At 38.6% G+C, this 72,089-nt stretch overlaps 2 protein-coding genes across 5 annotated transcripts; one reads left to right on the top strand and one right to left on the bottom strand.

The window, feature by feature from the left end:
- Positions 1-4,205: 4,205 nt before the first annotated feature.
- TRMT44 (tRNA methyltransferase 44 homolog) lies at positions 4,206-22,525 on the bottom strand. Its single transcript, XM_086891672.1, has 11 exons — positions 22,114-22,525; positions 20,438-20,555; positions 19,357-19,576; positions 18,200-18,268; positions 15,920-16,027; positions 14,500-14,571; positions 11,813-11,919; positions 10,992-11,175; positions 9,922-10,312; positions 8,960-9,076; positions 4,206-6,545 (listed from the first exon to the last, which is right to left on the bottom strand). The coding sequence occupies exons 1-11, from the start codon at positions 22,508-22,510 to the stop codon at positions 6,310-6,312; spliced, it is 2,019 nt and encodes a 672-aa protein (XP_086747798.1). The 5' UTR covers positions 22,511-22,525; the 3' UTR covers positions 4,206-6,309.
- Positions 22,301-54,338, top strand: ACOX3 (acyl-CoA oxidase 3, pristanoyl). Of its 4 annotated transcripts, none has more exons than XM_023925565.2 (18): positions 22,301-22,603; positions 24,743-24,921; positions 26,400-26,633; positions 27,670-27,741; positions 28,451-28,540; positions 29,006-29,149; positions 29,902-29,990; positions 39,643-39,739; positions 40,131-40,313; positions 41,623-41,745; positions 43,332-43,452; positions 43,928-44,047; positions 45,221-45,334; positions 46,692-46,807; positions 49,410-49,584; positions 50,035-50,102; positions 50,794-50,880; positions 53,939-54,338. In XM_023925565.2, exons 2-18 carry the CDS (start codon positions 24,754-24,756, stop codon positions 54,056-54,058), a joined length of 2,121 nt encoding a protein of 706 aa, XP_023781333.2. In that variant the 5' UTR covers positions 22,301-22,603; positions 24,743-24,753; the 3' UTR covers positions 54,059-54,338. The 4 variants fall into 4 exon arrangements, with proteins under 4 accessions (XP_023781333.2, XP_086747796.1, XP_023781334.2 ...); XM_086891670.1 differs by having other exon boundaries at positions 22,374-22,603; positions 26,405-26,633; XM_023925566.2 differs by having other exon boundaries at positions 22,590-22,892.
- The last annotated feature ends 17,751 nt before the right edge of the window (positions 54,339-72,089 follow it).

Below are 72,089 nucleotides of genomic sequence, written 5' to 3' on the forward strand. Positions count from 1 at the left end.
ATTCTGTGCTACTTCCAAGGCCCTCTAATAAAATTGTTCTGCTATTTTTTTTACTGTTAAAGTTGAGATTAGAAGCCCTGATGAGACATCCGAGTAAAAAAAAACAAAACAACCCAAACATTAAAAACATTAAAAAGTGCAAAATATCTGATCATTGAAGCTTTTCTGAGAAGACTTCTTTCATTTGAAAGCATTCCCCATTTGCTTCAGTTCCAGATATAAGAAAGAATATGGCTGCTAGGCTAAACTCTGTGATTATGTTCACAGCTAACAGGTGATGTGTTCACTGTGGGATTTAAAGTAACTGAAATAATCTGCCAAAACAAATGTTAAATAAAAAGAAAATAAAACAAAAAAAGCCAAAAAAATAAACAAACAAAAACCAAAAACAAACCTAAAATTATTACATCTCTACTGTTCCATTAGGCATAACAGAAATAAGGATAGCAATGGCTGTACCTGATGGATTCCTCACAATGCAGCAAAGGCCAGTGAAGACACACCATGCTGGTGGAAAGTAAAAGCATTGCTCCTAGGAAGGCTACACAGTCAAAGGAAAGAAAAAAGCATGATGTACTGACAAAAGACAGTCATCTTGAGAAATCTCTGCTCTCTCAATGTTTTGTACCTGAGAAAAGGACAAGCGATTTTCCCTTCCTCTCCCAGCTCCATTTTTTTTTTCCACTCGATTAAAAATTTCTAACGCAAAACAAAAAGCAAAGCAAAAAGGCTCTAATTTCACAAGAGTTGTATCTCTGTGTACACCCCACTCTTAATGTAAATTAACAGCGAGGGCACTTCCCTTATTGCTTATTCAGGGCAGCCTTTCCAGGAGGAGACTGTTTGGATTTTGTGTGCAGTGTCTGGCCAGCTGTCAGACATGACTGACTGGCAGCTTGCAGGAGGGTGCTCTCACACTCTGACAGGTGCATCCAGCTTCAGCAGGCAAGTGCTGCTCCCTGGGCATCCATCCACAGCCCCCCACATCTGAGAAAGGCTGGATACACAGCTCTGAGCCAAGCACAGGAGGGCTCACAGAGAAATTAATGCAGGTGGATCCACTGATCTTAGAAAAAAACTTTGCTGTGATGCTCCTGCCACAAAGGCAACCGAAGCTATACTCACCTATTTAGAGCTGCAGGGGGAAGAGAGGAGCTGTGCTGCAATTGCTAAGCAGTTTTCATCTAGTAGTATTGTCACAGCACCCCGTTAGCACTGGCTCACAGCAGTTTATGAGATGGTAGATGAGCACTAACACATGTGCTCAGGTTCGAGCAACAGAAATCACTGAATCCTGCTCCCAGCACGCAAAGCCCACCACGAAAGCACTGCCATGTGAACACAGCACTGCTGCACCAGGCTCCCACAAGAAAAACATGCCAACATCTCAGAAAAAAACTGTAAGATCCTCCTCACAGTTCAACACAACAGAAGAAAATATTCATTGTGATAACTATTCCTTGTGGCAATGTTGGCATTATGTTCTGCGTGACCTCCCAATTAACCGCAATTTTTGTACAAAAGTACACTTCCAGTGATATGAACAGAAGTAAGCAGCAATAAAAAAACATTGCCTGACATCAGTTGATGCCAAATGTTTATAGAGATTTTAGTGGATACCTCTCTCATTATTTGTTTTAGCTGTCACTTGGATGGATTGTTGCAGATTTTAGAATATTTCATCTCTGCTGATTCTCAAATATCTACCAATACTATGTCCTAAGGAAGGCTATTGATTGCTCACTCTTGCCTATTTTAAACCAAGCTAGATTCCAGCTCATAAAAATATGGTAAGATCTTCAAAGATAAAGAGTTAAGGGGGATGTACCTTATCAGGCATGAGAGCTGAGCACGTGCAAACCTCAGGAAGTTCAACAAGTACAGCCTATTCTAACTAGCATTTAAAACTTGAAATCTGAACAAACAAGCCCCAAAACCTGTAAGAAGCAGGTATCACTGTGTGAGCCAGTGCTAATTTTATCACAAAGCATAGCCAGAAACTTGTATTTAATATTAGCAAGCTGTAAGACATCTCTAGAAATTGCTCTAAATCGAGGCTAATAATTGAAGTATTGACAGTAATATTGTAAACAGACAATCCAAATAACACACAGAGAAAATTTTCTGGTTTGAAATGTATTTAAAAAATCAACTGTTCTGAAGCTATACATATATATTCCACAAGTAACAATATAGTCCTGGAATTTGCTGTCAGGTTAGGGATGAGCAAATAAATTCAGTCCTTTACTGATGCTTAAAGGCAAAGACAAACACATATTTCTTTGTTATTTAATTTAGAATATTTCTTCAGGCTTAATGAAACTGTAGCTAATCTACAGAGGTAAAGACAATCTCTGAATCTCAGAATTTTTGATTGCAGTCTGACATCTAACTTCTCTTTATACTCTCACTCGCATGAGATATCTACACTGTAAGTATTTAGCCTCTATAAAATAGGCTTCAAATAAAGCTGAGTTAACTAATAGGAAGTGATGGTAAAAAACTAAGGAGCATCACGTGAACAATTGAGACTTTATGCTTGAATTCTTTGTGAATCAAGAGCTTTTTTATAGAGTTGAGCTGGTTCTTACTCCACATAGTATTTCATCCATTGCCAAAGCTGGATTAATGCCATTTTAAGGCTGTGGATCACATAGGAAGCAACAAGATAGAGAATTTACATAAAACAGAGCCATTTTATGCCTTCAGCAGTTACTTTCACATACAAACGTGGAATTATATAAGGTTGGCATTTGGATGCAAAAATGTTCTCTTACCACTTCTGCAAACAACGGGGAAGTTTCTGTAATCCCAGATTTGCTGGCTGGCTCACCACCTGCAGGGATGCCACACGTGGAGGGGAAGAGCCCTCACACATCTGTGACAGAGCTGCTTGCTGGTGAGTTCAGAAACAAAGCCCATACAGAGGAGGCACTTTGCTGTAGCAACAGCAGCTATTCTACTTAGCATTGCACAGATAATAAAAACAAATGTAACTTCAAAACCAATTCACTGGTCTTATCATGTGTATATTTTCAATTTCAATGAGGCAAGCATGTATTTCATTCCCCTTTTAGTGTAAAGAAGAAAAAAAACCCCTCAAAACCAACCTTCTTCCTGTTTCTTAACCTTGACTTCCTCAAAGCCCACCTAAAAGGCTCCACAGGCAAACTCAGGAAATCACCCTTTTCAAGTAAACACATCCTACCCAAAGGTGAATTATCAGCGTAGACACCAACAACTGGCAAACTGAAAGTCTGTTTTTCCTCTTTGCACCATTTGGAAATAATCTCCATCTGGAGACAGCATGAACTTAATTTTACAGGGGCCTCCTCCTCAACAAACATACCAGCACGTTTACCACAATAAATAAGTGTCCTGAGGAATTCTTCTTACTCTGCACATAGCCAAAGGCTAACTCAGGCAACATTATCCCTTGATTATGTTCAGGTTCATGCAATTTCTCAACTCTTTTCTCAACTCTTGCTCTCTTGATAAGCAAAATGTTTTTCTGATTCTTGCAAGAGTAATTGCTCCATCAGCTGTGTTCCCTTTCTGTTTCATGGGGGCTGCAGTTTTCCTGACTTGTTCTATTCTTTCCCTTAGTCCAATTATTTCACTGAATATCCAACATTCCCCTTAGTACATAATTCACCTCAGGGTATATTTTTTTTCTGAAATGCACAATTTCTGTACTGTCTGTAACACAATGCTGATCAGAGCTGAACTCAGGATGTGATACCCAACACAACACTGCAAACCAGAGCTACAGGAAAGGCTCAGAGCCCACAACAGCTCCTGGCAGTGATAGGCCAGGTACCTGTACTACCTAGCATATTGGAAACGTGGTACATGATCCATGAGCAAGATGTTGCTGCAATTATCAGGGTCACTGTGATCTAGCAAGTGCTGATTCTTTCAAGATCAGAAGAAAAATGCAAAGCAAGAAAGGAGAATATGCATCTTCACGCAATGGACTGCACCCTGTTGCTTGAAGTTAGGGTGTGTGGAACTGTTTTGAAGTGCTTCCAGTGTCAGCTTTCATTTTTCCTCTGTTTTGTATTCAATTATTTCCTTCCTTTCTTCTTCAGATTCCCTGAGCTCTCACAGAGTTCTCACATGGCTTATTCACTCTTACCCCTAGATCTAACCTGCACTCACTTTCTGTGCCATTGATCCCACCTCTGCATTTCTTCTTTAGTAACTTTTTTCTGTAATTTTAATCTTGCCCTTTATTCAGTGGGATTTGCAATCAAAGTCTTGCTTCAGTAAATCAGAGCAGTTTCCACACTATCAATGTACAAACTGGGCCAGAACACAAGTCCTTGTCACAAAGCTTGTACAGCACATACAGTACTTTACCAGTACTTAACAGGTATGAAATATGACACCAGTTCAATGACTGTCTCTAAGTAATAATTAGGTTCACTGGTAAGCTGAGTGAATCATAGAACTGGTTCAATTGGGAAAGATCTTTAAGGTCATCAAGTCCAACCATTTACCCAGCACTGCCAAGTTGACCACAGTTCCTAAATGCCACACCTATGTGTCTTTTAAACACCGCCAGGCATTGTGGAGTGATTTCACCCTTTCCCTGGACAGCCTGCTGCAATGCTTGACAAGTCTTTTGGTGAAGATGTTTTTCCTAATATCCAATCTAAACTTCCCCTGGTTCAACTTGAAGCCATATTCTTTTAACCTGTCACTTGTTACATGGGAGAAGAGACTGATCCCCAACCTGGCTACAACCTCATTTCAGGTTGTAGAGAGTAATAAGAGCTTCCTTTCCACCAGGCTAAAAAGCCTCAGTTCCCCAAGCTGCTCCTCACAGAACATGTTCTCTAGACCCTTCATCAGCTTTATTATTCTTCTTAGGAAGTGCATTTAAAAATGAAACCTTTTCAAGAAAATAATAGTCTAGCAAAGAAAATCACAACTTGCTCAAGGTGCTAAATGTTCCTTTGTAAGCTGATACACAGAACCCCCACCATCCCAATATTATTAAACACATTTTCACATTCTTTTACTCCTTACTTTGAAAATAAGGAAAGGCCAGATTGGATGAGGATTCACAGAATCTGATCTACTGAAAGATGTCTGTGCCCATGGCAGGGGAGTTGGAACCAGATGATCTTTAAGGTTGTTTCCAATGAAACTCATTCTACTACGAATCTATGACAGTGTGACCTACAAACCCCTAAAAACCTACACATACATCTGAAGGCTTCCACAGTAATTTCCCAGAAAGTTGTTTTTGCAAACCAATTACTTTGAATCAATAAAATAATCAAGGAAAGGACTAGGAAGGGTATTCTATTGTATTATTGCACAGTAACATGAAAGGCAGGAAAGAGTGAAATCTCTCTCATTTCTGACTTCCAAGAGCCACTATGAGTTATAAGAAACCATAAATCCTCCTGCTGAAGAACACATTCAGCACAGGTTGCAAGGTGAGCAGCAGCAGTGTGAGCAGCAGGTTGAGCTCAGGGTGGTGGCAGCCCCAGGCAAGAGGCCAAGAAACACAACCCTTCAAATAGGAAAGGGCCTGGGGAGCCATGGCCACCAGACACTCAACAGGAGCTGAGGACTCCCAGACTTTGTGTACCCTGTGAGGGTAAAAAAGCCCAGGAGTTCCTTTGTTCAGGGTCCCTCATCAGAGGCAGCAACTTGAGCTGCTATTTTGTTGTTGCACCAAAACCACAAAGTTTAAATTATTTTAAGGATTGAGACATGTGAGACTGAGCTATGGGACTCCTGGGGTCAGCGAGTAAAGGAACCTTGTCTGTGTGAGTGTGGGAAGTGTAGAGAGTCAAGCAGGGCAACCATGAGCTCACTGGAGCTGCCTGCTGTGAAGGAGTTTCAGTCCCAGCTCAGGTGCTGTGGGTGTGGCTGCCACAGCAGCACCTGGATGGTTGGACAGAGAAGTTTCCTTAACATTCCTTGTAAATGTGGAACAAAACAGGGTAATTTTCAGGGTTTGAAAATGCTGCATCATTTACTTTTGAACTGATTAAGGATCATGAGGAGTTTCCCAGGAAATTAGTTTTTAAATTTTTCTACTTACACAAATACATGCTAGACAAGCCATGACAAATCCAAAAATATATACGTACTTTACTATACTTATTCCCTGTTAATAAAAAAATAAAGAATTAGAAATACAAGAGAACTTGTAAACCACCTGCAAAATAACATGCACAGAAATGAAGAAAATCCCTCCATATTGTACAGATGTTCATGCACTAGGCAGTCCCAAAGTCAATCATAGATTCTGTAATGTACATAAGCCTAAACAGAAGTTGCAACATTTTATTGCTGTGTATGTTTTTTCTTTTTAATTGTCTGAGACTGCCTTAGCTCCTCAGTCCCATGGGCATATGGGCAAGCTTCAGAAGGTAAAGAACAACCATCAGGATGATGAATGTAAAACCAACAGAGCCGTGTTTTAAATGCTTCAGCTGAAAGGCGCCGTTTCACTTCAGGTTTAGTTTTACTTGGTGGTTTCTCTTTTCTCCAGTCACGAATATGAACTCTCCCATTTTGAACTAAAAATAAACAAAAATGCAGCTGTTAATAGACAGCCATGGCAAATTATAGTGGAAAAAACTGCAGTGACATTCTGTGAATAAAAAACATTCTACAAATGGATCACTCAGGCAAAACCAGATGAGCCATTTGTACAGAAACAGAAAGAAGTACACAACAAACCAAGACAATGTAGACACAGTACATAGAAGACTTGATTGATTTCTCTGAGAGATGTTTTACTGGGATACAGAATAGTTTGAGCCACCTTTGCATGATCTTTGTAGAAGTCTGTTAGCTCATTTTAAATATAGCAGTTGGGATCACTTAGATTAAAATCATCTGAACTTAGATTGCAAGTTCTAACAGAAGAATTTTCAACTTCAAGAACTAAAATTCTTCTCATGTTTGCATCTTTATGATTCCACATTTAAAATGTGATTACCAGCAAGTGTCTTTCACAGTGCATTCACTGACCCAAAAATGCACTGCACGGAGAAGATGACATGTCTAATCCTTCATGTGAACCAACTCTGAACTACCACTGGTTTATAAGGACTCAGCACTTTGGGCTTTTTTAATGCATTTGCTGTGGTAGGACCATAAACTGCACATGCACACACTTTTGAATCTCTGTCAACTCCTTAAACAAGTAAACAAAATAGATGAAAGGAAGTTAGCCAGAGAGGAAGAAAAAAGATGACAAACAAGAGTGAAAATTAAGAGGGAAGAATCTGACACTTTCAAGTTGCCATGCTCTATTTTCATATTCTCCTTCAATCACACCTTCTGCACCTTCTGTAGCTTGGGATAGTTAACCAATACCATTCTGCACTCTGATAATTGCTATTCAAAAACTAACAAGTCCAGTGAAGGCTGAGTATCACATGGTCTGCACTGGACAAATTAATGTCTCCAGGTTTCTTTGTGATACACAGATCTGAACTCATACTAAGCCAGTCAAGAAGCAATTTCAGCTGAGCTTTAAAATCCCTCACAAATGACAAAGAAAAAGTAGCAGCTATTTATGATCAAGCATAGTTTTTCCCTAGAAACTCAGTCTTGTATTGGACAAGATACCTGATCTAAAGAAACTGTCACCAATCAGTTATTCTAAGACCCACTTTTTGTTTGGTGTGTGTTTGCAAATCCCTCCATTTCCAGGTTTTAAAAGAAAAACAATTCAGTAAATTAACAGAAGAGCTGTAACCATGTTCTTCTCTGTCCTCATGGGCAGGAGCAATGTCCTTGGAGACAACCAGAAGTTTCTTGCTATGGTGACATCTACTAAGGGAGGAACCACATGGTCTCTCCCCAGGCCCTGGGGAGTACCTATGTGACGTAAATTACTGAGCTAACTCAGATTAAGTCAGAGCTTTCTTCACAAGTAATGTGCACACAGCCTCTGAGCCAATTTAAAATGCTCATTCCATTTACAATGTAACATGTTGCAAAACTGATTTCACCTATTCCTAATGATAGCAAACCAAATTCAGACACCTAATAAACTCCATGAGACCAACTCTTTTTAATGGATCATAATTCAGGAGGATTTTGTAAGCCAAGTGTACAGAAATCTTTAGTGGATGCTAAACTTGCTTAAGTTGAGCACTGGCAACAGGTTGCATACTCAGGATTACTTGACATGGATTAGTTGATCAGTATCTTACAGGACATATAGAACTGTTAGGACATAGCACACTTCAAAATCCGAAGCAGCTTTAATACTGATAAAGCCCTGAAGATCTCCTGTTACTGCAAAGCTACATTTTAGTTTTGCAAAACTTCACACTGACAAAAAAGCCCTAAAGCAGTTACACAAAGCACACTGTCACCACATATTACAACAGGGAAAAGAAGCCTAAACCCAAAAAACTGCTATCAACAAACCCAGCCAGCCACAGAGACCTGCTACTGAGTTCTTTCTGCCATACTACCAAAAGCTGCACGAACACAAGGTACCACAAGCTACATAAACACATCAAGCTTCACAATTATAGGTTCTTAAAGAGGCTAATTTTGTTTCATGACTGCATTTATACTTTGGGGCTTGGTATGGTCAGACTAAGCCTCAGTTAAATGCTTTAGTAAAATTGCTCTGTATTTGACAGCCTCAAAACCATCAGTACTTCATAGGAAGAAACAAAAATATAAGATCAAAGAATAGCATCAAATTAGCCACTTAAACAAAAGGTTTGTCTTTTCAGATACAGACAGTGTAGAACATTTTGCTGAGAGATGCCTCACCAATCTCATTCATAAGAGCTTTACTAACAATATCTTGGAGCAATGGGCACATAAAGAATATTCAGCTTTCCACAAAGATACAAAAAGCAGTTAAAAAACCACCACCATAGTAATTCTTCAGTTAAGTTTAACTGCATATAGAGGAAATAGAATAAATTATTAAGGAAAAAACTCAAGACTCCTTCACCTTCAAATACTTGATGATTGTTCTTGAGTAGTGTTTGCAGGCCTCCATATTCACTTTTCAGCTTTTTTAAAGTCTCTTTATTCAAGTGTTCTGCCACTTCTCTCAAGGAAAGGCTTTCTGCAATAAAAAATAGTAGAATTATTAAAAACTTTTGTATTTAAAACCTTAATACAATTCAACTTCTATATAAGGTAATGATTATGAGCAGAATGTCAGAATTATCTACCAGTATGACAGTGACTTTTTTCTCACAATATGATGTATGGTACATATTTTATATGCATATTGTCTGTAAAACAACAGCTTTCATTTTACAGGACTCAGGTCAGAATTTCCACAGTAAGACACTTTTTACTTGCTCTGTTTTTACAGTAGCATGTAACCCTCATTGCAATAAGCACTGTTTATAAGCATGTAGTTAGAAGACTCAGTCAGTAACATACAACAAACTACAGTGAGTAAAAAGAACAGATGGAAGAAAATGGAAAGATTGTAGTAGTGAGAACTGACTGCTTATACAATTAACAGCAACTTAACATTCTTTTTGTTCCTAAAACAAAACTAAAAATTCCTAATCATGTTGTAACCTAATGCCACTTGAAAGCACTTTTTACAAACTCTTACAGACTTATAGCTAATTATTCTGTTAATATTCTAAACCGCAATACTCTTCCCAGATAAGGTAGAGTTGTGGGTTTAGTTGGGTTTGGTTTAATAAAAATGGATTCTATAATAGTATTTAAGTGTAAATCAGGAAAAAATCTCGCACCAATTTCAAAATATTCTTCTGTGTATTTATATTTATGTATTTATGTGCAATAAAACATAGTGGGAAAAAAAGCATCTTTGATTGCAATTGTATTGTTCTCAGTGTTTCTAAAAATCTATTCACAAACACGTAAATTTGCTGGAAAAGACATGTTCTATCAGCTAAAGATAGCATAAAGGAAAGATAACCTCACCTCCTTGATTCCAGGTATTCATATTTCCACCCTGCTTATCAGAACATGATTTTTGGGGGGCTGCATTTAACAGCAAGTTCGCCACATTGAGAACCACTTCATCTACAAAATCCCGAGGGAGGGAAGCACAATTTCTGATTTGTTCTACTTTTTCTCTGGGTTGAAATCCAGGCATCCAAACTGTACCCACTGTCTCAGTCTCATCTTCAGGAGGTTCTGAGCCTGCTTTTTTGCACTGACCACCACAGTGATCCTTATGGTTAAATCCAACCCTTCTGTCACACGTGGCCACGGCACAGGTCCGACGACTGTTAATAAACTGTGTGATCTGCTGGTCAATCAGAGCATGTTCTGCAGCTGGATAGGTCCTGCTTTTCCCAACAAAGCTGACCTGTTTTAGTAGAAACAGGTAAATCACTATCAGAGTCCTGAATTTACACCCAGCCCCACAACCTCCACATGTTTATGGAAACTTCTCAGTAAAGAACTTACAGTACCTACAATAAAGAACCTACAATAAAATCCAGTATCAACTCAATGCTCAGTAACACCTGAGGGTTTTTAATTCCAGTCTTTGAATACTGGTGCACCAGAAGAAATCCAGTGAACAAATCATAATCCATCATGCTATACAATCACACAGCAGAACTATTGTTCGTGACCCTCAGATTATTTAAAGATGGACATCTCTTCCTACTCTGAGAACATTTCACTGTGAATTTCACTGGACAAGAAATACAGCAAAATTAAGTATAAAAAAGTGAGACGAGCAGCTAGAAAAATTAAGGCAAAAAAATAAGGGTTTTTTAAAGTTTTCTATCATTTCGAGTGACATAAGACAAAATCATGAAATGTTTCATTTTTTCCTGTTTTAGCCCTGTACCTATAACATTAAGAATAGAATTGTCAACAAAACAATGAGTATTTTTAATCTCTTCAGAGCATCCTGTATCAAGTAATGAAGCTGACTATAGTCTTATCTTACAACAGTAACAGTGAACAAACATCCATATGCTTCAAACAGAGCAAATTAAAAAAAAATACAAAAGCACTCCAGAAGCCAAAATTACCCTTTTTGTTGACGGAATTCTAAGGCAATCTTCTTCCACATGGAAGCCACATACAAATCCCACTTGGGCAACAAAATCAAGATATTCTCTGTACTGAGTTTTCTTGCTTTGTCTTCGGCTGTATTTTCCATGGAAATCAAAGAAGCAGCATGGCAGCACAAAGTAGCAACATGAATAGGAAGACCTACAAGAAGGATAACGAACTGCTGAACAGTAAATTATTTCAGAAAACACAAAAATTTAACAACCAACCTATCAGATAAAAGCAACAATGGATTTTTTTATTAAGCAATAGAGCTTCATGCAATAATACTTATAACTTCCTCTTTCAGCCAAACTATCAGTTTAGTCAAAAATACCATTTCACAAAGTATTTGATGTAGCAACTTACTTTGCCAACTTAATTTCCAGAAGTAAAACTCTAAATTACTGCTGCTGGTTGAAAAGAGCACAACATCTCAAGGGAAGGCAGAACCATATGCTTGTATTTACAAGAAAAAAAAACACAAAAAAACCCCAAACAACACATATAAGGAATAAAAAATTTTTGGCTTTTAAATTTCAAAAGTAAAATGCTGCATTGAATTCTATGAGAAAGTAAATACTGCATCTGTGCTTCTTCACAGAAAGAGAAACATTTTGTAAAAATAATCAACTCCCATCAAAACTAGCCCATCTTACAAGAAGAACAGGTGTGGAACCAAAGCTTTTACCAAGTTTTTACAGTTTTTACCAAGCCCACATAGGTAATTATGGAGGGGGTTGTTTTCTGCCTGTTTTTTAACTCCTTCCATCCCATTCCCCCTCTTCTGCAAAAATACCTCGCTGCAATTACAGGTATCCATGGCGTTAACTCATCTGAATGGTTTCCTATGAGCCAGTCAGTATCTGGAAAGAGATGACTGTCACCTGGAATGATCGTAGCTTCCTAAAAAACAGAACAACACAGTATGTGAATCCTATGACAGGTATCTTTAAAGCATTTTATTTAAAGCACTAAGTAATAATATAAAGTAATAACCAGCTGACAAATATAAGGTGAATGAGCACCACAAACACCAACGTTTTCCTCAATTAGCAGATTTTATAGCCACAGGGAAGTAATTAAGCAACAAACACCCACAAAACATGGGTCAGAAAAAGAGTGGTACAGCAACTCTGATTAAGATATCTAGCATTTAAATATATATAACAAATATTATACACTAAATTATGATTTCTTGCCTATCTCCTATCATTTGTATGCCTGAACTCAGTTTTTCAGAAAGGCACTTAATTTGCTGTTTTGCAGCCTAAAGGACTCACACAGCTTCATTGTTATTTTCTCCTTCACAGGTGCTGCCCAAATCAAAACCTAATATACAGAACACCACCCTTCACATGCTATTGTTCATATATAATAAAACAATAACAAACAAAAGAAAGCCCAAATTAAAGCAACAGGTTGAATTTTTCATACAGGCTGAATTCAAATGTCCTACAGTGCCCATAATGTTTGTGCCCCACATATGTTTTCTCACTTTGAACGAAGTTCAGCAGAGAATGTACTGAAAGATACTGACACCATGGAAGTAGACTAGATATTCTTCCCTCAAAATGCATATGAACATTAAAATAATTATTGGGCAAATTTGAAAAAGTTTTACATTTGAATTTCCACAGATCTTTAGGAAAAGTTCTGAAAATTATGCCCATAATCTCTCTTTATATAGAAAATGTATGTTTTAAGAGCTTAAAATTCACATGTACATACAAAGCAGTATCTGTATAGGAATTAAAGAATAAAATAAAACAAAACCACTTATTAGGGAATTTCAAACTATCTTGGTTACTTTCCAAATCCCTCTTAAAGATCAATATGGTGATTGTTCACTTAAAATTGATACTACAGCTCATTTTTAGATATGTATAAACATTTATAGATAATGAATGTAGCAAGTTGGGGGTTTTTTGGCAGATTACTGGATGTTAAATTACCAAGCCTTTGGTCAGTGTTTTCTTAAGGCTGGTTAAACATGTTACTTATACTTTACATTTCAGCTTTGATCATTCAATTTAGGCATAACACAAGTTATCAGTGCCACACTGCCCATTTTGACAGTCACCCCCAATCAAATTTGTATCCACCATGTCTGACAGCAGTTTGGAAACACAGAGTGCCACCTGTTACATCCATTTACATTGTTAGTATTGTACTGAACCACACAGATGGCAACATATACCCTGCAATTCATGTTGTAAGTAAAGATCAAAACAAAATTAACTACAGGGGTAACAACAGGCTGCAAGCAGGTGCTTTTTCCTTCTGTGGCTTCAATGGCTACAGGAGCCTTGCAAAATCATTTCATCCTTCCTGTTCATTGTCTAACTCCTTCCAGCATAAATCATCATTTTCCTCAGCATATATTTTTATTGTTTCTTTCAGGGCAGAAAAAGGAACATGTAACACAAAGATAAAGAGACAATTCTATTCAGCATGATCAGATGTGACTTTAAATAGAGTAGAAGAGGAACAAAGGAGCACCACAGCTTGATGATTTGGGTTGTTTGTTGAAGTTTTTCAGTAAGATCTGCTTGCAGACTGCAGCAAAGGAGTATGGTAGTTTTGGCAACCTGTACACAAAATGGCAGGGTGGCAAAGAGAAGGCTGCACAACACTGAAATCTGTAAACTCTCATCTGTGGAAACTGATGTTCTTTCCTTATTTACTGTGTTAGCATCCAAAGATATGTTGAATAGACTTTAAACAACACTACTAGAGAATAACCACAGGTGGAAAATGATTTTACTATATTGGGAGCTCACAGCTTTTGACAGAACAGAGTAAGAAGTCTTAGACCTGCATAAAAGAAACCAGGAATACCTCACCTCCAAAGGGCAACTGCTCATTGACACTATGCTTTCATGAGTATCAGATTAAGAATGCCTGGAATCAAAGTGAATGTTCCTGTGCTCAAATTGTTCATAAAAATGCTAACATGAAACTTGAAATATAATCCCTTTTGCACACTCATTTTCCTGTTCATTTTTGAAGGCCATTATTGCAATTATTTAGGTTGGCTCCTTTGAGGTTTAACAACAATTCTGGTCCCAGAACAGAACACAGCACTAGAAGATCAGAATCCCTTTCAAGAAAATATCCAAAATTATGAGTGGCTTTATTATCTTTTATGTGCTAGTGGTGCAAGCAAAACTGCTTAATATTGATCTTCCAGTAAAAAGGAAGCTTGTTTCATGGTGTGCACATCTGTACATGCAGTAAGAAATCATCCCAATCATTCTTGGCTGAGAAATAAGCTAGTTGCAAATATGCAAGGGTCCAATACAAGATTTTTCTCATAATTCCCTTTACCACTTCCTTTACCCCCAAGGGATATGGGTAGCATCATACCAAACCTATGGGTCTCTTTAGATAACTGTCTGTAACCCAGTATGCTTCCTTACACTTGCATCAAAACAAATGAATAAATGTACATATCAGTAAGACTGACATACATTTGCATAATACCTCTAAATGCGTCTCTGGTCCATACATGTCCCATATTTTTCTTCTCCTCACATCAATTCCTCTTCCTGAATGCTGAAATATTTGAACAACAGAAAGATTCAATTTAAGTATTGCTTTTAGCAGAAATTTCAAATAGGTTCAGTAAATGTACATTTTAACTTCAATTACTTCATTCATGCTAAAATTAAGACATGTAACAAAAACCAGCTTTGCCATTTCGGGCAGAAGTTGAACGCTTTTATTCCCTTCTTTCCCTCTGAAATATGAAGGGAATTACTAGAAAACCGTAAGAATATATCTGGTTCAAAATTTTACCTGGGCACACCTATTGAGACTGCTCTTGAAAATCTGTAAAAGCAGAGGTGTTGATTTTTGGTTGGTTTATTTATAAAATATCAAAACCTTTCACAGGGTGAGTATTACTGCAGTGCCCACAGGGCTCAGAGCAGAATGCTACTCTAAGCAGTTCTTAGTGGAGAACCACCATTCAACTACTGAAGCCCAAACAATTTTTCCCCTGCTTGGATTAAAAGGAAAAGGAAATAGACTGGAAACTAAAGCAAGAATGAAGAATGTGCAGTATTTGAAATTCAAGAACCTTGTGCAGAACTAAGAAAAATCAATTACTAAAAAAAGTCTCATAAAAATATCATACATTATTTTTTTGTCAGTCAATGTTTGTCAGCACTTAATGAATGAATCACTGACTGAATGAAAAAATCCACATGGAAAACAGCAGCCTATGTTACACAAAAGTTTTCTGGTGACACAAGAATAGAAAACTTGTGCTAGAACTTGGAACATTTCCCTACTCCCACAATGACATTTCTTTATCTAAGAGATACTCATTTCCTCTATAAATTTTCCCATGTTCTCCCAAAAGTGGAAAATGCAATTTTCTGAAACAGAGAGACCCAACTTCAATGGGTTTTGTTTAGTCTCACTTTTCTTTCATTGCTGTTTCAGAAACTATGTTCCAAGAAACTGAATTATACTGTTGCCACATTTTTACTCCCAAAAGTAAATTATGCTGCTAGGCATTTTTAATTAAGAAATCTCGAGATTGCTTTCAAAGATACAGAAAAACAATTACAGGATGTCACAAGTAGTTTGGATAAGAATAAGTTCATGAATCTTGCAAGATAACATCTTTGTTGTTCAACATCTTGCAAGAGAGAATCTGTGTCAGAATTCCACACTGCTTTTTGCATAACTAAAATATTCTAAAACACTAATTAAGATAAACAAATAACTGATTTCTAATCCTCTGGTAGGATTTTCTAGTTAGTAACTGCAGTGACAAAATCCTGTTTTAGCAACATGAATTTAATTTTTGGCTATTTGCATGCCAGAAAAAAGGAAAGTATAACAGATACTGACACAAGTTGTTAATATACATTTTAAAAAGCATTCTATTTACCCCTTCATTGTTTAGAATATGAACCAGCAAACCATTTCCACATCCAAGATCTACAAATGACTGTTTCTTGGTTAACCCTTTTTCTTTTCTCTCTTCTTCCCAAAGAATCTAAGACAAGAAAACAGAACATATTAGGCTTCCACTCTCAAGTTTCCCTATAAGAAACCACCAAAGATTATTGGAGAAGAAAGGAGAAAACTAAAAATGCAGACTTGACAGAAAACATTCACTGTACTCAGAGGTAAAAATAACTTTAGAGGGAAAAAAAAAACAACTTAAAAAAAACCCCCAAAAAACAGAAAACTACTGTTTATGAAGTGGAAAAATAATTAATTTGAAAAAATATCAATAATTTTCTAAGTACTAAGCCCATCCTTCACTGTGTTTTGAGTCATTGGGAGTTGAAATTAATCAGGGCTTTACAACTCTGGGCTAGAATGAGAATAAATGTAAAGTAAGTTGCTAAAACAATGGGCACAAGAGAAGAACAGTGGAAAGCAAGGGGAGTATCAAGTAAACTTCAGCAGACTCTGCAAGTAACACCACAGATGCACTTATATCCACTGTACTAAAGAATGCATTGATGGCAGAGCTGAAAATAAACCTCAAAATATTCTTTGCAATCACTTGGTGATATACTGGTACATGTAAAATCTCTTTTACTGAACAAAGCAAGTGTTACCTAGCAAGTTAACTGTCCCAAATTCTACACTAGCTAAGGGACCCAAAGCTTTTAGATAAATTCTAGTCCCTGAGCTGTACATAAGTAGGCACTTTTACACAGATATGTAATCCATAATTAATAAGTGTCTGTTTCTCTGCAGAACATGGATTCACCTTTACCACTTTCCAACTCTTTCCTTCAATGAGAAGTAAGATATATTCCTAACTCTGCACTCTGATTTTTTACCATGACTACCACAAATCCTGAAGGGTACTTAACTATGAAAATTAGTATTTGTAATATTGTCACTTTTGAATACCAGTTTTGCTAGAGGGAAAGAAGCTGAAGACAAACATAGTCTGCTAATCTCATGCATTGTTTTTAGGTTTACCTATCATTGTACTGTGGCACTCTAGGCAGTATCCCAGAAATCCTTAATTACCTCATTCACTGATCCTACCTGTCCTCCAATTCCTGCAGAGTTTTTCATAACACAAACGCAACAGCTACATCCTTGACCATGCTCCTGGTCAGTAAGTGATCTCAATATGATTGCAGAATAAAATGAGGTCACATGGAGATGTCATAAACCCATAATAACACTGGACCTACCTTTTCTAAATCCCCTGTGTAATGCACTTCCAAACAATGAGTTTCATACACCATCATATAGATACCTGAACATTTTGAAGCAGCTTAGGTTATTAACACTTCAAGTTTTTATTTACATAAACTATATATTGAATAACTTTAATAACTTTCTGAAAACTACTGCTAATTAGCCAAAACATAATCACTGTAAACCAACATTCACGTGTATAAAAATGCCATCACTCCAGAATTTTCTTGTGGCTACAACTAAATTCCTAATTTTCGACATTGAATACTATGATGGTGGTAAAAATAGTAAAGATGAGTATTACATAGCTCTTTCCAGAAGCCATTATCTAAGGCTCTAAGGGGTTAAATATTTAATTATCAAAATAAATCAGTCCTGAATGAGTACTGTAAATGAGCTAACATTCACAAATACTGATTTAGGAAAGATGCTACAAGTATAGTTCAATATAGACATGCTCTTACCACTGCCAGGTTGGCAAACAAAAATATTTATGTGCTTGCCTTTTAAAAACCTGAAGTTTCTAAGAACTGCAGGTAGCAGAGTTTTCATAGAATTTTAAGTAGTTATATGTTTAAGAAAACTGCACAAAGCATTTATCTGCACTCCTAGCATCTGCAGTTGATCTTATTACACTTGAAAATGGGATTTGAGCTGAAATTTTATCGAGAAAAGGCACAGCAGTGAAAAAACATTAAGATTTTATTTGTTCATAGAATAAAATGAACAAGTAGTAGAAAACTTTATACAACAATGAATCCTAAACTCCAACTGATCCATCTTATCACTTCTACATTAGTGCCTTTGCCTTTCTCACCTATAAATAAATAAATGTTGTGTATGTAGATAACAAATTTCCTGTGACAGAAGAGTTCAAATCTTCATTATGTCTTCATGAAGAAGTTTTTGCTTACCTTTAAAATTACCTTCTTTAGAGAGGTTCTATTATTAGGAAATATAACCTTACAGCGTATTACTAGATAAAGCAGTTCCCTACCAGCAAGTAAGTGGCTATGGCAACATCTTCATAAACAAACTTCTCAGGATCTGTCACTTCAGGCCACACCTTCAGAAAAAAAAAACAAACAACAAGAAACAACAGAATGAAAAACTAGATGAGAATTTCTTTTCTGCATCTGAAATAACCTCAAAAAAACTCAGACACAGTAATTTGGATACTTATTCACTTCAGTAAGTTTCTGGACTTCACAGATTTTGCATTTTAACCTCATTAAAATATACCCAGAGAATATAAAGACTGATTCAACCAAACAAAGTTTCTAAGAACATTTCTTAGAACATTTCTAAGAACACATGGTGCAGGCCACAAGTAAACAGCTACATCTGTTCTGTAATAGACCATGGATCTTTCACTTTCTCAGGAGAAAAAAAATCTTATCTATACCTCTGCAAGGTTGAGAACATATACATTTAGAATTATCCCGGCACAGTGGACACAAAGAATCAAAATCTTAAATAGGAAGACAGAAAGTGGAAGTATTATTCTCAAGTGTTACTTTGCAAATGACTAATTGAAACAAAGACTAAATACTCAACACCAGCAATTCTACTGCAGAACTGAAGACCACATTGCTCTTACCCAAAAATATAGCTCTCCTCTCCTATGTATCTTCCTGTAAGTACTGAAATATTAATAGTAAAACCTTACAGCATTTTCACTGGATGTTTTACAAAAGCATTTGCCAATTTTTTTGTTTGCAGCAAAAGCCAAGTTTGCAAGAATACAAACATTGTTTCATACAGTGCTCTGTTGCTCTTCAGGATAAGTAAAAAAATTACAGTGCTGCTCCTCTAACTCAAACACATATTAAGATAGTATAAAAAGGTTTTTGAGAAGGAGGTGTTTTATTTATGCCTTCTAAAATGTGGATGACTATTTATTCCACTAGACCTGCTTCGTTTTTATTGTAAGTGATACATCCTGGAATATGCCTAACTCCTCCAAATACTTATTGAAAATTTGGCTCTAAATCCTGCTTTTCCAATTAAGTTCTTCCAAGTACTAAACAGCTTTATTCTCCATATATACCAAAAAAACCACCAAAACATGAAACCAAAAAACATACATTGTAATTCAATTGCCTCTTTTATAAAAAGGAAGGATAATATTACTGCTTTTACTGCTAAACTTACCTTTACCATCTTTTTGTACTTTTCTTTGAGGTCCTGATAAACATGGCTGTATTTTGCTACTGAAATGAGCGAGAGTGTACTTTTAAACTCACTGGGCTTTTGCTCCACAGACCATTTAGCCAGTTTGGACAAAAGTTCATTTCCAAGCCATACTAGTTTTGGGTACACAATTCCATCTGAAAACCAATCTTCTGGAAATGGAGCTACAACAGATATAGACCTTAAAAACAAACAAACAAAAAAACAGTATAAATACAGTATTTCATTACTTCAGCTATCTCAAGGACAGAGAAAACAAGGATTAAGTGGAGAAAATCAGAAGATCAGAGATATAAAACTAGACTGGAGAATAAGTCTATAGAATTATTCTAGCCTCTAGAATAAGACAAACAAAAGGAAAGTAAACCTATGAAGTTACTGAATAATTAATAACCCCCTGAATTTTGTTAGCTCATTATCTCTCAATTTAAAGACTGTACATAAGAGTCCATGATGCATTTAACACATTAAATGAGGACTCACATATAATGAGCAACCTGATTTCACACAACAGCCAAACACTAAACAGTGAAAATCAACTTATGAAATTCCTGAAAAATAACAGGACAATTTAGGAGAAAAATATATCCATTGTCACAACTCACATTTCATTATCTCTAACTTTATTCATATTTTATTACACCTACATCCCCAGATGCCCAGGACCAAACTGGTCTACATATCAGTGACTGAAGCTCAGTGTGTTTACAGCAACTCTGGTTTGACCCTCACCCTTACTAACACCCACAGAACCTTTTCAACAGACACTGCTACTCCTCGTGATCAGAAGAGGCATAATTTTCTAGACCACACATGGGTACAGTCAATGTTTACATTCAAAGGTGAAACAGGTTTGTTTTATATTGTTCTTAGTATGGTAGATTTTTATTTTTAGAGAACACTATGCACTAATACCACACCACTACTGTAATTTATTAATTAAGCAGAAAATTATAAAATCTAAATTGCCAACGTACGAATACTAAACCATTGTGTGACTCTTTAAATAACTGTTTCCTTCCTCTCTCACTCCCATACTTACCACTCCTCATCTTTTATGTGTTTAAGTTGAATTTGATAAATATTGCACTTTTTAACCAGGTATTTTCCTTCACTGTTTTCCTCCAAGGGCAGAAAGGTCACAGTTCCATTGCAAAAATCTGAAAAGATATGCAAATAAGGGTTTATTATTCCATGGAGCAACCCACCCTGGTTAGCACCAAAATGAGCTTCTGCCTGCAAACTAGTGAGGCAAGACATAATAACAGAGAAAAAACCACAATATCAGGAATAGATCTGTTTCTTGGTGTTTTTAACATATGAAACTACAATTTGAATTCTCCAAATCTAGCACTCTATTGCATGATGTTTCCAAAATATCTAGGGCTTACCAGGCATATTCATGTGCATCAAACCTAACTATTTTAATAAAGTAAAAACTAAACAATAAGATTTTTCTAGTATATGACTGCTGCTTTTCCATACCCCACAGCAAATCCAGAGCCCTGGGAAGCAGGAAGCGGTATTACTTTCTCTAAAAACTAAAAAGCCTTTTCCTGCTGTTGTTTACGCTGGGCAGTTGCTTCAGAACAACTTATTAAGTTCTCAGTTTTGAAAATGTTTTTAATTACTGTCACAACAAACATTCTTGCTGCTAGAAATACTATACTGGCTACATAATCAATTTTCAAATGGACTCCAAAATTTTCTGAGTTAGATAAGAAAGAATTAATTATCAGTAGAAAAAATGTTAAGTCTTGCTATCTTGTCTCATCCTTAGCAATTCCACTTCTAACAATTTTTAACTGTAAACAAATTAGTTTTTAAAAAAATCTCCTAGGCTTTTTCTTAGAGATAAGCTCCATAGATGCAGCTCAGGAACATCTTTTCTTAGCAACAAAATTAAAAATAAATCAAAATATATAATATTTTCTTTTAAGGCACCAATTTTTTGAAGGCATCAAGTAAGAATCATAGGCCTCAAGAACATCCCAAGTGTGCCCCATAAATGACTATCAGTCTTTCTGAATTGTAAGTCGAGTTGTTTCTGGAATTCTGATTGTTTCCAAAACATTACTACCAGAATTTAATCCACATCAACATTTCTTCCAAAATTTATCTAAAAAACGGTGTCAAGTTCTACCCTATGTAAATTTCTTTATATTAGCAGGATTTATTGCAGCGTATTACCATCACACAGTGTAAGAAAACACCCCAAAGCAAAACAAAAACAAAACAAAAAAAGTTGAGCTTCTTTCTTAAGGAATACTAAACATTAAGAAAGTCGATACAAACATTTCCACTTGTCCGGGCTGGTGCCATAGCTGCCTACTCCTTTCAGTACTTCTGCACTTCCAAACCCTACAGTCTCTCCTCACAAGCCCCTCATTAGGTCTGCACCACGAGCAGCGTTTGTGCGTGGGCAGCTCACTCGTGACAGGAGCTCCTGAGCGCCACATGCCTTTGGCCTCTGTAATTTGTATTCCAACTGCTGAAACTTCAGCGCTTCCTAACGCAACAACGAAAGGCAAAAATAAACCCTAAGCACACGAAGCGGACGAAAGACCATCTTCGTTCGCACAAACAGGGGAGAGAAATTCCCTCATCTGCGGCATTTCTCTCATCTGCGAGACAATATCTGAGGGGCCAGGTCAGCGACAGCCCCGGCCCCTCACACGCTGCGCCCCGGGCCCGGTGCTCAGCGCCGTCTCCGCTCACCTTGCACCGCCAGCTCCCGGGCCGGGGCCGCGGCGGGCCGGCCTCGGGGCAGCAGCGTCCTCAGCACAGCCCGGAGCTCGCCGGGCCCGCCCCAGGCCGTGAGGGGCGGCGGCAGAGGCAGCTGGCCCCACACCTCCCTCCAGAGCCGGCCCAGCCCCGCGGCCCCCGCCGCTCGCCCCTCCTGCCCGCCGCCGCCCCCGCCTGCCCCCGCGGCGGCGAAGGATGTATTTATCTCCCCGCCGAGCGGCACCGTGCCCTCCGCCTGGATAGCGGCGCCGCTCAGCCGCCTGTTCACCACCTGCGGCTTCTCCAGCCACACGCGTACGGCAGCCCAGAAGCCGCGGGGCAGCGCGGCGCCGCCGGGATCCCGCACGGCCGCCGTCCCCACCGGCCCCATCCACCGCCCGCTGCCGCCGCGCTGCGCCGGGAGGCGGAGCGCGTCGCAGGCTGCTCCCGTCAGTTCCCGAGGCGGAGACAGCGGCAGCCGCAGGTAGGTACCGGGTCCCCTCGCCCCAGCCTCCGGCTCTGAGGCTCCAGATGCCGGGAGGGACCGCTGCGGTGTCGTCCTGCGGCTGAAAACACGGGGAGCCGCCAGCTCCCAGCAGGGCGTGAGGCTGGAGGGTCGTCACCGCATGGGCAGCTCTGTCGGGGGAAGGTCTGTGCCCCTGTGTCAGCGGGCGCAGAACAGCTGCGTGAAAACGCCTCCTGAGAGCAAAATCCAGACCGGGACGGCTGACTGACACTGGACAGGCAGCCCGGCCCAACAGGGAGACATCTCGGTACACTTTTTTTAGCAAATAACAGTGCATTTGTAGTCTGTTTTTGTCCTGTCTGAGCAGAAGCGAGGCCCTGCCGTGGGCTCGGGCCGCTCGAAGAGCGGGCGTGCGATGAGCCCGCACAGAAGCGCTTCGTGCCTTGCCTTTACCCTGCCCGGGGCCATCCTGTCCTTCACCCTGCCCGGGGCTCTCCTTTACCCTGCCCCGGGGCCATCCTGTCCTTCACCCTGCCCGGGGCTCTCCTTTACCCTGCCCGGGGCTGTCCTACTCTGGGCGACTGCCGGCAGCAGATTGCTCGGCAATACAGAGCCACTAGAAAATAAAATAAAACACTACTTATAGAAGGTCTTAGCCATAAGGGTACACTATCATTATTCTTGACAACCACCAAGTCTGAGCTGTGTCATTTGTTAGGCAAGATAGTTGAGGATAGTAGCCTGCGAACTGACCTTAGCCCTTGTGATTTATGACACTTTCTTGGTGCCCGGGTATGAATTGGAATTCCTAGCAGGAGCACTTTCCACGGAAAAAAGTTTCCAACTCAACATTTTGCAGTGAAACTGCAGCAGTTCTTTGCAAATTGAAAATAATGTGGTTTTAACTTCCACCTTCACACACGTTTCAAAATTTCAGAGCAAGGCTGAAATTAACACTGAATTTATTCGTTAGGGCAACCATTGTTAATTTTCCTATTGTAACCACCTCTTTCGATTTCTTAATTAGTTTTGAAACTGTTGACCTGGTGCCAAATTATATGAAGTCTGACAATTTGTAATATATTTTAAGTACAGAATGCCTTTTTTTTATAAACTCTTAGGTTTTCTTATTTGGGTAATATCATTGATTTGCAATGTAAATAAAGTTAAATGTAATAGCTGCAACATTCCAATGTATTTTTTTCTCTTCTATGAGTGAAAGCTTCCAACTGCTGCCTGATTTACCTGTTTTCCATTTAGAAGTGTAATATCTGTTTATTTGGCTGGAGGTTGAAACACTTTCGCAATGTCTTTTTTTTTTTTTTTCTTTCCAAACCTGTTGCTCAATACTGGAGCTGCATCTTCCTTGAACTGATTTGGAAGTCACATGCAGAAATACTGTACTGCTGTTCTCTTCTACTGTGTTTGTAATGTTCAGAACTAGGGGATGACCTCCGTGAAAGGATAAGGTTGAAAGAGAGGTATCAAGGAGGTATATCAAGATTATGAGGGGGAAAAAGCAGACTGCTGAAGTAGTTTCTGTACTTCATTATGTTCAAGGTCTGTACTGAGCCTTTGGCCAGCCCTGGGCCAGGATGTCCTAGGTATACCTTTGAGTTGCTTCTTTTAGTCAGTCCTGTTAAATTGTGTCCAGCTTCTGCTGCCCTGTCCTGTGGTTTTTGCACCCTGCAAGCACAGCAGATCTCTCTGCTGTCTCTGTGGTGTCAGGAACCGCTGGGTGTACTGTGAGCAGCAGAGGGCTCTCCAGCAGCAGCTTCTGGAAGCAGCAGAGGCTCAGCCTCTACTTCTTTGGGCCGGGTTCTAATGAACAGCAAGACTCCTCTCCTGAACCAGTGCAGTTGTATCTACTGACAGGGAAATTCTGCAGGGTCGGTGCAGTTCTGTAGTGCTCTTACCTGACACATAGATGCACTCAAGTAGCCAGCAGACTTCATGGGGCCTTACTTCATTTGTTGTTTAAGAAATGGTATTTTCTCACCTGGGACTTTGATCACACCCTTTTTATCACCCTCATACTTTTAAACAAGTCCATGGATTTAATTAACAACTCTCCTAATTTATTTTAATAATTAAAAAAAGAAAACAAACCCATACGTCTGTGGTGCTTCAGTTTGTGTTTTATCTTGTTTGCTGCAGTTTAGCTAACAATGGCATCCACACTGAATCAGAAAGAAATGACTGGCAACCAAAACTCATGGGATAGTTTGCTGCCAGATTTCCCTAAAGGCCCGCTTTCCAGGTATCGTGACAAAGCTTCCTTCAACTGGAAGGAGATGGCAATGTTCATAGATGGTGAAGATATAATCCAGCTGAAGGTAAATTTTGCAAGAATTGTAAGCATGTTTTAATTGTGGAGATATCAGTGAAAGTAACTATTTTTTTTTTCAAAAAACATAGTTAATAATACTTTAGCTGCATTACCTACATTATAGTTAATAATACTTTGTAAATATGGAGAATAAAAAAATTTGATTTGCACAGCCAGTTTTCAGAACAGAGCTCAAATTTTAAGCAATCTACTCTGCTAAGGCTCATTTAATTACTGAACATCAGTTACAGGGGAGACCAGCAGGTGCTACATTTCAGAACTTGAGTGTTCATTTCAAACTGAGAAAGAACTATATTCTATTATACTTCTTTACTGTTTGCATTAAATCATAGACCCTATGGTTTTGCAAGGCACTAATGCAGAGCTAAGTTTGAGCCTCTGTCTAACAGTATTTCTGTCTTTGACTTAATTTCCTACAATGTTCTGTGTTTCCATTAATGCTTATGTGGCATTGCAGTTGAAGATTAGCATGTGAAACTTGCTGAAAGCTAGCCCTACCATGAAAAGAGATTAACTACAGCACAAGAGATGGTGAGGAAATTCATGACTTGGGAGGACAAAGGGCTAGCTTTTGAAAGGTGGTGTAGATTTGTGTGGATTTAAGCTAATCTTGAATCTTCACCATAATTATAAAAATCCTAGCAGGTAGGTCAGAGAAATCAGAAAGACCTGGTTCTGTATCTGACTGGTGTGTGTTAGAGCACAGAAAAAAACACAAGTTCCCTGTTTCTGAAGGAGTTTCAAACCTATGTGGGCATGTAGAGTTGTTTACACAGAGAAAGGGAATGACTGCCTTTCAAAGGAAAGCACAGGAGGTCTGGGTTTCTTCCTTCTTATGTGAAAGACAATTAAGAAGATGTGGATATCTTGAAGACAGAGCTCTGGGATAAACAAGGTGCCATAATATATTATCTAATACAAAAAGGATCTAAATGACAACATTAAAAGATGCACATCCCCACATTGCAGGGTTGCATACGATGGTTCCATTAAATGGAGTCTTTTTTTACTTTCATCTGGGAACAGAGCAGTTGTGGTAGCTTAATGGCTTTACCATTGCATATATGTCATTGCATATTTCTAACTGAAACTCTAAGCCCTGGAGTTTTACCTTTGTGCTCAGACTGAGGGACTTCTGCCCCTTAGATTCTGCCAGTAGCTTCATATATTGAGACAGTGAAGCTGCTACACAAAGCAAGTAAGTTTGACCATACTGTTCTTATGGATTCAGAATTAATCAATGAATCATTTAATGGTGAAGAAGATGTCATAAAATTTAGCAAGAGCTGTATATGACAGGCCATTTAAATGTATTTTTTAATTCTCTGGAATTTTTGATTTATAGGTTTATACCTTCTAGCAAATGATTGTAGTTTGAGACCCACTGTTACTCTAGAAGAAAGTTAACTGTTTTTATTAATGCTTTTAGGTTAATGTTCTCATGTCAGTTTTTTCCTCTCCAAGAACAGAATCTTCTCTGCTCTGGAAAATGACCCTCTCTTTGCACACCATCCTGGAGAAGATTTGTGCCGTGAAAAATATCAGGAGGTGACATTCCTGCGCTGTAAAAGGCTCTTTGAGTATGACTTTCTTACTCATCAAGAGATGATGGAGAACCCATTAAGGCTTTTTAATACGCTGCTCTGTATAGGAATGTATGATTGGTCTCCATGTCTCCAGTTTGTCTTACATAGTGGTGTAAGTACACTTCAAGGGTTATAGTGGTGTATGTTTGGATTTAAGTAACTTCTAATACCATAATTCTGTTGCTTTATGCCTGTTTTAATCAAAAGTTGTTATTTTCCTCATCCTTTCTTTTCAAAAATGGTATTAAGTTTTAACTGTTTAGAAGAGTCAGAGAGCTGTGGGTAATCTTTGTTGTTAAACCTCGGTCTCAACTGGAATCCCACCTGGAAAGTAAAGGTAATGCAGTACAGACAGAGATGCAGAAAAAATTTTGATGCCTTCTTTTGTTTACTCCTCTGCCTCCTCTCTAGGGCAGCCAAAGAACTTGGTTGTTGGTGGCTCTGTGTTTGCTAAAGATTTGCAGGTATCAGAAAGTTACCTGCTCTAAGCCCCAGTGTCTTAATGAAGGGGAGAACCCAGAAGTAATGGAAAGCAGTTCAAAATTTCTCACTGATATCAGTGGCTGTATTCTGTTAATCAGTTTTTCCCAGATGGATCTCTCACAAAGAATGCTCAACATAGCTGGTCAAATATTATCAGTTTCAATAATAATTAATAAATTAATTATTAGTATTCACATAGCTGGGGAGTATCTAGGAATTAGAGTTTTGTTGTGTGAATACCTATGTAGGAAAACTGAAGGTAGCTTTCAAATCAGCATTCTTGTTTGTTCTTGAAGTAGCTACCTTCAGTTCCCAATCTGTTTGCAATAAAATGAACTAAGGTAGTCTTGGAGTTTTCCTTTGCTCAAGGGAACATCACTTATGACAAGTGGAAAGAATTTTTTCAGCATTTGCAGTGAAGGCTTGAACAGGTTAGAGCTGGGACAAGTTCAGTCATCTGTAAAGGGGCATTGACAAGATCAAATCCTGACTAACCTCCCCCAGCTATAGTTTAATTATTGTTTACTATAATTATATAATTATAATATAATGTTTTGCAGCCCACTTTCCCTGGTCTCTTTACTGGACATCACTATTAAAAATCATGTGTAATTTGTGCTTTTCATCACAGGGCACTGATTTCATTCATTACTCTCTTTTTACAGGTATTTGCGTCTTCAATTATGAGTGCTTCTAAGAGATTTGTACACATCTTGAAACAAGCTTATCGCATGGAGGTAATTTTTTTAAATAATTTGTGAGAAATGGACACTATTAGAACTGTGTCGCTATTTGCTGTTTTGTGTAATTTCTGATCTCTTCACATACCTAGGTATCTCTAAATAGCAAAAGAAAATACCATGGAGCAGATTCAGGCATTGAGCTCTGACTGTCCTCACTACTAGCTCATAAACCACTTCCTGGATGTGTTTTAGGCTGTTGAAGTTAACATCCAGACAAAATTTGGGAACTTTTCCCAAAAGGCAGTAATAGATGACATTACACCAGTTTAGGTTCTGTCCTGAGTCATTAACCTTGATGTGTTGCCATAAAAATTCCATTCTAACACTATAAAATGGAAAATAATAATTTCTTAATGCCAAAGAAACGCCACATGGAGTTCAGTGGGACCAAGTACTCCGCAGAATAAGTGCAGCCTGTCTGATACAAAAGGTGCCAATCCTAAATAGTTTCTCCAGTGTAGGCCATGTGGGCAGTGTTCACTGTCTGGCCAAACCCCCTTTGACTTTCCAAGGTAAATATTCTGAGTGCACTTAAACTGAGCTTTGTGTTTCTTTTGTTGCTCTTTATCACTTCCTGTTTTGTTTTGGGGGGTTTTCGTCAAGTTACTCTCCAGCAGCTGAATTTGAAATCATTTGAAAGTCTTGCAGTTTTAATTAATGTAATAAAGTGGTCTTGAGTTGTGCTCTGTATCTCTTTCTTTAGATTTTTGGATGTTTTGCTCTGACTGAACTCAGCCATGGAACTAACACCAAAGGCATAAGGACTACGGCCACATTTGATCCTAGCACTCAGGTTAGTTCCTGACACACACTGTCAGCCAGGCTTCCTTTCCATGCAGAACTGTGTAAGGAGTTGGTCACTGCACAGGCTTAAGCTCTCACAGCTGAAACAGCTCTCTCAGTTCTTTGCTTGAACTTGAGCTCAGTTTAACCTAAGACCTAGGAAATGCTTCCCAGCCCATGGAAAAGACCTGCTTTTCTGTTTTTTTGACTGCTTAAATGAGCAACTAAAAAAGCTGAGTTTCAGGCTTTATAATGAGGCAATGAGCTTTTTAAACTCTTAAACCTTTTCCTTAATGCATGTGTTCTCTCCAAAGTGGAACACAATAAGAGAGCTCTCAGGTGCTGGGATGCAGTACAGAATAAAATCCTTTCAGTTAATGAATATTTTCAAAACATTGCCAGGTTGATGAAAAAATAATAGCTGTGACCTGATTTTTATTATTTACATAATTTTCTGTTCCTTTCCTGATTACAGGAATTTGTCATCAATACACCTGACTTTGAAGCTGCAAAGTTCTGGGTTGGTAATATGGGGAAACATGCCACTCATGCAGTTTTGTATGCCCAACTCTATACTCCTGATGGACAGTGCCAAGGATTACATTCCTTTGTTGTACAGGTAGGGTGGAAATTTGCTAATCCTTTTATTCTTTTGGGGAAGAGTGGGTTCAAATTAAAGACTTTTTTATACTATTATTTATATCTGGCCAGCTGATTCTTTATATAATACCTTCACAGTTTATTGCAGTTGTAACCAGGATACTTTTTTTAAATGTTCACTGATTTTATGAAGGTTGTAGAGCTAGTTTTATACTGTCAGTTTTCTGCACAGGGCATCAGATGATTTATGTCTGCCAGTGCTGCAGGCTGATCTGCATGAAATCTGCAAAATTCCACCACAGAAATAATTTTAAAAGATTGAAGGCATCAGAAAATATGTCGGTGCAATAAAAGACTTGTATGTAGTAAAATGAACTCGTTGCATACTGAACAAAGTTTATTACAGAACTGGGGAATACCTCAAAGCTGATTGTTACATAAAAATTCCATTGGTTTCTGCTGTGTCTGTGTACACCTGAAGGAGGTTTCAGTGCTAGTCTGATGAGAGAAGTCATCAGTGTTAAGGGATATTTAGCACAGTGGTGCAATTAGTGTAATCTTTCAAAGTAATTTTAATTAAAGTATCTATGTCCTGAATGAGAGGATGCACAAGTACAAGTTATATCCAGGATTATGTGCTTGAAAGAAACAGTGAGCTCTCTTCATCATTAGCAGCAGGGTACAAGTTGGGAATACTTTAAACTTTTGAAACATTCAGCCACTAACTTTCATTGTTCCATTACTGAAATGTTTTGTTTTACTTCTCTACAGATTCGAGACACAAAAACTCTCCTACCAATGCCAGGTGTGATGGTAGGTGACGTAGGAAAGAAGCTTGGGCAGAATGGGTTGGATAATGGGTAAGTCATTACATTTGAAAGAGAAAACATTCTAGGTTTTATCACAATGTAGTGGTGCAAAGATCCCCCTATATCTGTTCTGTCTTAACTCCTGAAGTGTTTACTAGTGGTTTTAAATTGTTGATATTTCTAGAAAAAGACCCCAGACTGAAAGATCTTGAATATCAGCATTTTCTATCTGAATAAACAGCCTTTCAGCCTTTCTCACTCTTTAAAATGTGAAATGCTCCTGATATTCTGTGAATATCCCCAAGCAGTCTTGCAGTTATAGACTCTTCAACAATAACAATGGAAAAAAAAAAATCTAGTAAGTTCTGAGTAAAGAACTTTATCAGCCTCTGCACCCATCTGGGTGTAAGACTAATTATTTTTTCTGTTGATTTCCAGCCCACAGGAAAGTTAGTGGTGGTCCCTAGACAAGGTTTATTTTCAGTAAAGATTAAGATTAATGAGGCTGAAGGGAGAAACTATGTATCTTGTTTTAACTATGGGATTTCTAGACTGCAGCCAAGAAAGAGAAGGCTAGTTACTTTTTTCTCTATTACGTATGTACAGTTGAATTAAATACTTGGCTCCGTTTCTTCAGTCATGTACAGTTGAAATAAAAATGTACTTGGCTCTGTTTCTTTAGTCATGGGTTCCAAGGGCCTTTCTCTGTCTATTTTACTAACCAAAGGTGTCTGATACAGTGGAGATACAGTGAGGAAACAGAGGTCAATTTCTGCATTAAAACAGTCATTCTGTAAAAATTATTTAAACTCTTGCCTTAGTTAACGTAGCTCTGTATAAAGACATAAACTTTAAATGGTGAAGAGTGGTTTTACTTCTGTATGCCATAAATTTGCTTCTTTCTGTTGATTCAGTTCGTTACATATTTATGTATTGTCCTTCAAACCAGACCATTGCAGTAAACATAGTATAGACATCTTAAAGTATCCTGGTTTCAAATATTATGGCTTTGACTGACTTTCCAGAAGGTTGTAGGAATTTTATGATTATTTAGCTTATTGTGTTGATTCTCTGTTTCCTAAGGACACAGAAGAAATAAATTTTAAAAACCCAAAACAACCCAAAATTAATTCATAGAGCAAAACCATGAGAAAGACGTGAAAAGAAGGACATTTAAGGATCGGTGGGTATTTTTTCCTGCTTCTGCATTATAGACTAGTAGCCACCAGATGGCACAGCAGCATGGGCCTGAGTAATCTAAATGTTATTCATATTTCTGTAGAAGTATTTAAATTCTGCTGTTCGTTCTTATATTGCAATATAGATTTATGTGCAACATAGGAAAGAAGAGTATGCTTGTTATGTGACTTTAAAATGTACATAATTTTAAATCCATTTCTCCATTATCTACTGGGAAAAAATGGAGTATTTCTTAAAATACTGGTAATAACTGAATAGTTTGAAATTATAATCCATAAAATACCCTTTAAATGTGATACCAGTGACTTCTTATCTTAATGTTGGATGGAGTCCTTTATCTTAGTTGATATCATATGTCATTTAAAGCAGTCATAGGGCATTTCTGTTTACTTTGCATATGTTTAACAAAAAAATAGTATTATGTTCAAACAGTAGTTCCCAAAGAGCCCTAATCATGGATATATATATCTCTTCAGTATGCATTAAGACAGTCCCTGCATTAGAAACCTTAAGGCAGCACTTGCAGATTAAGAGAGAAGGATGAGGGAGCCCAAGGTTACCCATAGATAACCCCTCATTCAGCTAAAAACTCTAGGGGCCCATTCCTGAGCTACCTTAGCTACTTTCTTTTTGGAGAGGTCTAAGATTAGAGGTAGGCCAACATTGTTCTCAAGAACCAGGGAACCAAGTTTTGTTCTGCAGCCTTCCTGTTCATGCTGAGATGTCAGAAGTGTCAGGGCTTGCAGATGTCAGCTCTCAGGAGGTCTGGATGGGGACTGGAGAGGAAGTTCTGCATTTGTTTGCAGAGACAGCAAGCCATGCCACACTAGAAAGTGGGCTCTTGGCTGCATGATCTGCAAAATGCCAGGATCCACAGGGAGATATTTCACCAGATAGTGCCTTGTCAAGGTGCTCTCCTTGGCCATTTAGCAGTCTTACGTCCTTGTTTATCCCAGAGAAAGCACAGACTTGGATGTGGAGAGGAGAAAACCTTCCCTTACACTGTGGCTACAAGTATTAGTCTCCACTACATGCATTGCCAGGTTTTATTGAATGTGTTTGTGAAGTCTGCTCCAACTACCTTGAACACCTAGTAAATCAGGTTCCATGTAGTTACACTCAGGATATGTGGTCAGAGTGGGGATCAGAGTCTGACATCTCTGACAGAGATGTTTGATTTTGTTCCTGTGCTTCAAGAAATTTATGCTAATAATTTTCAATATGGACAGAGAGTTAAGCTCCTGAACAGTAAAGGAGGTCATGGAGGAGAAATTCCAGAGCCTCCTTGTAAAATGCGATTGATTTATGCTATGTAAGAAAACAGAGTAGTTGATTGTAGTTGTCCATTCTGGCTTTAAAAAACAATCTCCTGGATTATTTGACTGAAAACTGGTTTCCTGCATATGCAGAGTGTAATGTTTTTAGTAAGAGAAAGGATTTCAGAACTAATAATGGATTTTTTGCAGTGTAAATCTATTTCTAAAATTAACTTTCCAAATAATTCTCATAGTTTGATAATTTGAATGTCCAAAAATCACATGGTGTTTGCAGGTCTTTGTAACTTTAGCTAACCTGACAAAAAAAAAAGGATAAAATCATTGTAAAATATTTTAAAATATTTTTCGTTTTCTAGGACATGTGCAATAAATTGTGTAATCAACACATAAAAGGGTTAAAAATAGATCTCTATTTTTTCTTTTGGAGAGTTTAGACTGGTTTTGTGTTTTATTACCAAAATTAAATCAGACTGCCACCAGGGGATGCAAATGCTTCAGTCTTTATTTTATAATATTGAAATGTCCACCTGTTGCTAGTGCTCTGGCACTCTTTGATGTATGCTGCTCACTGGGGACCCAAAATGGTAGTAGATGGGGGAAAATAAAACCTGCTGAAAAAATCCCTGAGTATCTGGGATTTCAGGGGCTTTTCAATAAACTGTGTGGCAGGCATAAGGAGTCAGGAGGTGACACACACATAAAGCAAGAGCTGGGCTATGTGTTGATGTGCATTTGTGTTTTCTTCCTTTGGTGTGTGGTTTCTTTTGTTGGTTTGTTTGGTTCTTTTTTGGGGGTGGGGGGTGGGGAAGGATGTACCTTTGCTACTGGAACATGTCCCAGATTACCCATTATTTCAGTGCACATCAGTAAATGATTGGCACTGATTTGCTGGTGAACCAGTTTCATATCCAGTTTTAACTAGTAGCAAATTTCTCCTTTCCTCTCTCCAGAGATGGAAATGCCCAACTGAATCTGCATGGGGAAGAGTGAAAATCATCTATAATTGTATTTCTGAAGTGGTGCTTACCATGCCTGTCTTTGTAGAACATGTTCTGAGCTTATTCGGCTGCATCCACTGATAACATATCTACTGTTTGTTGAGCAGATAAAACCTTTTGTAAGGGAAGAACTAAAGTAATGAAACTCATTTTACCTTAAGCCTTTGTAGGGAAGAAAAGGGTCTTTCTGGAGGAAGAATTGTTAACTGGATCTAATGATAATCGTGGCCTGGGAAAACTGATGATGTTTATTAGCTGTTCAACAGCCTTTTGTGTACAATTAAAATGAGGTCAATCTTTGCATACATACAACACACTAGAATGTTCAGCATGTTCTCTAGCAATCAGTGAGGCTAGATTCAGTTTTCTGGATATGGAAAACAAAACAAAACACCCAAGAAGGAATGGGTAAAGGGGATTTATTGGACAGAAAAGCAATAAATTGTGTAAACTAATCCCTTCTGGAAAGAGATGGCTCAGAAAGCCCTCACTATAATTTATTGTTTATTGGCAAAGATAGGATGTATCACATGACTTCCAAGCCTTTACAAATGTTAAATGTTAGTTCTGACTTTGTTTCTTCATCACTATTTCAGTATCACTGCCAGTAATACATTATGATGCTGCTATTGCTAGTTTAAAGACAGAACAAATTAAAGTCTAGTTCTAGTTCTTTTTGTCTTCTACTATTTATCCTCTTAATGGTCATTTAGATTTTGCAACTGTTGCAGTTATTTCAGGAGGAAGATAGGAAGTATAATACATGGTTGAAGCCTAAATTGTCTTTGGAGCTTAATCTTTCAATCTGAAACAGTAGCTCAGTGAAGATAGTATCCATAATCAGCCTCTTTGGTTATTTGCTTCTACTCTCACACTGTCTTTTTATTTTTCTGCTGTGATGAACATTTATGTAGCTACAGGGGACTCAGCTAGGGAACTGGAACAGCCTGAAAACTTATAAAAAAAACCACCATTTTTTGCTGTCTTCAGTCAGATAATTTGACAGGTCTGGTTCACTGCAAGGACTTAAGAGTTTCGGTATAGGAAAAAGAACAGAGATGTAAGAAATTAAAAAAAAAAGTGTAAAAATCGGTCCTGCTTCCCAAATAAACCAGCTTGGGCTTGTTTAATATTTTTTATTGACTTATAGCTTCTTACCCAAGTTTCAAACAATTGCAATAGCAGTATCTATGAAGTGGTTATAGAAGAGAAAAGAATGTTAAAATGCTCGTACCTGTATTTATGTTATCATGAGAACTTTAGTCCTTGTGAAAAGTGCCACTTTCACAGTTAAAACTAGCTATTTTGCAAACACATATTGCATGTTTTCAGTTTAAGTTAAAGCCATAATTTTTGCAGCAGAATCATTGACATTTCCCTGCTTTGCCCTCCTCATGCAGTTTCTGCAGTCAGGGCTGGACACTGTGAGAGTACATACAGTGCTGTGCCTGTTACTAGGCTGTGGTCACACTGCTGCAGAGTGCTGCCTTATCCCCTCATTTTTTGTCATGTTCTTGTGCCTCAAAACTACAGCCATAGCAACTTCACACTGAAAGGTACTTGATGTGGGTTCAGATAGGGAAAGGTAGATTTAGATCTGGTCACACATTTGTTTTTTGACCTACAGAAGGACAGCCTCACATCTGCAGTGAACTTCAACCAACCATTTTTGTTCCTTAGCAGAGCTCTGTCAGCTCTCAACAGCTGCAGGAGCTGCACATCCAAAGCTCCTCTCAACACTGGCACTTGGAATGTAAGAACTTCGATGTGAGTGGGTCTTTGTGTGCCTGTGGAGTTCATTAGGATTAGGAGGCCTATAAACTGCTATGTTGTTTTATCATTGCCATAGCAGTACAGAGCTGCATTCTTAGATTAGAGCCTTGATTGTAGAAAATAAAACTAAAATAGTGCTGTTTTCCCCAGTTTCACTATAACTCTTTTCAACTCTAACCTTTCTGTGAGCTTTAGTCTAGAATATGTGGCAATTTTCTTTCCTTCTGCAAGTTTTTCATCAAACCTCTGAAATGTTATTCTTCCCAAGGTTTACTGTATCCCATAAACAGCCCTGATACCAATTGACTCACAGCCCTCCCATACCATTCACCTGCTTTCTGTTTCTGGCTGGAAGTCTGGCACTAGAGATGATTGCACCATCTCTAATGTAGTCAGTACCAAAAGCTGGCAGAAAAGGTATTTTAGTGAGTCTGAATTTCACCAAAGCATGTTTGAGCTATTTGTACTATAGGTAACAGTTTATTAGTTTAGTACTGGCAAAAGGAGCTCGTAGCTTTTCCAGCTGCTCCTCTTTTATCAGCATTACTGCACACCAGATGAATTACTAATGCATGATTTAAAGTCAGTGAGATTAACTTAGTTTGAAATGTTCCCTAAACTACTGGCCAAAGAACCCAAACAAAAATGCTACTATTGGAATGGCACTTCACCCTGCTCAGCTGCTCTTGGTAGAAATCTGTGTGATACAGTTGGGGTTTTTTATCTGTGGTAAAAAATCTGTCTGTATGATGCAGAATTGCACTTTGCTGTAGAGCCCTGTGATATTTATTTAAAGTGACAGTTGTCTGTCTGTCTTGCTGAGAGGTCTTAATCTCAGTCATGCTACTTGCTGTGCTGAAGAGGCCCTGAGTAGGCCCCAGCTTTCAAACCTCTGGTCTTGTCATCACTGTGTGAAATTTAGCCATTTTCCAAACTTGCTGGTACATGATATCCCCATGACTGTGTGTACAGTTCCATTATTGTAAGATATTTCTTCAGTTCTTCAAGAAGATTTTCCCCCTAAATGCGTTGACAGATGTGGGCCAAGTCTATGCATTTTAGGCTAATAACCATTAAAAACGTGATCGTTGACTTCATTAAATCTTACTATTTATTTTTAATATGTTCCAGTATCAAGTTCCAATTGGCCAGTATGTCTAACAATTCCCAGTAGCAAAGTTCTTGGAGAAGGAGCATAACAGCAGTTGGCAGCAGTCTCCCAAGGTCGCTTAACCCACCAGTCCTCTGAGGTTCTGCTTTTATTTTCAGCACTCGTGCTTATAGGCAAAATATCTTATTTCTTTACACATGGAAATTTTCTGTTGAATTTTTAATTGCTAGTTCTGCTGCTCTGCTTTGCTTTTTAAAATCTTTGCCATCTGATATGCATATCCATATATATATTTTTATGATATATCTATAATGGATAATATCAAGGGAAAAATCTAAACTTTAAAAACCTGTTACTTAAATTTATTTTGATTTTAAGAAAATAGACTATCATAATGATAAGAAATTCAGTATTCTGGTTCACTAGCTGTGAAAGCAGTTATTAAAGATGGGTGTGCTTGTTGTTTTTAATCATAATAATTTTAGGTCATCTTTTATGTGGTACAGAATTAGCTTCCTTACATTTGTGTCAGATTATAATAAAACTTTCTTGAAGGTTTTTCACTCGTTCCAACAGAAGACTTCCATTAGATTCAACTGTTTGGGATTGTATTACAGCAAGTGAAAGTGGGTAAAATTGTTGAGGTAATCTTGGGACCTGTTTTGTTCAGCACACATCTGTCACATGTTCATTATGAGTAGGCATGGAATTTCTAAAAGTAGGCAATTGATATATAGATTTATAAAGTAGCAGCTTTCAATTTGCTTTTTATGAACGCTTGAGTCTCAGTCACAGGTCAATATAAAAATTTTCTACAACTGCACAACTTTGCTCAGTGTATTGAACTAGTCACTACAGTGTAAAACACAACACATAACAGAGGATAATTGCCATTTTATTCATTGTCATTATCTCCCTGGTAACAAATGACAGAACAAAAGAAAATGTCTTCAATTTGTACCAGAGGAGGTTTAGGTTAGATACTGGGAAAAATTTCTTCACTGAAAGAGTGTTCAGACATTGAGACAGGCTGCCCAGGGAAAAGGGGTGGAATCATCATTTCTGGAAGTGTTCAGAAGATGTATGGATATCATACCTGGGGATATGGTTTAGTGGTGAACAAGGTGCTGCTGGAGTAATGGCTGGACTCTGATATTGGAGGTGTTTTCCACCCTAATGGCTATGAACACTGCCATGAAATCTTACATTCATCACATATGAGGCTAAGCATCTTCCAGAGATGTATTTGCAGAGAGAAAGCCCAAGAGCTGGAGCCCTTGAAAATATTGTCTATATAAACATGTGCCCCAAATACTGTATCATCTCTCTGTTAGGTCAATTCTTCCTTTAGTCTGTCTTATAATTCCAGTTTTTATCACCCATTCAATAGCTTTTTAAAATAATATTTCATTGCTTTCTTCCATGCATTCCCCTCCTACTTGTGAGGGATCCTTACAAACATCCATGGAGCTCCCTTTCATCACTTTCATCATTTTTTTCTTAAAATTCTCATTTGCTCTAATGGCTTGTAAAAAAAATGCCATTGATGAGCTGCTGGTGTGCTGTGACTGGCAGGCATCCTATCAGGAAAATATTCTTCAGTAATTAGTGTCTGCTTCACTGTTTGAACATATTTGTAGCTTCCTGCCTTATGCTTTCATTGTAAGGTCCTAGGAGGAAGCACCTTCTTGGAATTCTATGGATGGACAGCAACTGTGAAAAATACAGTGTAAACCAGAAACCTGAACCTTGCCACACATACTCTTCTATAATTAAAATAATGAATAATAATAATAAAAAAGATCAAGTTCTTTCTAAGATGCATGCTATTGCTTAAAAATATTGGTTGTTGTATAGTTTTAGTTGTGATTCTGTTTGGGATATAGGGAGCAGAGAATGTGAATTTAGCTGAAAGATCTTTCTAGAAAGAGATTTTTTATTTTCAGTGATATTAAAAAAACATTAATGTAGATGGAAATCAGATTTTTTGGAAAATCTGAATTTGCTTCTATTACAAAGTAGTGTAGTCTCACTGAAATTGGCCTTGAACAAAGCACTTATTAGCGTTGTTGGGGCAGCTGGCTCTTGGTTGGGACAGCATGCCTTTCTCTAAGTCTGAAAATACTGAGTTTCTCTAAGGCTGAATAAATTCAGTATTCAGATATGTTTCCTTGGAAACAACTCATAATTTAAAAGCACGTGCAGCAATGCACCCCTTATGTAATTTATTAATGTGGAAGACCTGGCTCTCATGAGCCATATTAAATAGATTAGCCTTTATTGGCAGGAAAAAGGAATTTTCTTTGATTACAAATACAGCTTTTCAAGTGCTGTTAGATAGTGAGATACTCGTGACGGGTTGATACTGCTGCTATTGTGCCAAACTGTGTTGCCCATTTGGGTGAAACAGTTCAATCACTTTCTTCCTGAAGAATATGAACATATCAACTTCCCTCTGTATTTCTGCTAGAGTGCTGCAATTTAGAAAGGGTTATCCTGCTCTTCCAAGATGCCACATTTTAGGGAACAGAATTCCTAATTTGAGTTTAAACAAAGGAAAATTTCCCTTTCGGTTCCTTCTCAGAGCACTATTTCACCTATGTCCTTATTTGTATTGCAGTGGAATGAGTGGTCCTCACAGATCTGTATTTTAGACTCATAAAAATATATAGTGTCTCTATTCCAAAGCAGTCTCCAGACTGGACTAAACAACACCTCAAGAATATTGTTTGCAGAATTGTTTGAGGAAGGGAATTACTTGGAATGAGAATGGCCCCATCCCATTCTAGGAAGCAGAAGGAAGTTGTTCATCTTCCCAAGCTTTTTGACAGCTGAGATACCAACCTAGACAGCCTAAGTCATGCAGCCTGAGAATTCAGTTCAGCTTTCTGAGGTGTCAGTGAAAGTATCTGGAAAACTGCCTGTGTACAAGGTTTTTTATAAGTAACTTCACTTGTCCCTTCCCTTAACCAGAATACATTGCTCATCCTTCCATTACTTTGTTACTTCTTTTCTTACAAAGCTGCTGAAATGGTCTCCTAGAGTCAATGATGTGAGTTTTTTTTTGTTTTGTAAACATCACCTCTAAAAGCCAAAATTAAAAATCAGAAGAGTTACAACAAATAATTTATTTTCTTGAATTTATTGTGCTGCTATAAGTCTGCAAGTCTTTGTTGTCCTGGGCATACTTCCCTAAAATTGCTGACCTGGCTTGATGAGCACTGCTTTCAGATCACTGACATACCTGAGATAATTTTGCAATCTCATCTTCCTTGTGACCTTTTTTCTGTAATAATAAACCTCAGACTATGTAGACATTTGTGTTTGTGTATTTGTTTAAACAGATTTGCCATGTTCCACAATGTCAGGATACCTAAAGAAAACATACTGAATATAGCTGGAGATGTCACAGCTGAGGGGAAGTACTCGAGTTCTGTCAAGGTATGAAATAAAGGTCTTGTTTCATTAAATATGCAAAAGTATAAGTAGGTTGAAAGACAGAGCAATGGGCCTTGTATGCCAGGAAGTTTTTGGTACCTGAACTTAAGGCTGTTGACAATTTCACGTGAGGTATGAATGTTGGTTTTTTAATTGCATTTCAGAGATATCTCAACTCATCTTGCTGGCTTGAATTAACTTCATGCTCTTTGCACAACCCCACTGATCCCAAAGAGTTTGGAGTTTGACTGTGTTCAGGCAAGACTGTTCTGAGTCTCGCCTGAATGCCTCATCTGAATGAGTCAAGAAACAATATTGGCAAAATTGCTTCTGATTATGTTACCAGGTTGCATCCTTAACCTCAGCATCCATTCTGTGCTTTCTGTTCATTCAGAATGTTAAAGAACGTTTCAGTACAGCTCTGGGATCCTTGTCCAGTGGCAGAGTTATGATCACAGCACTTTCCGTCACCAATTTAAAGCTTGCCTTGGCAATAGCCATTCGCTTCTCAGCTGCTCGCTGTCAGTTTGGACCAACTGAGGATGAAGAAATACCTGTCCTTGAATACCAAACACAGGTAAATACTTTGGAACTCAATCTGCAGACTTCTATATATGAAACTCACATTCAGAACCACTACAGATCACAGCAGTGACTCTGAAGTTAGTGAAATGAAAGTTGTCTGTGTCACCTGAAGCAACATTCTAGTACAGCTGTGGGGGTTCATTCCAACTCAAACCTTCTTCTGGCATGACCAGACTTTTAACATAGGTTCTTGGAATAGCAAAACAAAAAAAAAAATCATGTTTCTCTGAAGTGCCTAGAAGCATTTGTCTCCTAAAATAGTAACCTTTTAACAGAAAGACTGTCTTACAGGGACATGAAAAAGTACTGCAGATGTAGAAAGTAGCATTTGTTTCAAAACACCACTCCTTCTTTTATTGCTGCAGTAAGTTTCTTATTTGTAGCCTGTATGCTTTAAAAGTATAGAACTCAATGACATTCATTGTAGAGAAGTCTCAAGCTAATATTTGAATTATTGAATTAAAGAGGATTATAACCAAGGTTTACCTGCAGTTTATACAGATGAAAAACAATTTTTGGACTGAAAAAAAATAGAAAAAGTGCATTGAGAATAACTGGGGGAAAGAGAAAACTCAGATCTGCTGAATGACAAAGGTTAATGTATAAGAAGTGCTGAAAACAAACCTGCCCAGTTGGTCCTTGCAGTGTCCAAGGAATTTGCAAAAGTCCAAGCCTTTTACCAAGTAGACACTTACCTTGCGATGTTGAAAGATTTCATGTATTTCTACAACTTGGTGGAAGGTGCCTTCCTTCCACCATTTCTGAATAAGCCAGGGTGTGCTTTCCACTATTCTTTGAGTCTCATTTTTTCTCAGTTTTGGGTTGTTCTGTGGGTTCTGCTTGCTGAAACTCTAATTCTCTTCTTCCTTTCCCACAAACACTTTAAAGCAATTTTTCTTTTCCTTTGTGAGGCCCATGAAATGGTTACAACCTCTGTCATGTTTCTACTGAAGAAACTTATGAATCATGACTGACCCTGACATGCCAGACATTTTATAAACACATGGCAAAAATATGTCTTTGGTCCTCAAAGCTTCAGTGAACTTTTTCCCTGGTTTAACAGAATGCTTATCACAAATTCATGAAACATGAGAACTAAAAGAATACAACCATAATTTGTATAAAGATAACAATAACCACCTATAACATAATTAAATGTAATTAAATTAGATGATAGGTGGTTATTGTTCTCTTCTCCATTAAGCAGTTTTCCATTTTGAACACAGAGTTGGTTCAATATAACTATGTAAAACATATATCAATTCGTGATTAAATCAATTTAATTCTTTTTTTTTTTCCAGCAATGGCGTCTTTTACCTTACCTGGCTGCTGCGTATGCCTTAGATTATTTCTCAAAGTCCCTGTTTGAGAACTTTGTAGAGTTTTTTGGAGGTGTGTTGACAAAGCAACGGAGTCAGAGACAGGTGAGATGTTACACATTTTCTCTTCACTGAATTCTTACTACAGTAAACTGTAAACTGTGAAATGGAAGACCTATTTAAAGTCTTAGGCTCTCTAATGATCAAGAATGACAGAGCAATTCTCAGAAATATGGGGCATACAAAGTACTGATTGAAGTTCGTTTAGAAAAGCAATCAAATTAGTGTTGATGGAATGATTAAAGTGTTATTGATTTCTGTGGGATTGAAGGTTATGGTCTCTTGCAGAATTTTTTATCATAAATATATTATGATGGTGTAAATTCAGTTTATAATAGTTGGAAGTGATTCTACAGGGAACATATATATCAAAGATTTTCTGAAAATATACTAACCTTAATTCCTTCACAGACTCTCCAAGTCTGGATTGAGTTTGCAATTCAAATTCATGCATTAAAATAAATAATGTTAGTGAGAAAAGTTGACTTTTGAGTCTTAACGGGGAATTTTTCATCCACAATCAGTCTGCTGGAAGTCATCTCTTTACAAAGGAAATATTTTAATCTATCACTCTCTGTGCAGTGACTGATTCTGAATCAAATTAACTGCAATAATATGTTTTTACAGCATATAAATTTTATTTATTTTTATAATTTTTGGTAATAAAAATTTTGAGGGCCTACATACTGGCTGTGTATTATTGCCCATGTCTTGCTTAAATCCTCAAGGACCTTACAGCTAGAATAAAGCTCACAAAATAATTTATACTAATGGTAGGGTATTTTAATTTCTCCTCTTTGCACAAAACACAGAAGAATTTAATTGAGTTTTTCTGTGATACTTCATCTCTGGAGATCTGCAGTGCAGTCACTAATCTTAGGGAAAACAGTGGCTATCAGAAAAAGGTCATGATAGGAATTAATATCATTGCTGAAAATTTTAAGAATGTAACCCTTACATTTTTTGTTCTACAGAAGATCTTAAAACAAATGCCACCAATCAGGGAGGTGCTCTTAAACAAGCTCTGGTTGTATCAAGCCCCTGTCTCCAGAAACCAGAATTCCAAATGTATTTTCAAAGGAAGGTCAACAGAGTTAATGTAAATGCAGGCTACTGTGACCCTCTCGAGTCTCTGAGGGTGTACATAAAAGTTTCCCTGCTCTTTGCAGAACTGATGCTTAAAAGATCAGTGAAAACTATGTAAGGCAATAAATATTATAAATATTGTGCTGGCTGGGGAGAGATAGGATAGAAGCTTTTCTGGACAGGCCACCCTCAACTACCTGCTTCTCCATTTTTGGGAGGGAAAGCTTGGCAGTTAGTGAACTAACTCACTCAAATGCTGTGCCAGCCGGTACAGCTCAGCTAAGATGCCCCCATGTGTCCATTACCTGACACAAATTATTGCTGTCTCATATAAGAAAGTTGGTGCTGGAGGTTTCTCAGTTGTGTCAGGGTTTTTCTGTGGCACCAAAGAATACGCTTTGCACTTACATGGATCTCAGAGAGTTCTATGCCTGTATTTCCAGTTACTGTTCTTTATAAAGCAATACATGTATCTATGCTTTAGGTGGTCACCAACTTAATTTCTGTAAAAATTATTCCTCGTATGTAATTTGTTTTTTGCAAAGGCTGATTTGGGACGTGAGATTCATGCTTTATCTGCTGCCAGCAAACCACTGGCATCTTGGACTGCTCAGCGGGCAGCCCAGGAGTGCCGAGAAGCTTGTGGAGGACACGGCTACCTTGCCAGTAAGTTACAGACACTGCATGCACTGGTCAGAAAGAGAAAGGCTATTTTGATGAGTTCTTCATCTTCTGTTCTGCTATGATTTCTGAATTTTAGCAATGTGTTTAGAAAGTATTTTATCCTCATATCCATATTTTTAAACTTTATTTTGTACCTGAAGTCATATAAAAAGCTCCCTAAACCCATACAAGATCTGCAACAGCATTTTGACAGACTGTATAAGTAATTCAGTCTCAATTTTGAATACAACGATGCAGACTTTATAGATGAAAATTTCTGTTGTAAATTTAATGCCACACTCTTCTAAAATCTTTAATGTACAAGGTAATCAGTGTGTTTTCAAGCTCATCTGTTTGTAACTTTAGTTTTACAGGAAGAGATGGCTCTCCTGCATTTTATCACAGAATAATTATTTAATCTCTCTTGGTTTTTCTGATGTGTTGCAATATATTAAACTGTGCACTTCTTCTTCATAAGTGAATCGTCTGGGTGAAATCCGAAATGACAATGATCCAAACTGCACATATGAGGGAGATAACAATGTCCTGCTTCAGCAAACTAGCAACTACTTGATGAGCTGGATGAATTGCATAAGAGGTATGTTTTCATTGTGGAATCTTATGCTGTACTCAACGGTGTGTAGCTAATGGAATTAGGAGGTAATTTCATACTGAAAGCAATTGACAGTCATTTCATAATTTTGTGAAGCATAAATAATGTGCTTCAGACTTCATCATATGATACATTCACAACACAGAAATATTTGCTGCAGGAAATACTCTTTCTCCTGTCCTGCAGAAGCTAGCTGTAGATGTTTTGCCATCCCTAATCAGGTTAAGTCATACCTTGCTCCCTGAGAGGTGCAGTTTAGTTCAACCGAAATTCTTTAGCACTACATCCAAGTCTGGGGTGCTAAGCAGAAGAAAGATGGGGGCATGTTCTAGAGGTCTGTGGTAGAGGAGGCACCAAGATGCTCAGAGACCTGGAGAACCTCTGGTATGAAGACAGGCTGAGGAAGCTGGGTATCTTCACCCTAGAGAAGTTTCATTATGGCCTTCCAGTACTAATAAAAAAGAGGGAGAGCTACTTTTTACGTAGACAGCTACTCATGGGCCAAAGGAGAATGGTTTTAAACTAAAAGATGAGAGATTTAGATTAGATGTTAGGAAGAAATTCTTCTCTACAAGGGTGATGAGACACTGGCACAGGTTGGCCGGAGAAGTTGTGGATGCCCCGTCCCTGCAAATGTTCAAGGCCAGGCTGGACAGGGCTTGGAGCAGCCTGGTCTAGTGGAAGGTATCCTTGTCCAGGATGGGAGGGTTAGATCAAAATAATGTTTAAGGTCCCTTCCAGCCCTAACCATTCTATGATTCTGTGACTCTGTATTGGTAAAGTCATCATAGGTCTGTTTATTATACTTGGAACAGTTCATATCACCGGACTTGGTAGCAATATCCATCACCACATCTTGTAGTTCTCTAGATTTTGTTTCAGTTTTCCAGCAATGACTTTCATTAGCATCGTACAGAGCTGGAAAAATCAGCAGTTGGAGTTGAATCTTATGGGGAAAAATTATAGGCAGTGATGTCAGGTTTTTCCACACTTGTCCACCAGTCCTCTTTTGGCTGGACTAGGCCATAATAAAATAAGTATTATGGCCTAATTGCATCTGGCCTGTCAAGTGTATGCATGGCTTTGTAATAGGCTTCTAGTTCCAAAAAGTCTGGTTTCTTTTCTCATAAATCATTTTTATTTTCTCTGGTATTTCAGATAAAGCTCCTTTTGAATCCCCTTTGGGAACAATAAACTTTTTGCAAGACTACCATCATATCCTTGGCTGGAAATTCCCAGCCATTAGTGTTGAAGATTGCATGGACTCCTCAGGTAGGCTTCTGCTGTTATTAAACTGATTCTAGAATTTTAAATTCCTTTCCAAAGGAAGGGATCCAGAAATTTGAATTTCAACCTCTGTTGCTTATTAGATAATTGTCATGTTTGCTGACGTTTTTTGTATTATATGCATTTTTATTTACTAAGAACATAGTTTACGTTTCAAAATACATTTTATTTTCCCCAAATTCTCTTCTGGAATGGAGGATAGCATCAGATATTATTTCTCCTCTTTTGTTCCTCTAAAATAACATGTCTGAGTTAGGGTTTTTTACCATGTATTGCTGTTTTCCAGTTTTAAGGGGATTGATTGCCACTACCTTCTATCACTAAATAGCTTCTTTTGAAAAACTATACAAGGGATTTACATGTTGAAAAGGCATAAGGTTCATCTGCTTTTGGCAGTTGCTTTTGATTGTATAGAGAAAAATGAGTAATGATGGAAAAGAAGTTCCCTGTAGTTTTCCTGCTTTACTCTGCTATAATCAAGTCAAGTATGACATTAGATGCTGTTTCCATTTGTGCATCACTGTGAGCCCAGATTGACCCTTGGACTCAAAAGTTAAAAAGATGCTAAAAAGAATACCAACACATAATGAGAGAGCAACACTATGTGTTCTCTTGTCTCATGTAATACCTACTGAACCAGACCATAGTTTAAAAAATACCTGAATCTGTTTCTTGATTTGTTCTGGTAGAAACTGGACTGTTAATTTAGATGCCTTAATTTAGGCAGCATGTAAACACTCCCTCTACCCTAAGGTATATTCTACATTAAATCTTCAGCTAAGAAACAAGCAAGCAGGATTCATGCAGGCACTTTATGCTGAATAACTTTTTACCTTAATAGTTCTAAGCTGCTCTTAGAAATATGACACAATTATGTGCAAAGCTGGTAATTTAAATGTGATTACATTCAGCCACCAGTGAAAACAATGTTGCAAGTCACATGCTTTCAGTAGTTGTGGAATATCTTCTGTTCTTGTATTCTCAGAAGAGACTGTACCTTGCAGGCCTAAGTCTTAATAGGAAAAAAAAATAATAAAATTTATTCAAGTAAGAAGTCTAAGATGAGCTGTGGATACACCTGGTCTTTCAGCTTGGGGTCAATTTGCAGTAGTGTATGGCCAGACATGGTTATGTCTTCACTGTCCACTCTCAATCTGACTGTTCTCCCCAGATATTTATTGTATCTACATTAATGGACAAAGTGGCATGTCAATGGATTGATTAATTAATGCTTTCACTTTTCATCTCAAGTAACAAAATCTGTGACTGCACCAGAATTTTCATGTGACTTCTTGCATCATAAACGTGAATGTTAAGAATTTTGCTTTTTTCTTTTTTATAGTTCCTTTAGCAGCTTATAAATGGCTGGTTTGCTACCTGCTCCGAGAAAGTCACCTAAAAATGAATAAGGAGAAGCAGGCTGGACGAAGTGACTTTGAGGCAAAAAACAACTGTCAGGTAATACTTATTAAAACCTTTCTTATTTTTTATTTTCACCCAAGTTTGTCAGTTTCTGTTAGTTTTATCTTCTTGTGTCATAAAGTACAATTTCCTGAACCATAAAGCAGCAAGTCAAAAAACTAATAAAACTTAATACCTGACCGTGTGCATTGCATAAACCATGATAGCACAAGGACAGTTAGACATCAGCAGAAGTCTTCCAGGATATATTCAGGACATATTTCCCTTCAGAAAAGTTGCAGGCATGTGCTGTGTGATGTCTGCAATTTTGATAGCACAACTTGTGAGGACTAAATCTGTGAGTATTAAATACAATGCAGCATCTGATTATTACTTCTCCATCTGTGCTTGTGGCCAAATACATAATGTAGGAAAGAATCTTGCTCTGGCAGGTAGGTAAAGTAGATGACCTAATAGGTCTTTTTCATCTCTAATTCCTATAGTGCAAAGTACTCATGAGAGATACCAGACTGACAGCACTGGAACCTGGAAAGGAAACATTGACAATTTACATATAGCAGATCCACTCTCTCACCAGAGAGGTTTAACAGCTAGGGATGGCTTAACTCCAAATTTCAGTATTTATCCCCAAGCTCACCACATTCCTCTACTACCTCTATGAGAAAAATTGGCTCACATGAAGAATGAACACTTGTCATTTGTCACTGAGAAAGGTCAGTTCCCTGAGGATGGTCAGTGTCATTTACCTTATCTGCAAAGCTAAAAAACAGCAGGAAGGAATAGTCAACATTCAACTCTGCACCTAGAAAGACCCTGCCTGGCTTCAATAGGGGATGATCTGTGTGAATAGGGGATGATCCCCACTGGTAGAGGGGAGAAAATCTTTCCTGCTTTTACCCTAGAAACAGCTTATTAGAGAAGCTCTTCAGGGTCAAATCCAGGTATATGAATTTTCAGATACGCCAGTCTGATTGCCTGTCAGTTAGCCAGGTTTTGATGAAGCTGGTGCTGGGGCCAGTGCATTAGAGAGAATGGTGAGCTCAGAACTATGAAGATTGTCTTATTTAATCTTTATTATTTACTGTATTAATTAATTTTATTATTTTATAAATAAAAAGTATTTAAATAAAATATTTAAAATTCAAAGAGGTTCAGGCATACAACTTCTTTTGAGATAGGTGTTGATGTGCTTTAGGTCATTAATTTTTCTTCTCTCCCTACAATTAATCCTCAGGACAGCAGGACTTTTTATTTTAAACGTCATGCCTCAAAAACATCTGAAAATGATTTAGAAGCTTTGCTTTGAAGACATGTACATATTTGATTTAAAACTTTCTGGGCATGAAGAAACACTTTTCTGTCAGCCCAGTGGTTGATTAATACAAAATATTTGTTCATGCTGTGGGGGATCTGGAAGAGATTCCTGGCCTATCCCTAGGTTATTTTGGTTTGGGGGCAGCTTGATAGAAACAATGCAGGAGTGCAAGCAATGGTAAAGAGGAAAATAGAATTATAGGGGAGAACAACGGGAAAATAATTCTCAGTGTTTCATTTGTGATGTTCAGACTTATTTCATTCTGACTAGGGAATTAGCATATCTCAAAAAACCATCCAGTAAGGGGGAAGTCCTCCATAATGCTGCAGAGAATAGATGTGTATTTTGCTGTTCATAGACATAAGTGAGCCACTGGACAGCTGCTGTTGAGAGAGACAGTGATCTTTGGAATATGCCTTTCTTACATGCTTCAGTCGATCTAAATGCAATGATAATGCAAGTATTTAAAAGAAAATAATTAAAACTAATCAACTAATTCTACATGAAAATGATTAAACACCCAAACCTTAACAAAACAAACTAAAAAGAAACATGAGTTTGTCATTGCAGCAAGTCAGCCAGGACAGCAATGGCATCACATTCCCCCTGCTGTTTAGCTTGAATATTATCAGTCAGCAATCTATTCCACAGCAGCATGTATGGCAGAGTTGAAGTATATAAATGTAGACAAGTGTTCCAATGTAAGTACATACAGTCACCTAAGGTTTTATATACTGTGCACTAACAGAAACTGGTGACTTGTCTTTCTCATCAGATAGTTGGCAAAGACTAGTTGCATAGTTCCTTCAAAACATACTGCAATCTATTACAATCCATCAACAGAATCCACTCATGCTGACATGATCAGATTTTTGTTTTTTATTTGAAGGGACTGTAATAATTTTTCAATAGGAAGATTTTTAAAACTCTGGATCATATTAAATAAATACAAACCTACCTTTTTATTCTTAGATTTGTGTGGGTTTCTTAACAATCCTAAATTCATCAGACCTGATTTTATATTGTCTTCTCTCTGATGTAGCTTCTTGATCTCATAAACCCTGGGTGCAGCTGCCAAATTACACTGGTAATTAGGCATTCTGTCTTACTTCTGTAGGCATTTCAAGAGACATTTCATAACTAACATTTGCACAGACATTGTGGAAAGTGTTTTCTCCTAATGTTTCTTTGAATTTCTCAAGCTAAATCATCAGACCTAAATCAGCAGAACTCCACTAACTCCACCAGAACAATGCCATTCTTCACAGGCTGACTGGTTCTTTGTATTTGGTTACTCAGTGTCCTTTTTCCCTGTCTCCTAAGGTGTACTACTGTCGATCTCTGGCTATTGCTTTTATTGAGCAAGCAGCCTTACAGCGCTACCACGACTACACTCACAATCCCAGCGTCCCGGCGGCTCTGCAGCCAGTGCTCAGGAACCTCAGTGCTCTCTATGGGCTCTGGTCCTTGAATAAATACCTGTCTGTGCTCTACCAAGGTGAGATCAGCTCCCTGAATGTGCTGTGCATGTCACTTTTATAAAGTCCTGACTTGGCTGGGGCAGAGAATCCTAGCAACAATTTATATTACAGCATTTTCTTACTGCTTGTTTAGTACAAAACAATCATTCTCAACCAAATTTTCAGGAGCAGGAATCTGCAGCAAAAACTTAACTTACCTTGGAGATGGTGGAGAGATCACAGGTTTTGCTGTGATCCAGTGCTTGTGTGAAAGGATGAGGAATAGGCAGCAGGATGCTGTAGTGTAGCTCCTTACTGCAAAAGGAGCTAAATAGCTTAGATTAAGAGTTGTGCAGTCAGCTCATTAATGAAAGACTGTCAGTTCAATTACACTGGTGCAGCTACTTAGTCTTGGCTACTGAACTTGGCAAAAAGTTTGTGCCAGTGTAATCTCAAGTGGTATAAGCTTCTCTGTGAATGTTTTTAAGGTGGCTATGCTTCAGGTGAACAACCTGGGAAATTTATTCAGGATGCTATTCTGGAGCTCTGCTACAGGGTAAGTCTGTTTATTATGATTTAATATATAGTATATAAACACTAAAAAAGAGATACATGGTTTATAGTCATCAGATTATTCTGTACTTCAAGGAGTACGTTAGCAGGATATTACATTAATAGTTTCTGATTAATTTTCTGTAAAGTTTAGCAACTCATTGACTCTGAATCTAGTCTTAATTTATTTGTCAATAAATGGAAAACAATATGTCCTACCAAATAACACCACAGCATTTGTGGCCTTGCAATCTTCATTGGAAAGACAATTAAATACTTCAGGGTTTTTTTTTTTTTATTTCATTATTGAGTTAGTTTGTGATTTTTATCTTTATTAGCACAAAACCTTTCCAAACTGCAACATATTCTTTGCAGGTCAGCAAAATTTCAAAGAATAATCTGATAATTTTGTTTTTGAAGTCCAAAAATATTTGTGTTTATATGTATAAGCAACAGCATATTTGTTAAAATGTTTTAAAACCCCCTAGGTAAAGGAGGAGAATATTTGAAATATGGTCTCTTTTTGCAGTTACCCAGAGAGTGAAACAAATCAAAATAAAACTAGGCTACTTATTGTGGATTTCTCTTAAATTATCAGAGTTGGTACTTTACACAAATAATTTTTATTCTGCTCTGTACTTCAGCTATAGACAACTACAGAAGTTGTCAAATCTATGTCCTTTGGTTTTAAACAGTTGAAAGATGATGCAGTTTCCCTGGTTGATGTCTTTGCTCCTTCTGACTTCATTCTCAATTCTCCCATTGGTAAAGCAAATGGAGAGGTAAGAAAACACATTGTAAAATTTTAAGTATAACCATGAAGAAGACTATTGCCTGTAATTAGCCTTAACATATTCAAGACATTTTACAAGTACAAAAGAAAAGAAAGATATTTTTTCAGTGGAAAATACTACCAGAATTAAATTGATCTCAGCAGAAAATGAACTTTTTCATTTCCTGGAGAGCTTAAGTTTAAGCTTCAATGGGAAACTTGTATGGTATTGCCGTAGTTGCTGTTGTGAACATCTGTGCACTGAACCAAAAATGGGCTGAGTGAGATTTTTTGGTATATTTACACAAAGCAGGAGTTAAGAGCATAAGAAGGACCACACTGGATTCAGTTCACAGGATACTCTGTGGCTGACAGGGATGGATGGCCAAAGAGAACACTGTGAGACAGATGAAATAGCAACAGAGGTGCTCTTTTCCTGATGTCTCAGCTGTTGGCAGTTTAAGAAATATCTCATGCCATAGGTTCTGTTTGTATCATTCTGCTTAGTAGCCACAGATGTATCTATTCTTCATTTTTTTTCCATCCATTTTCAAATTCAGCTGTCATTTGGCTTATATCACACCATCATTTCTACAATTTAATTATGCGTATTGTGAGAAAATACTTCCTAGTCCCAGTCCATATCTGTTTACTGTCTGTGGGAGCCTTTTCATTCCTCTTACAGACCTTGCTTTCCTTGTCTATTTTCTGCTTCTGCCATATCCTTTCTGAAGTGGCATAACCCAACCTATAAGCAGGACTCAGGATGTGGATGCACCATGGTGTTGGCTACAACAGCTCCTGCTCTTGACATATCTCAAGATCTGTATTTTCTTCCAAAGTCTCAGCAAACCAAAATTCATTTTTACTGGTCCAAACCTACTCATCAGGGCCAAGCTGTGGGATAACTTTTCTGTAGAGAGCAGTGTCACAGTACAGTAGTTTGGGTGGGTGTAGATGGACACTGTAGATAATCCCTGGAGCCAGATGTTTGACAGGAATGCTGCATCAGACTCCGTGGTTTTCAGTATTTCCTGCGACTGCTTGTCTGAAGTTGCCCCTTGTTCCCATGGTGATCCAGCAATACAGAGGGCAGAACAGATGTTTCTAAGCTGACCTAACACAATGATTACTTTGTTAGCACAGTCTTTGCAAATGAGGCAGGAAAGGCTGGTTCTACCTATCCAGCCATCTCCTAGAGGGCTGTAATCATCACTGGAAACTTTGTTTCCATTTCTGTAGGTTTTTGAGGATTAAATTAAAGAAAGAGGTCATGGGAGGGAAGTTCCAAAGGTAACTCTTCAGCGGAGCACAGTTTATTAGAATGTTAAGAGTATCTATATTGGCCAAAAGCCTATTTTAAGACATTTTTCTGTCTCTAGCAGAAGCTGTGAGCAGATGCTATAGGCAGAAATATAAAATATGGTACAAGTACACAGTGATCCATTCCTAGAATAGTATCCCCTTTCTAGGAGTCACCTGCAGATTTCTTGTCATGATAGATTTGGCTGGCTTCTCATTGGGTTGCTCTTAGCTCTTGCAAATGCAGAAGCCACAGAGACCTATTTAGATTCGATACTAATATTAGAAGTATAACATGTGAGAAATGCATGTAGGAATATAAACACTGACTCATGTACTTAATTTCTTATAAATTCATTGAATCATTGTGGCAATGCCGTTCAACCCGTGTTCTATAGAATTCAGGAAGGTTTTCTGAACTGCCTGTAAGTCTGTGGTTTTCAACTTGTGTAACTGTTTTCAACTGAAATTCAAAAAAGGCTGCCAGTCCCTCACTCAAAGAAAATACTTAATAAAGATCCTTGTCTCCTGGCTGTCTATGTTCAATCCTCTATTCATTGCTATCTTTGCAGCTTCTAAGAACCAATGCAAACATTTTAGTAAAAAATACAGTATTGTAAATAATGGATTATCCAAATATAACAAAAAGGTGAATTTAATTCAGGATGAGTTATGTTGTACTTCAGTGGAGTGCCTTGCACCATAAGCCACAGATCATAGCTGGAGCTGGGGAAAAGTTCCAAATCTTTTTATAGGCAGTTTAATCCCTAAAGAAGAATTCAAATTCTGTTTAAAAGGAACTTTGATAGCATGGACATAATTTCTCCATAAAGAGTTGACAATCTTAGCCTAAGTCCGTGAAGGCATTGCCACATTTATTTCAGGATTAATAAAAAAAATTTAGACAATATTTAATCAAAATTAGAATGGAGTAAGTAGTTAGCATTAGCCCATGTAATCAATGTAAAATATATTTAATGTTAAATATATTTCAATATTTTTTTAAGTCACAGCAGATATTTAGGGCCACAGCATCTTTTGATGAAGAAAAAAGGCATTTCACTTCACTGACTGCTTTTATGCTACATTAATATTTTGTTACATCGTACTCTCTTACTGCTGAAAATAATTCTTTCTTTCCTGATTTTCCTATTAAGTTATTTAAAGTTTTAAGCTTTTGTTAAATATGAATTGACAAATATTGCTAAGATTATATACTTTTGCAAAATTTGCTTCTTTTTAACTCTTCCACAAAACAATTGCAAATTGGTAAAATGCCAGATAAACAATCTGCTCTGGAGAGAAGAATTTCTTGTGCTCAAATCAAACAGTTCACACTGGGAGAGAAGTTCTGTTACTTTCCAGAAGCGTGTTCAGACAAAGGTAACAGCAACCATCCATGAGTGCTTTCAGACACTGTCCTCAGGTTTGGACTTATATTAACTTAATATAATCTTGTTTCCAAATTTCTACCTTTGATAATATGACTCTTGTCAAGTTGAAAATGAGAAATAATAAAGGTTACTGGTTTCCTGCTCTTATTTCAAGGATGGCATAAATGACTCACACAGAAATCTGATGTTTACAGTACTTTGAAATTTTGTACTTATTGTTGTTTGCTCTGGTCTGTACATAATTATTCACATTTTTTATCTAGAAATTCAATCAAAATCTCATTTCATCCAATAAATTAACTCAATAATCCATCTTGCAGAAGTTTTGTTTCTTCTCTATGTATTAATCCTTTTTTTATTATTATTTTGCAGTTATATAAAAATATGTGGGGAGAGATCCTTCAAGGCAACAAAACTCTGAACAGACCTTCATGGTGGGCAGAATTTTGCATTAATAAACCTGTTATAGGCAGGCTGAGGTCAAGATTGTAAAGCAAGCAACTCCTAAGAGTCTGGATGGGCCTGAGGTGGATACCTTGTTACAAACATCAGGAGGAAATGAGACCATATGTCTAATGCTGAAAGTGGAAGAGATTTTCATTGAGAGGTGCCAAGTTTTGAAATAACTTTGAAATCAAGTCCAACTTGATCTGAGGGACTGTTAACATAATAATGACAAGAGCAACACATATTTAATCAATTAAATTTTAAAAAATGAAGATTTATTATAATTGCTGCTTTGCGAAGTTTGTATTAAAAAAAATCCCAATCAGTATCTTGTCATTACTTTCATATTACAGAAGGTAAATAATTAAAAAACATTTGCCACCAGGGGGATTATGAATAAGCTGATAAAAACAAAAATTAGGACAGGCTGAACAAAACCTGTATTAACTATGATTATAGTGAGAGAACATTGGGGGAGCATCTTTTTCCTCCCCTGTCCTTAGATTGCAGAGAACAAACCTGTATTGCCTTTCAGAAAGACAGAAAGGAAGAGGTAAGGAAAAGCAATCATTTCAGTGTTAACAAAGCCAGGTATCCCTCCCTGGAGGCACAGGATGCCTTCAGCAGCTTGCTGACTGCCCCAGTTCTGGGGAACCAAAGGGTGAACAACGTGGCAATATGGAAAGATGGCTCTGATTAGTGACACACCCTGTGTTGTCTTAGCTCACAAGTGGGAAGTTGGAAACAATCACACTGTTGGTTTTTAGCTGAAGGGAATGTTCTTTTAGTAAAGACAACTTCTTAGCCAGACTGAGAGCAGTCTTAAATATTAATGATTTTACCACTACACGTTCAAAGTCAATTAAAAATGATCACCCTCAACACACTTCAGTTAAAAAAAAAAAAACTAACAAAAAGTCCGAGATTCTGTGGCTGTTGTTTATAGTCCCACTGGAAAAAGGGATAAAAGCTGTCTTGTTAAATTGTAATTTTTTTCCTTAATTTCTTTTTCTTCCCCAGAGATAGTCAGTGTTGCCTGTGGTATTTCTGCCTCTATTCTTTCTTCTTGTCTAATGAGGTACCATAACCATCCTGATGTCCTAATAGGAGCTCTTTTTCTGGCTGTCCTAATAGGAGATCTTTTTCTGGCAATTGAACTGTAGGAAAGTTTAACCTTCTTTGCTTAAAAAAAAAGAAACAACCCAGTATAAAGTATTTATTTTCTTTGAACTGTTTTGCCTCTTTTAATAAAGTCCAGTAGGTGGCGTCATTCCATGGAAAAAAAAATAGATCGATACAGCTGAACAGCTATCATTGGATATTATGAAGTCATGGGGTCTCATGATTATCTTTGGGAATTTTCCATGCCAATAGGGAATCCAGCGAGTGTCTCTGAAGGAAAGAGGCAGAGCTTGTTACACCCAGTATCCAGTGTGAGCACCTGGAGCTCTGGCAGTGAGACAGGCAAATGGGGAAGAGATGCCATGATACATTAAATGTAGTAGCAGTGGTCTGTCAGTCTGCACTCTGTACTACCAGAGCTGATCAGCAGCATTGTTTCATACATGTGTGTGATTTCACCATCACCTTTGAGCTCTTCATAAGTGACTCGGTCTTTTCTTGCCTCCTTCCCTGCGTCTGGGAAACAGCTGTGTGTAAATCTTGTGTATAAGCTGTGAGTCTCTTTATGAGGCCTTGGTAGCCCAGAAGAAAACACAAAGGTGTTTGGCATGTAGTTTAAGCCACCTTCATCCCAATTAAAAAACCACAGCAAAACTGTGTCACAGTAGCACAGACCTGGAGACCTGGTGAACCCCAGGGATACTCACCAAACACTTGACAGGATAAAGAGACACCCTGTAAAACATATCCCTAAGCCATTCCTGGTAATCTTATTTATTATGACTATTCCAGCAGTAGCCAACCTCCCTGATACGAGCTGAGCCCCTCTCTGCCGATAAGGACTGTACAAACTGGCAGGAAAAAGTGCTGTTTGTTCTGAAAAGCCTCTAACTTCAACCAGAGCAAGCACAGCAGAAATTGCACCAGCAAGGACATGATTATGGGCAGGCAGAGTAAATAAAAAATAATAACTGGGCTAAATAGCCCAGTTATGGACCCTAAATATGAAATGTCACACAGCCTGCAGTAAGCTTGAGCTTCATGGGACCCTTGGATACCTGGTTAATGGCAAGAGCTACAGACCTGAGCACCAAAGCTGAAATAAGTAGAAGCACTGAGGACTTGGGCATTTACTCAAAAATCCTGCATCCCCAGCCACTGGCTGCTGGTGGCTGCTCACCAGGGCTGTTTGCAAGCCCAGTGCAGGTGTTCAGCAGCTGTCAGACTTTACATGCTGCAGCAAAAGCTGTCACTCTTTTCTCTCACACCCAGTACAAAGCCATGGTGCAGCAAAGGCAGGCTCATTCTATGGGGCAGAGCCACTCTGCACTCATGATCAAAAGCAGTATTTTCTGTATGAATAACATGATGTTATATAGAATAATGATAACTGTGATCAGGTTCTTTAATCAGGTATGAGTATGAATTTCAGACCTCCATTTTTAGCCAGATCTGTGTGATCAAAATTATCAGCAATATATCTTTTGCAAAATATCCTTTTCCTCTGAAGTCGCTAGCCAAGGGTTCCAGAGGTCTTCTATGTCCAGCTTCTCAGAGCAGGAGGATTTGTAACTTAGAGCTTGCAGAGCTGCAGCATGGAAAGAGAGAGATGACATGAAATTTGGCATCTGGTTATCTACTAAATCATAGGGCAATAATTCAACAACTACCACAAGATGTCATTATTATATGCAGTTTCTTCCTCTTTGTAGAACATTAAATAAAAGAGGCCTCTGGCAGAACAGGGAAGTCATTTCCCTACCACTTCAAATACCAAATAAAGTTGGATGTGTCATTTTATCTGGTTGGGGAGCTGGGTCAAAGTCAGTCAAGTAGCTTCAGTCCAAAACAATTTGGCCTCAGGAATCTCCTTTTAAGCTGCCACGTGCAGGCACCAGAAAGCTGAATCCAAGTAGGCCTGAAAGATCCCTAACACTGCTTCCCCAGTGCCCTGTGCCCTGCTCCTCTCCTGGAGAGTGGCAGTTTTCTGCTTTGTGGCTGTCCAACCACCTTCCTGCCCAGGGTATTTCAAAACAGGTCTTTCTTCTATGGTAAGATATTTCTGCTGATGTGACTCAAAGCAGAAAGGTTCTAACAGAAAGAGTCAATTTTTTTATGTGCATTAGAGCACTGAATGCACACACCTCCCCTGCTGCTGTAGCAAGATATGTGAATACTGACCTTTTCAGGAGTTGTAGTTTCAGGAGGAATGCTTTGTGGGTCAGGTGAAAGCTTTGCCATGCTTTACATCTGCAATTCTGTGCAGATATTTCTGCCTGAAAGCCTCCTTCTCACTAATAAATGCTTTATCACACATTCTGCAGGGATGCAAGCTCCTCAACTGTTTGCTTTTGTTCATATATTTTCTTTACTGACTTAATGTGTTTTCAAAGGTGAGTGGTGATTTCATAGCAGCCCATGCTACCAGCATGTCCAGTCTCTCTCTGTTCCAGCCTTTTGGACACCACAGAGTGTGCTCTGGGAGCACCGTACCTTCACAGGCCTCAAGTGTTCTGTTATTCCCAATTCTCATTAGCCTGAGATCAGAGCGAGATCACTTTAACTCGGTTCAATGGCCTAAGGAGCAGCAGAGGCAAAGGGGAGCTCTCTGCATGAGACATCCATGTGATGGTATCATCTGAGCCAAGCTCAGCCAAGTGGGGCTCAGCTGGATCACAGCGGGCTGCCCACAGCACTGGCACTGGCAACAGAAGCAGAAAGCTTCATTCTTCTCCAAGCAAGTCAAGTCACAGCTTTATGAAGTACAAGCAGAGCATTTCACATCAGTCCTTTGCAAGGCAAAGAGAGAGGTAAATGCTGAAAACAGCAGTTCTGCTGAATACCTTGCCTTGTTTTTTTCTCAGATGTTTGCAGCCTGGATGCCTTTGTTCAGCATTGCCACAGCATGAATCTCTCTTGAATAAATTCAGGGTCTATCAGAAACTTCTTCACGGTGTTTGTCAAATAATAGACTAGTAAGTGCATGGGCTAGAAGGATTCACAGTGTATTTCCTGAAGACAATTTACACATTTTTACATTTTTGGTTTGGTCAGCTTTAGTGTAAAGCATCTGCTGAGATTTGTGTCAGTCTCCAGAGACCCAGCATCACTGGGCATTAGCTGCCTTCACCTGCCCATGTTCTTCCATCCTCCCACCCTTCCCAACTCATTTCACTTGTCATCTTCTCTCTAATCAGAGCTCTGCTAAATACTTATTTTTGTCAACTTATAAAATATTCATTGTTATTACTCCTTTTAAGCAAAGGATATTTTTAAATTACATGCTCTTGGATAGAAAAAAATGCCTCAATTCATGTCATGTTTTTTTAGAAGGGCAGTTGCCTGCAGCATATTTGCCATGGATAACCAGAAGTTAGAAAATTTCTAACTTCCTGTGGAAGGACCAGCATGGATCTGGAGTTTATTCCGTGATTGTGACTGGGACATGACTCCATGCTTTCCTCCTGTGACCCATGGGCCAGGACAGGCTCCCTGGTATCCAGAGGAATGCCACCATACTGCCCCTCTACTGAATATATACTCTATATACTGCACTTGCCACCTCCTTACTACTCCACAGGGCAGCCTGTCCACAAGCAACGGGCAACTGCTGCCTGAGAATGATAACTCCTTTAAAAAAATGATTGTGGGTTGTTTTTTGTTTGTTTTTTTTTAATGTAAGAATCGAAACAAGAATCTATAGACAGACATAATCTCCTATGGCAAAAATAATGAGCTTTGATACCAAAGTTGTTTATAAAGAGGCAGAAGACGTGGTTCTGCACTGTATTTACGTGTTCTTATCACTGGGATGTGATGAAATACTTTCCAATCCCTCAGTAACCCAGAAAGCTGTGAAGCAACACATACTATGGCAAGCACTAAAATCAGCAGAGCAATGAAACAAAAGGTGGTGAAGACTTGACTGGCCTAAGCGTACTCATTTCTCTTATATGTAAGAGTATCAAAGAAATTTCACCAGATTAGAGTTTGCTGTTCTACCAATATTTTAAAAGGAAGAAAAGTGGCAAAGTTTATTCTATGACAAGCTAATGGAAAACCTGAAGGGGTATTAAGTTAATAAAATAATTAGCATATAGTAATACAAAAAAATATAAATCAGAAATTTTACAGAAAGTATAGTTTGTCAGACAGATTTGATTTCATTCCAGGTATTCTCAGACTCTGATTTTTGCATATATGTGACAGGCAACATAGACATTTACCTCTAACACACCATATTTAGTGTCTCATGACACTGAGATTAGAAAATCAGCTTTCTGTCTATCAGCAAACACACTTGAATTGGGTTAGGAGTTTCATGTCTGACAGGATCTCAGGAAGCCATCAGTGGATAAATCATTCTCTGTGCTTTAGGGATGTTGTTAAGGATAATCCTAAACCTGCCACTGCTTATTATTTTCCTCAGTGAGCTGGAAATAATTTTAAAATCTCTTCTGTGAAAATGTGCAGAATTGGTGGACTGGAAAATAAGGTGAGAACAGATATAATCTGAAATGCTTAATAAATTTAAACCAGACTCATTTTGCTGACCCAAGTATGCAACATCTCCTTTTGAAATGTAGGGGTAAAAAGAGATTTTGTCATCCTAGGCCAGACAGAGCTAAGGGGAGGTGAGTGTTTTTCTCTCCACACTGGCTGATTGCTGTCATTAAAGACTAACCTCAACTGATGTATTTGGGAGAGAATTGAATTTTTTCTAAATGCCACGGGAGTGTCACAGGAAGAGTAAGAAAATGTGAGATCATTATAACCTTAATATGATCAGAGAATTGATTCCTGTCCAGTCCTCCTGTTAAAAAAGCCAGCTCCAAATGCCAGCCTGTCCAGAAAATGGAAGCTGTATTGTGTGTGAGTATTCATCTGTGCTTGCAGAAGCCATATGCCAAACTCCTGCTTTCCTTACAGGGCCCAAAATAACAGAAAGGAGCAAAAATACTGAATTCAAAGCCAGAGAAAAGTGTGGTACAAGAGAAAACTGAACAAACTCAATGTTTAGCATGTCAAAGAGGAGCTTAAAATTTGGAGCAGTGGCAGTATTATAGGCTTCTCCAAAGTGGAGCAAAATGTTGCACGTCAAAACAAATATAATTTGTGTCTGATCACTGGGGAAGAGATTTAAGGGTATGGTTTACTTTGAAGGAAGGTTTGTGCATATACACATTATTTGGGATGACCAAACCATAGTCTATGGTTTTGTTACATGCTGTACCAAGATCCTTTAAATCAAAACAGCTGGTGCCATATGAACTGCCCTCCAAAAACATACTTGTCTGAGTGTCACTAAATAATGATTTTTTTCTAAGCCCACACAAACACTTGGCTTTTTCCATCCAGTTTATCAATGATGAGTGTTTGTAAAGTCCAGAACTGAGCACTGGCTGTGTTTCACTAGTGTGAGGGAGAAGCCAGGAAAAACATATCTCCTGGGGAGTATTCCCAGCTGTAAATTTATTTTTGACACATATAGGGTAGAATTGCGTTTCTGTGCTTGTTTTGATCTCCTTACAAATTCTTATTAAAGGGATGTCTTCCAGCACGGCAGAACTGTGTATCCTGTTCCAGTCCTAGATCTGTGGGTGAGTCCTGCAGCCAGAAGTGTGGGGCAGCGGGACAAACACACAAGTGCCTCAGACAGCAAGTGGCAGCCCAGTTCTTTGCTCAACACATAAATATTTGCATGGTTGAACTGTGCTCTATGGTAGATGAAAACCATGTATTTTTTTCACAGCCATCAGTTGCACTCAGTGCTGTTCATCCAAGGCACAGCCCCTTGGCACAGATCCAGCCAGAGCCACTCTGCTCTCACTGCTGGGCTCTGTTCCCGGGTGGCCTGTGGCAGTCACCAGGAGATCCTTTGGACGTGGTGCCACGCTGTCCTGCTGTATTCCACTGGGGCAGAAGGAACAGGTCCTTAGCCTGCACAACACATCGTGGTTATGGAGAGAATGTGTCTTCAGGGATTTTCCCTCTGTCTTTCTGGATCGGTTTTTGTTCTATGTTTCATTTTGGTTCTTTTGATGGAGAGGGAGAATTAAGGAAAATTTTACCTTTCTAATGACCAGGTTGTGAGTTTTGACAAGAAGGAAGGCAATAGGCAGAGAATTGCTTAGCTATGTTATGGTTTGTCCTCCTCAGTGTCCAAATTTCTGGTGTCTTCTTATTACACTTCAGTTGTGAGGACAGTTCAACAGCAAAAGTTGGAGCATTTGCAGTTTTATTTCTGTTGCCAGGCTCCCTGTTCATTGTGGGAGGATTCCATATGCAACCAGATATGATTTTCCTGTGTGTTAAGAAATAGTCCTGGCAGTAAACTGTTTGAGTCATCTTTCTGTTTGCTTGACTTCTCCCATAATAATATTATTCAAAACTTGATTCACCCACTAATCTCACAAGACAGGATTTTAGATGTTTAAAGAAAAAAAAAAAAATTTTTTTTTTCATTTTGAACTAAGAAAGCTGAGAGACAAAAGGCTCATACTGTATTTTGCTTTATTTGGGTAGAGAGCAAAAAACTTCTACAGAAAGGCACATTCCTTAGAGGGGTCAATCTGCAACAAGATTGATTACAGCTTGTTTCAGAGGGGAGGAATACGGTGGCATCATCATTAGCAGTGTGGTGTGTCTCACCACTTCTCAGAACCATCATTTCACCTCTGAACTAGCAGAGAGATTCACTCATGTGTATTCAAATTCCCGTTCAGGGATGCAACCAAGATAAGCAATTAGGAGTTCCAATAAAGACTCATTCACAGATGTTCCCACATCATAGGAACTGAAGCAACTCAAGTGCCATATGGTTCTTCAAGACCAGATTAACAGTAGTTGTGTTAGTCATGAAATCTCACATTTTCTCCAATACAGATCCAATGGTAAATTGTAAATCACTTCCTGGAACAGGCAGGCATAGACCTTGTTTTGGAAATCTAATACTTTTTCATCACATGTTTTTGTAGATTCTTGGTGGACTTGTAATGCATGAGAGAGGAAATCACAGCCCAGGGTCCCACCATCCTAAGTGCTGTACAGAAATAGATCTCCAAAACACTGCAATTTAAAGAGAAAACAAGAAATTATGCAAATTGTTTGAACAAATCAATATGTCAGTACTGGCTAGCACTATGTGCAGCAACCTCAGTGCTCCATTTGCCATTTTTAGCCAAAATTTTCTGAAGTCTTCCTAATTTGGAAAAGAACCTTACTCGAAAAATGGTAGCCAATGCTCAGCATCCAGAATGGTATCATGGAGCTGGAGTAAATATCCTTTCAGTGAATAAAAGATTTCAAGTTTGGGATTACGCTATGAAGAGTCCTGAGAGTGAAGACCAAGGGTTTCCACTTAATGTCAGAATGAAGTCAGTGGAGAGACAAAGAAAGCAAGGGACAAGCCAAGTCCTGTGCTAAGAGAAAGTGCAAATAACGTCTTGTATTTGGCATGGAAATGATAAGGACAGAGGTGCATTTTCCAAGGACAGAGAAAAATAAATAATGGGTACATCTGTAAGTATGTTTTGCTGTTTGAGAGAGAAGTCAATAGTTTTTACAGAGAACTCTAGAGATAGTTTGGACATAAAAACAAGACTGGCTGATGGTAAGCTTTCATTCACATTGGAAATCTCTCCTTAAGCCTCTACTTTAAGTAATTACATCTGGTAAAATTTTTGTTCAGTTGTTTTTTGCTTCCATATGTATCTAGGCAACACCTGGAATAATATTATTTTCTAAAAACTTCTAAAATCCAGTGGTTCACTGCAACATGTTGCAACATTTCCATATACAGATTTCATACACACACACTTGTTTACAAAACTCAACCCACACATTTGTGTTCGGAAGCAAAAATAAACCATTTTAAGCAGGCTTAGGTTAATCATTCTTTCAGAAAGAAGTTGCTACTTCTACCAAAAATAAATGTCTAAATCTAGGTTATTATGTATATTTTTTAAGAGTCATAACATTATCGCAGTAATCATCTCCTTATGAAAGCGTAATGAATGGCAAAGAGGTATTTGTAATATGGCATATTAATTAGAATCATAATAAAAGTTAGTAAAATCATTATATCAAAAGTTACACTGTAAAGTGTGGGAGAGGGAATTCTCTTATTACATTGAAGAATTACAGCTGAACTGTGAGCATAATACTTTATATTTTAAGTTTATACAGAAAACTAATTCAGTAAATCTAATTTTTGCAATGAAGTTGCAGTTATATTTTTGTGTCACATAGGGGAATTTCTGTTATTTTATCAAATGCATCTTACAGAAGATTTTACCACTTTAATTACCTCAAGATGTTTAGAGACATTTCCTCTTAATTAAAAATCAGAGGACCTAATGGCAGTGGTATGCCTAAGAGCCCAGGGAAATCATTTGTTGATCTGTGGTTGCTATGAGGCTATTGAGAGCTATAGATTGTCTGTGGATTAACATATAGCTATGTAAACTATAAATGGTTAGAAAAGTTTGAAGGTTTCATGCAAACTCCATGTCAACACATACACCCTCTCTGATTACTGAGGCAATAAAATGTGTTTTAAATTATGTCATTATACTGTTTCCACACTTCAAAGGCAAACTGTCTAAACTCATTCCTTGAATTTGTGACCTATGCAAGTTCTGCCGTGTCTCATGCAGGTTATGGTGTGTGTCTATGGCACAGTAAGTTAGTCAGGGGTTAAACCACACCAAAAATCCCAAAACCAAGAGAGAAATGTCTACACTAGCAGAGGTCTCTGAGCCAGAGGGTTTCAGCTCATGAAGCTGAAAGAAGCAGCAGCAGCAGGCAGTGCCCCGTGCACAGGAGGCTGCCTCCACAGCACCAGGGGTGTGCAGTGCCTGAGCCTGTGCCACAGGAACCTGTGGGCAGGAGACCCAGGGCAACAGCTCCATCAGTGTCCCCTCGCTGGGCCATGGCATCAGACAGGCCACGCTGGTGAGTCACCTGGACTTGCAGTTTGGGAAATGCCTTGTTGCTTTGTCTTGAAATGTCATGAGGCATCTGAGTAAAACAGATTAATTCTGTCAAAGATGACAGATGTGGGTCAGACCTGAGCAGCATTTTCTGAGTCACAAGGGGAGCACTGAGAAGATGAGCTGTGGTCTAGCCTGGCACCAAGCCTAAGCATAAGGCACAGCCTGAGCCCAGCTGCCCAGCCCTGTGGTTTGACAGCACCTGCCCTTCCCCAGCACAAGCAGAGCATCTGCACAGGCTCTGTCTGAAACATCTGTGTGTCACTCCACAGACACAGCTCAGCACGTGCTACTGGATTGCCAGGACAGCCTGTCATTCAAAAGTAGCACTCAGGCTGAAAGCAGAGGAAGAGTGTACATGAAAAACCTTTTTATTTACAACACAGTGTGACCAGAGTCATATTTATAATTGCTTAAAATTGTTTACACAGCGAAGTAATGACTGACGCAGCTCTTTCCTCCTCCCACCAGTCAAATTCCTCCTTTTTCTTTTTGCTATTTCAACATTTTGGTTATTTTGATGAAATACATTTTACCATATTGCTTTACTGTTTCCCTTGTTTTGCCTCAAGATTTAAAGATGCTGTGAAATGACTTAAGTCCCAAACATGGATGAATTGGCATGTATACCATGACATCTTCCTCAACAAGGATTTATAGATGGAATATATTTTTTTATATATTTATATATTCCTTTTCAGGAAATGCTGCAGAACACAGGAAGAAAGCTCAGTTTAGAGCAGCCACTTTGCAAAACTAAGCAATGCCCTCCAACAACATTACACCAGAGGCTCCCTATGATGAAGCAAAGTCCTTCCTTGCCTATCACCTCTCTTAAAAATATTCCTATCTCCAGGAAACAACATCTCAGAAAGCACCATCCATCTGTTGCCAGCTGGCATTTTTAACTCAGTAGAAGAGCCAGAAGGCAAACGCAAAGGCTGAAAATCAAGATTTTGGATCTGTGCTCAATTTAGGTCCAATTTGAGCAGTTACTGTGGGTTTGTTTCTTTTTTAATTTCCCACAAACAATTCCTCAGAAAATCAGCTGCAGAAACAGTGGTACATGCTATTCCAGAAACTCTGTTCCAGAATCCTCCTACTCCTTTGAAACTTCCTTAGTGTTGTGCCACAGGATCTCAAAGGTTTTACATCCAGGTGAAATGTGGAGATGAGAGAATGTTGTTCAGCCCCTTTCTTCTCTCTTCCCTTCATGACTTGTATCCTCCCATCTTTCTGTAAGCTCATCTTCCTGTCCCACACTCATATCCATCATTGTCAGTGATCCATGCTGGTGAGCCACAGGCTTTTGCAGCTTGGCTCTAGTCTTTCTTGCAGCAAGGTTTCTTCTGCTGGAACCTGAATCCACCCTGTCACACCCCACTTCAAACCTTTAAATTCCCAGCACGAGGCACTATGCCTCAGAGCAGGTGACAAGCACACATATGAGCCTGCCTTGTCACAGGGGACCAAGGAAGCACATCATGTGATGATGAGAGGGCATCACAGAATGTTTGCAATGCTGCACTGGGGTTTTCTGAGATGCACTGACCAGGACACAGATCTCTCTGAGTGAGTCAGCCTGTATTCCTGTACTGAACCTGCAGTCTGTTTCAGGAGTTTTCATGCCTGGCCTATATGAAATAGAAAAGCAAGAAGTTCAGTTACCACAGGGTTAGCAGATACTACAAAACCATTGGGAGGCAGGTAGTCAGCCACAATCCTAGCCTGGAGGCTGGAGTATGTGACAGCCAGTGCAACACACTTGACATCATCTTGCTTTATTTTCCATCAAAACAGGTCCTCTTTTCAAGATGATGTGATGCTCTCAACTCTCCTCTGTGCCTCCAAGCCAAGCCCAGGGTTCCCACAGGTTCCCTCTCTTTCCACAATATTTTATCTGTTTTCTCTATTTTTCTCTGCTCCACTATTTCCCCTATTCTCCTCCCCATAAAAACTGATGTCTGACATTCACTCTGTTCTTGTGCCACCCCAAGCACCACTGTAGTTTTTGACACAAATTTGAAAGAGATTAACATACCAAAAATCCTCCTCTGACTCAGGCTCCTTTACTTCCCTTCCTGTCCCTGGGGTTTTGCCAGTGGGACAATAAACATTGCCACAGGTGTGCCATTGTCCCCTTGAGTCAGAGGGTATGAGGTGGCCTGTGCCCTTCTCCACTGCCTGGCAGGAGAGCTAAACCATCTGTAGCTTGGCTCTTCCCTGGGCACTGTGTTTGAGATGGTTTCCCCAAAGCCCTAAAGACAACAGCAGCATCACCCTGTACACATAAATAAATAAAAATGCAACCTGTGAAGAAGCCACTGCCATTTTTCTTTCTACTTCCACCCACTGTGAGCAGCTAGCAAAGGAAAGAGCTCCCAAATGTCCCTCTGCAAGCACTGTGATGTCCTAACTCTTATCCTGTTCCAGGTCTTCCTAATATTAGAAGTTCTACAGCCACATTGATCTAAATTATGTACTCACATTTGAAAAATCAAGTCAGATGTCTGTACTGAATGGCAGAAGAATCATTACCATCACAAGAAAGGTTTTTAAAGGGGCTGATGACTTGGGCTAAGGGTACATAAATTGATAGTTTCTATGGCAAGATGCCTTTTCATCCAAGATAAAGGTCAAGCACATCTGGAAGATATAATAGCTGCATCCTATAGAGACTACATCAACTATCTTTCTGCCAAAATCTACTATAAACAGGCACAAATGGCCAATCTGCTGATTTTCCCAGCTGTCACTGGTTTATTTAAGGGGCTAAGTCAGTTTTCAATTATTGTTCTGTTAAGAAAAAATGAAATCTATTGTGTAAGCTCTATGTCAAATTACCATTGCTGCATGCTATGATTCCTTAAGTTTTGACAAACTCCTTTTCTATTCTACTTATCTGCTTAGACTGTACATAATTATTAAATGGTCCCTAAAATCTTTTAGCCATTTCACACAGCAAACTAAACTTATTTTCATTAAATAATTATAGCAAGAAATCTGCTTAAAGTGGGACAACCTTTTGCTGTCCTAGTCCAAACTGTCCATTTTAAATGTACCAATATAAATTTTTACTTTATTTTTGAATGCTAAACGAACTCACTGTAATCACATTACCCACAACTGTATGGTATAACTATGGGTGGAAAATGCAAGAGCACAAGTATAAGCAGGTGTATATATTGTGAACAGGAGAGGTGCAGCACTCAGTGATAGGAGGCACGCTGCAGACAGGTGCATCTAAAGCCCTGCTCCTTTTTGTTAGGGATTTACAGCACTTGGCTGTGCAGTAGCTGCCTTCAAATTTACTTGCTTGTGGTCTCAACTAAGTTTTAAAGTGCTGTCTCCTTAATTTAGGCCTTAATTGACTTTATCTTTTCTTTATCCCCAAACTTGACCAGCCTTTTAGATATAAAGAAAGCATGAACACACAGAGATTAGATATATAGATGATAGATAGGTTATGATAGATAGATAGATAGATAGATAGATAGATAGATAGATAGATATAGATAGATAGATAGATAGATAGATAGATAGATAGATAGATGAGATAGATAAGATAGATAGATAAGATAGATAAGGAACAAGCTTTCTACCAAGTACTGGTCAACACTGGTCTCTAGTTCTTGGTTACACTTAGCTAAAGCAGGACAAAGTGGACATGTATATTTCTAAAAATCTTTTTCTTATCCTATTTTATAGACTGGGTCAAGTTAAAGGTTTGTGAAAAAGATGATTCAGCTCCTTTATGTACATGGAACTTCTCAGCAGAGGTGGGGGACAATTAAATTCTTGTCTTATGAGGTCATTCATGAAGGATGATTTATTCTCCTGAGAACCCTGTGCTATTAGAGGTAATAAGGTCTGGAGAAACTCCAAAGGGGGAGACTGCTCCAGCACATAATGGGAGAGGCTCTGATGAGTCAGCACTTCTGAGACAACAGAAAAGCCAGACCACAACCAGGATGTTGAGAGGGACCTGTTTGAGCAGCAGGTGCACGTTAGTCAGCAGCTACCAGGAATATTCACAAATGCAGTCCCCAGTGTACTTCTCTGGGCACAAGCCCAGCTTTTGAAAATCTTGAAAATGCTGATTTTGGGACTGGAACATGTAGGTCTTGCTCAAATACAAGTCAGGCAGGCTGTAAGGAAAACTTGGGCTCAGCCTGCAAGCTGGACATTGGCCAGAGGGTGCTGAATACATAGGGGTGGGGAGAGACATGTAGGAGAAACAGAAGATTTGATCTCAGATTTTTGCTCTGTAGATAGTGTCTGTGTGAGAAAACCTGATACAATCTGTGATAGTTCATCAAGTGATGAGCAAGCAGCCTGCACCTACACCTACATTCATCAGGGGACTGGTGTCTGAACCAGCCTCTCCTGGCCTTAGATGTCAATTGAAGGTGCAGCTGAGGTGATGGTCTAGAGTGCCCTTATAATCACTGAATAGAAACAGGGTCTTGCAGTGCACAGCTCATAACAGCTATTTCAGAGCTCTGTGGTGGGGTGACATGAACCACATTTTCTGCAGACATTAAAGAGTTATTTGTTTCCTGACTGGAATATGTGTTAGGGCAGATGCTTGTAGGTGTATTTCACATGTCCCCAGATCTGCTGCACTTGCACCCAACCAGCTGTGGTGAGACCCAGAAACAAGGCTGTGAGTATTTACATACAGCCTCTGCCATTTCCAGCCATCACAGGGAGAAAGAAGAGGATCCCACTGATGGAGTGATGTTTCCTCTCCTCCTGAAGCACTATTACTGAGAGGAAGTATGACCATGAGTAAGAGAGCAAGCAAGAGGACAAGAACATGACATTTTAAATTAAGTAACTTTCTCTGTCTCAAGAAATGAAACTTTAGCCAACAACTAAGATTGTTTGGATGGAGGGTATTTCTTTAATTGTCCTACACTGGGTATTAGACACATCAGTCAAAGTTCTGCAGTTCTGTAGGAAACATCCTGTTTATCCAGAGTCTAACACAAGAGGGATGAAGCAATACTGTTCCTCTTTATGTTAGAGATGTTAGAGACAAAAGTGAAGAAGGAGCATAGCACGTACCTGCCAGTGAAAGGTCAAGCCTCTGCTGGTAAACTAATCAGGCTCAGAAAGGCTGTACCCAGGCCAGCAGGCACAGGGCAAGCTCTGCCCCTGAGCTCGCCTGTCCTCCAGGACAGGGCAGCAGCGTGAGGACAGCACCATGGGGAATGGCCCTAGGAGCTGCAGGGGAGGGCTGGCTGTCCCTGTCACCCCAGCCCAGCCACTGCTCTGGCTGCTCAGCCCCACTCAGCCAGGAGCCATGCCCAGAAATGCCTCATCATTTGTAGGAATTTAATGAGTTGATGAAAATAGGTGAGAAAAATTTAGGAAGAATGAATAAAGATCAAAATCATACTTTGATCTTTCCCTTAGAAAACAACAACAGAAATACTTAAGCAGGAATTTTCAAAATTTACCAACCCATGGCAAATTGGTCTATTCTTTAGAAATGCTGAAAAGGGAAATCTCTAATCTACAATCTTAAATTCACTGGGGTGATTAGAGATGGCAAAAGGATTGTCTTAATAGAGTGCAAAGATGCCTCAGTTCAAGAACTGGAAAAATATCCAGTACTCCAGATGGGAAGCAAATTGAAAAACATTCATTGTTTATATTTATTTATTCAGTTTCATGGTGTCCTTGATTGCCCAGAGGAGCTACTGAGAGTAGTTTCTACTGTGCTGTTGGTTAGAGTTAGGTTACACACACTTTCAGAAATTCAACTGTCTGCCACTAATGAATTGTTCAGTGTAGCTTGAGGGTAATGATGCAATTAGCAAAAGTGAGCCAAATCTGTCCCAGGTGAAACTCTACTGATGTCAGTGGCTTTATTTGGGATGGTGTGCTTATTCCAATGTGTGAAGGGACAGAATGTAAAAAGAGTCTTGAAAAAGGACTTATGTGGATTTAATTTGTCTTTTCCGATACTAATCCCGAATTACAGTGAATAAAATGTCAGAACACAACATTTGCATTGATGCAGCAGCACATTTCTGTGGCCAACTGATGGGTTCAGTGCATTAATGCAGAAACCTGATCCAGTGGGTGACATCCTTGCCCATGGTGGAGAGGGGGATGGACAAGATGATTTTTAAGCTCCCTCCCAAACCAAACCATTCTATGATTTATGATTTTGTGATTCTAAGTTTAGTAATTATTTAATATTTGTAATAGTGCCCTTTAAAATTCTACCCATAAACATGTAAAATAACAATTTTTCCATTTCCTGATGACATGCTGCCTTTTTGAATTTGCAAAAGTAAAGTAAGTATGTAAAGTCCTTATCCCTGGCTGTTCAGGAGTGAATTTTCTTCAGAGGACACCACAGTAAGTGCATGGCAGACAAAATGAGGGTGAATTTTTCCTTCCCTCCTGATTAGGACACAGTGAAACACAAAGCAATAACCTTTCCTTGGCCAAAAGGCTTTTAAAGTCTGTTCCACCAATAAAGATATAGTTTATTGCAATGAAGTTCCCAGGGATTCATGACTGCTGCCCTGATAACTAAGAAACGAAATAAAGATTTAAACTGAAAGCACAGATCAGCCATTTCACACAGGTTGTACAGGAAGTCTGTGTCAGAGCTTCCAAATCATTCTGATTCAGGGTTACTCAATTATTTTTTCTGGACTTTGCTGGAAAACTGTGTTACTTGGTAGAAAGGCTTGATGCAGGTCTCCCCAGCCAGAAAGCCTCTCCAAGCTGCGTGAAGCACTGGCCTGCATTAGCATGGGAGACATCAACATCTGTGACTGACAAAATCCAAGTGAATCATGTTCCTGGTCAAGATTTTATCCAGAAATCATCAGTCCTGGTTAGTGTTTTGAATAAAGTTCCTGCTGTTGCTTTCGAAACCATGAGGGCTAATTTATGATTAGCAGGACAGTCCACTTGATAGTGACATAAAGACTACAATCTACAGTCCTCAGATTCATTACCTCTGAAAAAAAACTGTGCTTTTTTAATGGATCTGTTTAAGTGTGACCTCTTAAATGATCTCTGCTAGTGGGTTGTAGCAACAGTTCCCCAGCTGTGCTGTTATTCATAAGTAACCATAGAAATTAAAGTGCTGCCAAATATGTGCTCTTTGTTTTTTTCGAAGGGCTGAAAGATGATGCAGTGCTGTCTTTGCCCCTCCTGACTTAATTCTGAACTCACCCCCTGGCAGCCCTGATGGAGAGGTGAAGATGAGACTTGCTGTTATTGGAAAGTTGTCACCAGAGAGCTCAGTCAACAATGCCACTTCTGCCACTGGGATGCTGGTGCCTTTTCAAAAAGCCTGCAGCTAGAAATAGGATGTGGTGGCAAGTTATATCCTGTGATTCAGTAATTGCTGGTTTTAATGAAAAATATATTTTGTTTATTTCTATTGAGAATGAGCTGAAGTAGTATTGGTATCTTTAGCAAAAAATTTGTTTTAGAAAAGAAAAAAGTTGTATAAAATCTCTTCTACAGGGACACTTTGAAGTTATTTATTGGCCCACATTGATCTGTGAGTTTTCCTGGGTAATTCTGTTCTTTGAACAGGATTCTCTGACTCTGGACTGGCACCTAGGCTTTTCCAGTATCCACGGAAGTGTCACACTTCCAATGGGCAGTACTAATCCTTCATTAGGATGGAATTATTCCTCCTTCTCCCAGTCTTAGAGGGAGACAGTTAGCTGAGACCTGACTCCTGTTTTACAGGCAGCTACAGCTAGGTGAGAGGATTGCTCAAGATGTTTTACTGCCCATTCACCAGGAAATTTAAGGACAGAAAAACCTTGGTGTTTTGCTTTTTATTTTCTGCCACACCCTGCACTGCCCACAACAGCCAGGTATCCATGGGCAATGACAACCCAATGTGGTTTTGCTTTTCATTGACTAAGCAACATCTGCCCTACAGGAAAGGAGACTGTTTTCCCCCTTGCCCA

This window comes from Cyanistes caeruleus, chromosome 5 (genome assembly GCF_971803275.1).
Source record: "Cyanistes caeruleus chromosome 5, bCyaCae1.hap1.1, whole genome shotgun sequence".
Lineage (NCBI taxonomy): Eukaryota > Metazoa > Chordata > Aves > Passeriformes > Paridae > Cyanistes > Cyanistes caeruleus.

Excerpts from the sequence above, each read along its gene's own strand:
- TRMT44 (XM_086891672.1), bottom strand. The coding sequence starts at position 22,510 with ATGGGGCCGGTGGGGACGGCGGCCGTGCGGGATCCCGGCGGCGCCGCG. Across the intron at positions 10,313-10,991 it reads GAATTCCGTCAACAAAAAGG|GTCAGCTTTGTTGGGAAAAG; the intron begins GTAATTTTGGCT and ends CTACTAAAACAG. Across the intron at positions 6,546-8,959 it reads CAATCATCAAGTATTTGAAG|TTCAAAATGGGAGAGTTCAT; the intron begins GTGAAGGAGTCT and ends GTTTATTTTTAG.
- ACOX3 (XM_023925565.2), top strand. The coding sequence starts at position 24,754 with ATGGCATCCACACTGAATCAGAAAGAAATGACTGGCAACCAAAACTCA. Across the intron at positions 26,634-27,669 it reads AGTTTGTCTTACATAGTGGT|GTATTTGCGTCTTCAATTAT; the intron begins GTAAGTACACTT and ends CTCTTTTTACAG. Across the intron at positions 27,742-28,450 it reads AACAAGCTTATCGCATGGAG|ATTTTTGGATGTTTTGCTCT; the intron begins GTAATTTTTTTA and ends CTCTTTCTTTAG.